The sequence below is a fragment of the Hirundo rustica genome, chromosome 1 (assembly GCF_015227805.2).
Source record: "Hirundo rustica isolate bHirRus1 chromosome 1, bHirRus1.pri.v3, whole genome shotgun sequence".
In the NCBI taxonomy this organism is placed as follows: Eukaryota; Metazoa; Chordata; class Aves; order Passeriformes; family Hirundinidae; genus Hirundo; species Hirundo rustica.
In genome coordinates, this window is record NC_053450.1 from 131,835,043 (window position 1) to 131,907,131 (window position 72,089).

Genomic DNA, 72,089 nt, shown 5'->3' on the forward strand with positions numbered 1-72,089 from the left:
TGTTTCTCCCTAGAGGGCTGTGTGGTTACAACTGTCCCGTCTAGAACTTCACTACGTGGTTTGAATTTCTTTTTGCTCTATGTTGGTGTTCTCCTTCCCTCTAGTTTTTACTTACTTTGTCCATGTTCATGCAAAAGCACACATCACAGAGAGCCCAATGTGCTGCCAGCTGAGCCTGTTTCCAACAGGAAACTGTGCAAAAGTATTTGTACTGGAGACATCAGAAGTCAGCTTAGATACAATTTGAAGCACATGCTGAGGGGAGCCTTTTAAACTCTGTCCATCTGCTGGGGGGATGGTGTAAGAGAAGATGATAGACAGAACATATTTATTGATCACACAGGTGAGGGTCATCAGTCCTGCAGATTGCAGGGAGCAAAATGGTTTGAATGCAGAACTTTGGTTTGCACAAATGTATCACAATTGAGCACTACACATCAGTTGTGTCTCTACCCAGCTTTACAGAGGTTCTCCAGCAATTCTGTTCTGGTGCACTACAGCCAGGGCTTGCTGCAAACATTGCCTTTCACTTAGTTACTCCAGCTGTTTTCCTTTCCTTCCAAGATTCTTTCTTGTTACAAATGTAAACTTTAATCTATTGTTTCAGCTAATTTATGCTAATTGCCTAGATGTATTGCTGCTGATAATGATATTCTCCAAAGATAATGCCCAAAGGCAGGCAGAGCACTCCCAAAAATAATCAAGATCACTGTACCAGAAGTTTATTCAACATCTTATATTCCCAAAACTAGACAATATTAAGGCTCTTTGCCCTGTCTGCTATTTATCTCTCATTTTCAGCAATGATCTTTGAAAGACAGTTTCTTCAATATTGTATGTAACATAAGCGACGTACTTGATCATGCAGTAAGTTCTGATAAGCTGAAATGCTGCAAGGCAGACTGAGTATCTCTCCAGTGCTAATGAGGCTGGAATTTGTGAGGTAAACACTATGTATTTTTCCAGGCTTAATTTCCAAATGTGGCTGCTTTTGGGGCAAAGATCAGAAAACATGTAATTTGGATCTTATCAGTGAGCTGATAGAAAGAAAATGTTCTCTGCCTAGGAGGACATGCAATGGAATAGATCACAGAGAGCAAAGGAAAAATCAGATAACAAAAGGAGACAGTAGGTGAAGTTTCTAGTTGCTAGGTGTAGTTTCCTTTCTAAACTCAAGCGTTTCTTTAACTGTGGTTTGGGTTTTTTTATCCCCAGGCAACAAAGGTCCACCTCCCTATCCTAGCAATAGCCTTTGCATACCTTCTAGTGAATTGCATAACCTGAGGGATGAATTTTTGGTTTTTCAGTCCTTGTAGAAACATCCTGTCTTCTAGTAAATCTATACAAGGCAAGAAATTCTTCACTGTTTTCAAATATTGAATTTCTGTTTTTACAATAACAAACTTATTTTGAAATCATAAAACAATGCTTAAAATAATAATAAGAATCATCATGGTCCAGTGAGTATTTACCTGTAGGTATTTACCTACAGTATGTTTTTCTCAGTGAAGAAAAAATGGGCTGTATTTCATCACGGAAATTCCCATTTTACTAACTCAACGCACAGCTGCAGGCACATAGCAGTGCACTTAGGATCATGCTTTGATATTTGCCCGATTTTCCTTAATCAGTTTATTGCAAGCAAGAACAAAAAAAAAAGTCTTTAGAAACAGATTTAGTGCATATTCCCCCTTAAGCTATTTGGAGTGCCTTCAGACTCCTAGCTGCTAGTCTTTGGAGTGGTGCTTTCTTTAGATTACAGAGTTTATTCTGGATATTTTCTTCAGGCGTCTCTTTGGGAGTTGTGGCTGGCCATCTCACCTCTTGCCTTACAGGTTTTTCGTGTTGTCTTCGTTGTCCTTTGTGGGTTCTCTCAAGCACCTTCCCAATCACAAAAACATGGTTGTTGGAATTGCAGTTCATTTAGGGTTTTCAACAGTCTTCTAAAAGGTCTCAGAGGACGTCTTTGTTTCTCATGGTGGTTTGTGTGATAGTAAATTATTAAGGTTAGAAAAAGCATATGGTTCTGTGTCCCATAGAGTTTGTTCAGTTGTCTAAGTATAGACTTCTGGGCATCTTTTCTAAACTGCACAGGCACGGTTCTGCTGATTACAGCACAGCATCAGCCAGCACAGCTCCATCAACAGCCAGGAGCTTTCTGTCCTTAAGTGAAAGACAGAACCTTCATTTTCCTTCCACCTTTAAGTGAGAAGATGATTCTTCTTGCAGCTGTTAATCCTACTTAGTATTTGGAAAAAAAAGAAGGAATTATTTCTACTTCTCAACTTCTCATACTATGAGACATAGAGTTTTCTGAACTGGGTGAGTTTCTTGAGAGCTTCTCAAAAGTTAGTGCTGAAATGAAGAGTCAAGTAGACAATCACACCCTCATGAGAGTTGTAGGCAACCTTTTCAGGCTTTAACAAAATGTTCCATAGCAATGTGCTAGCAGTATTGTAAAATCTGGGTGTGAGAATCTCCAATGCATCTAAGCAAGTAATTAATTAAATAGCTTCTTTTGGAACACTGGACATGCTTTATTTCTTTTTTTTTTTTTCACAATTTATTTAAACATCTCACATATACAAAATACATTTTCTTTCTTTTTTTGAGAAATGATGTTTTGTTTTTTTACCCATAGTAGAAGATGGGAATGAAATTTGAAAGCAGGAACACCTGATTTTGGAGGAAGAAGACAAAGAGGAAGAAAAATTATCCACATGCTTAAGCTGTGGGTGAGACAGGACATCCTGTTTTAAGATAGACTCAAAGAAACAGAGAAGCAATATTTTAAATGCTACTAGCACCATCAAAGTTCAAGTATTGGAAAGATACTCTGTAATTATGCAATTAGCACCACTGTATTTTGAGTGGAACTGAAAGTACCTCAGATCATATGGAGAAGTTCCTACAAAAGATGTGTATCACTCTTGATTTAGTGTATGAGGTAGTTTAAACCTTTGGAAGTCATGGATTTAAACTTCGTCTGTGGAAGATATTCAAAGGCCACAAGTGGTGCAAACTTTCATGACTTTTTATTTTAGGGTTTTTTTTTTTTTTCTTTACAAAGGTTGACATTTCCCAAAACAAGGTGTTAAATCTTGAAAGACTTCCAAGTCCATTTGGGGCTGTATTAAATTTCATTGCACAATGCTCCAATCAATTCTTCTCCTTCTCTTTCGCCCAGAGTTTAAGCAAGTAGATGAACAGAAGAAATGGAAGGAGTCAGCTTTCATTATAAAAAGAAATGACAAGAGAATAGTTTGGGAGAGGCTTTAAGTTAATTTTAGTTCATTCATTTAAAACAGACTGGGCCAATGTCCAAACCGAATTCTTGGTCAGCGCCACCAATATCCAAAGGTGCAATGTCAAGGATGGGCAAGCGAGATGGCTTATTTGTTCTGTATTCAATGATTGTTTTGCCCCATTCATTGTTCTTTCTCTGTAAGAGAAGATTCATTGCAATTGTTATTGCATTGTTCACAGTATTAAGAATCGTTTCACTTGAATGGATAATCCCTGAAATAATTTCATATTAATTTTGCTTCTATTGTTTACAAATCAGATACCCCTATCCAACTATTTAGATCTCCAATACAGAGAAAATATTTATTTGAATCTTCTGTAGTCCTATGTGATGCAAGCTACCATATTATTCACACTGATGTTAGGATCCTAAGAGAAGCCTACCTGATTGTTTCAGGACTTAAAGATCCTGCCCCTCCTATAGTTTGTCCACTGTTTTCTTATCAATCTTCTGTTTACATAGAATTTGGATCTGGTCCCTCTGAAAACTTTTTTTTTTTTTTTTTTGGCCCCATGTACAGTACAAGGTCGGATTTATTTTTAACCTCTTCCTTCTCACTTGTTAATTATCTGTCATGGTTTGGTTTGTAGGCTATGCATCTTCACCAGGCAAAATTTTGCTGGTTTGACCAATAATCTAATTCTGAATTAAAGCACAACTCTATCCCTAACCAAATGCTTAGGCCTGGGCAGTCACCGTGCCCATGGTTTCTGCATTACTTACAGAGCAGCCATCCTCGAGGACACTGAAAGTGAATCTGCTGTTGCCTTCAGCTCGTAGTTCAACGTCGTTGGATCCCTGCAGCACAACAGCCTTTTTAAGGTTGCCAGTTTCTGCATCCATGTAGGCAATGCTGTTCTTGCAGTGGTAGGTGATGTTCTGGGAGGCATGGTTGGCCAGCAGACGCATGAAGGCGAGTTGGGTTGCCATATCCTTTGAGGTCACTCCTTCACTATTGTATTCAAACTGAAAAACAGAGGAACCCAGTCAGCTGTATTGCTGGGGAAAGGAGGATATTAGTAATGAAAATGTGTGATAGCTGCTCTAGTGTGCTAGTTTCAGCTAGGGTAGAGTTAATTTTTTTCTCAGTTGCTGATACAGAGCTGTGGTTTGGATTTGGAATGAGAATGATGTTGATAACACACTGATGTTTTGTATTTTTCTAAGTCCTGATTATCCTAAGCAAAGGACACTTTTTTTTTTTTTCTTTCCTCTCATGCTCTGACGGTGAGCATGTGGGCAAAAGAAACTGGGAGGGAGCATAGCTGGGATAGGTGACCTGGGCTGACCAAAGGGCTACTCAACACCATTAAGAATCATGCCCAGTATATAAACTCAGATGAAGTAACCCAAAAAGGTAGCCAACCTGGGTTCGGGAAGCAAGGGGATCTGGTACCAGTCAGCAGGTGGTTAGTAATGACATTGTTCATCAACTGTTGTTTTTCTTTTTGTTATCATCATTATTATTTACCATTGTTACTGTATTTTATATTCAATTATTAAACTGTGTTTATCTCAGCATGCCAGTTTTACTTTGATTCTCCTCCCCCTTCTGCTAGGGTGAAATGAGGGGAAGAGAGAGGGAGCTGAGCAAGTGGCAGTGGTACCCAATTTCTATCTGAGCTTAAACCATGACAGCTAGGAACTTTAAAACAAAGAATCACAAGTCTGAAATCACTTTTCTATTGCCATTCCAGAACTAAAGAGCATGAAATAAAAGTAGTAGGAGGTAGACTGACAACCAAACATGAGTGGATGCAGTTAAACTGTAGACTTCTGTTCCAGGATATAGTGTTAACAATTTATATAGATTCAGAGACAAGATCAGGTTAAGTTCAAGGAAGACAATCCACTGTTTCCACAGCTACACACAAACAGTGCCTGTCTCAATAAAACCATGAAACTCTTTTGATAGAATTTTGAAACTATTTTTAATATAATAGTGTCTGTGGATAGTACAAATGTTTTCTTCACTCTTACATTCTTTTTACAGCATCTACTTTCAGCCACTCCAAGGAACAGGACCCTAGACTGTTCTGATCCAATGTGATTAAATCTCATCTTAGACACTTCATCACAATATCAACCCAATTTCATTTAAGAATTATGTCATTAAATCCCCTTAGCTGTACAAAAGTGATGTATTTGCAGTTTTCTGGGACAGTGTCTAACGTGCAAGTAGTAGTCCCTGTTTTTACTTACACCAACAATTTGGAATGTTCTGGTGGCATGCACTCAGAATCTGTGATGTGTAATATAAAAATCTTCCCAGGAATAGTGTTATATGTATTTTTTGTAACAAATATAAATTAAAAAGGCTGATTTTTTCTTATTTTTTCAGACATTTTCTGGACAGTCTTTATATGTACCGTATTCCAGACCAAGCTTCCCATAGCAATAACCATTAGTTAAGCTGAACTGATCATTCACAGACATCAAGAAAAGTTAGAACAATACCGAGAAGTACTTTTAACAAACTGATCTAAACCAGAATCAGAGTTCTAAACCCCTGAGATAAAAGGTAGTTGGCTTTTTCATATTCCTTCCTAAGAACTTAATTTATCTGCTTGCTTCCTGAGAGTCAGTGAATTGGGAACTCTTCAGACAGGAAGGAAACAATCACCCTGCCATACATCACTTACCTGGCTGCCACCATTGATAGTTTCACCAAACCATATGTGCTGCTTCTTGTCCTTGGGATTCTTGCTGATATACCAGGTCTTAGCAGGAATATTGTCAGGGTTGGCATAGATGCAAGTCTCACCATTGGAAAAATCACAGTATGCTCTGATGGCATCTGCAGTGCAGCCTTGGTTGGGATCAATCCAGTAGAAGCCTGCCGTTGAGGGCAGAAATGTGACCAATGGTTCACTCAGCATAAACTTTACATTCAGTTCACATTTGCTTGTCTGATATAGGAACTCAGGCCATAAATATCAGAGCTAGGTGCAATATTATGGTGATAAGTGGGATACAGATATTTTGGACTGTTAAAGTATAAGAAACTGTATTTGAAAGCAAGGGTTAAATTATTTTGTCCCATTTTGGAAAATTATTGCAATAATGTGCAACAATATTTAAGAAGAGCTTTTCAGGATGTAACTATCTATCTTCAGTGGAGGCAGAAAGAACTTCATTGGTCATTTAGTATTTCTGCTGCGTGGCCAAAGATACCTTTCACTTAAGAAAGCTAATACCCTGGAAGTGCTCCCTGATCCAGGAAGGGCAAACATCCGGTACTAACATACCGCTGCTCCATTCTGGGTGGCTGAGTCTGAGGTCACGACAGGTGCGAGCTGGGTTCTTCTTGGAGCCTTCTGGGGTCAGCAGGGTCTCAATTTGGTTGTTCAGTGTTTTCAGAGTGGCATCAACTTCATAATCCTTGGGTCTGAGAGAAGGCTGATCAGCCCGGTAGTATTCTGCATCAAAGCCAACTTCATATCCACCACCATTGGGACCAGGGGGGCCAGGGGGGCCAGGGGGACCAGGAGGACCCTGAAGTTTTCCAAAAGCAGAAGACAAAAAGCATTCTGTTAGGGATATGGTACTTTTAATGGAATGGTGCTTCCATGCATGCACAGTACTGGTTAACTCCTGGCACCCTCAGCTCTAATTGTAGGCAGCACACATGGACTCGCCCTGTAGTGACTGCTATGGGTTGAAATAGTGCAAGATGCACAGAGCAGGACTACCACTTCTCCTTTGTGCATTCATCTGGCCATAAGGAGTGAATAAAACCTTTTAGTTTAGGTCTGTTAAACATCTCCCTAATATTAAATAGCTTTTTAAAGAAATAAAACCATAAGCATTATTAAACTGCTGGGCTTCTGAAGTGATGTAATTACTAGGTTTATAGTGTACCATAAATGTGTTAAATCAACAACAGCAAAAAAAAAAAAGTTTATACTCACAGCAGGACCTTGGCTACCATGAGATCCACGCACGCCAGCAGGGCCAATAGGTCCAGGGAGACCATTGCGACCATCTTTACCAGGAGGGCCAGAAGGACCAGGTGGACCCTAAAAGGAAATTTGAACTGTTTAAATGACAGTAAAAATGCTACAAAGAGGGATTCATTTGGGATGGGAGCATACACATATATTGCACAAAGAGAATGGGAGTTACTTGAATATATTCGGAAATTCACATACCCTTGGGCCAGCAGGGCCGGTGTTACCGGGAGGACCTTGATCACCATGTTGGCCCTATCGGGAAAGAAACACAGTCATCAAAAAAGGAGCACTGGAAAATATTTGTGTTTGCTTGATTCAAGAGGGATCTGTATGTAATGTGTATTTGGGCTCAGAGAATGGGAATCTAGGGCTAATCCTTTGTGGAGTTAGAGTATAAAATGCTTATTTTGGGAAGAGAGGAGAGAGGACGTCAAGATATATTTACAAGGATAACCTATAAAAGTATTTTTATTTTTTCTTCTGATCTTCAGAGAAGGCTTTAAAATAAAAGTCAGAATTCCTAAAGTTGATACTCAGATTTAAAGGGAAGAAAATCCACAAATTACTTTGCCTTTTTTGAGATAAAAGTTTTAAATTTCTGGCCAAAAAAAAGAAATAAAACTAAAACAAAGGCAGAAGATTTTTAAATTCTTTGTTAGCCAAATACAGTTGAGCTTCAAGGGAACTAATGGTAGTCACAGTTCTAATGCCAATACCAGAATTTGCCATTTTGTACAAAAAATGTTGAACGTTAAAGAGACTATGACTCTTCATTTGAAAGATGCTGCAGAGTGGAGTAAATGGTATTAACATGCTGTATTGTGCATATGTAATTACTTGCTAGTGTGATCTTATTTTGGTTTTTTGCTCTTTATATTCAAAACCCTGAAAATCATTTACTTACAGCAAGACCAGGAAGACCCTGCAATCCATTGTGTCCCTTCAAGCCAGGCAGACCTCTAGGCCCCTTATCACCAGGTAGACCTTTCTCACCACGTGGACCTTGTGGGCCCTAGGAAGGGATATAGGCATCAAAGGAATATATTAGAAGCCTTCCAAGGATATAATCCTGTCAAAGCAATAATTAAGTTTAAATATTTTACATTAAGCCATATTCCAAGGTATATAATGGACATCCCCTTAACACATCCAGGAAGAGTGGCAATCCCAAAAGATTCAGGATTGGTCCCACAAAAGAGAATGCTAACTGAGATTCTAAGTTCTTAAATACTTTGAGGTCCTTAAGCACTACTTTTTGGGTCCCTTGATCACAGTTATGAGTCCTTATTGATAATGTTTTCTCTTCTTGCATCAATGTGATAATGTATTTAAAACTCAGACTTACAGCAAGACCTCTTGGACCAAAAGCACCAGCAGGACCGACAACACCAGCGGGGCCCTGAAACAAGAATAGAGAATACATGTCACTGCTGTATATTGTTCTAATGAAAGGTCTATGCTCAACACATCTCTGGAGAAAGTGAGATGATCCCACATTATGGAGGTGGGATGGACTTTGTATATATGTATATATGATAGACGAGTCTTTGTCCTCTTAGACCTTAATCCAGAATGTTAAGGAATAACATCTGATCGACTTACGGGTTCACCACGGTTTCCAGGCTTTCCAGAAGGACCAACTTGGCCATGAGGACCAGGAGCACCCAGAGCACCACTGGGACCAGGACTACCAGGAGCACCACGCTCACCCTGGGAACAAAGGAATGCAACAGGAGACACATTGTGTTATTACTGACTTACACATATTGGAATATTTCTTCCATGACATTGAAATAAAAGAAAAAGAAACAAATTACCTTGAAACCAGGAGCACCATCACGGCCTGGAGGACCATCATTTCCAGGATTGCCCTATTAAAATACCATGACAAAGATTACTAAATTCCATCACCTTTCATCTGACCCAGAACTGTGTCTCAGTCTAATTGCTTACAGTGAGAGTAAGATATTGAGATAGGATAGTATAAATTGTAAAGAAAAAACCTCTCTTCCTTATACATACAAATCTCAAATGCCTTACTAATGTTCTCAGAAAACAAAAATGGTCTTCAAATATTTTAGGTTTTAAATGAAAAAAATTACTGGGCTTTGCAACATTTTTCTAAATGAAAAGGCTAAGACAATAGTGGTCTTCACTAGCTTGCACTCTTAAAACTGAGACTTTCTTTTTAGATTAAAAATACCAGTGGAGGGGAAAGAACCTAAACAATAGACACAACTAAATTACTTTGTTGTGGTACTTCAAAAGGTTAAATGGTTTTCTTTGTGAATGTTAATTTTACTTCAGCACTTAGGCTGTGTCCAAAAACCCCCTTTTCCTTCAGAAAATTCCAATGAAACAAAGCTCAGGATTTTTAAATGACTATTCTCTGTTCTCTAAGAAATCCTGTAAAGTTTCTGCAAGTTCTGTATTAACAATGTATTAACTGTGCTTATCAAATAAGCTTCCCTGATAAGGCTGCAATTTTTATACTTTTATGAAAGATATGTACGTTCCCCACTCCATCTTTTTTGGCATTTAACTAAAAAGTGAAAAGATTCTGAGAGTGACTTCAGGATGTATTTCAGACACAACTTGTGCTTTAAAAAGTCTGTCACCTAACTGGGCATAGGAATCCACCTCTATAAAAATCCTGATACAATTTTCTCTGAAGACACTGTACAAGTTTGCTAGCAGAACAGCCTCCAGTTCCATCCACTTTTTCCAAGCACTTGTATTTGGATCAGAATAAAGGAAAAGTAACCTGAAGAGGATAAAAGACAGCTTACATCACGTCCAGCTTCACCAGGAGCACCATTTGGACCAGGAGAACCCACAGGACCAGAGGGACCACGAGCACCAGGAGGACCAGAAACACCCAGGGGACCAGGTTCACCCTAATATAGGAAGAGTTGTATTAACAATGTCACATTTTGTTACAACACAAACCGGTCTTACAGAACTTTTACCCTTGATCTAAGAGCAACATTTCTCTGCAATGAGTTTGGGAAGGAAAAAGAATCAGGATGCAAGAAACGTACCTATCTATATCAAATGTTATCTTCATTCTAAGTGTTACTATTAGAAACCTCTTAACATTTCTGACATTCAGAAATTTGCTCACTTACGGAAAATTCTGGTAAGTCCGCAACAAGCCATAATTTCTTCCATTGATCTAGGTCTGGTAGGTCCTTATCTTCTGTTTCCAACAGCAATGGAAACAGCATAGACTACATCTCCCTGGCTTCCCGTAAGACAGGACCTCATGTGTGTGGAGGTTTTTTTAATTATTATTATTACATGTTATCCGTTTAAAGCAGTTAACTAATCATATACTCACCGTTGCTCCAGAGATGCCTGGAAGACCACGTTCTCCCCGAGAGCCAGGCAGACCAAGGATACCAGGAGCACCAAGGATACCCTGAGGACCTGGGGTACCAGGAGGACCCTATAACATGAAGAGAATAATATTTATATTAATAGATTAAAAAAAAAAAAAAAAAAGTTACATACGCATCAAACAATGATACCAAAAATTTCATTCCTGGTTGCAATTATTGCAGATGACAGAAGAAATTTCTATTTTTTGTTGTTGTTGTTGAATAACAGTTGTGGTATTTCACACAAGTACTGACTTCAATAAGACAGAAACATGTATGACTTTAAAAAAAACCCCTGTAATTCTGGATGTGAAAGCTGAAAGATACTCAAAAATAATTAATTTATTTGCATAATTCTAAGTCAACTTGTGGGCAGATAACTTTAACCTTGTGATCCCCACAAGTCAGAGTTTCTGATGCAGCTGTGAATTGAGATTGTTCTCAATGGACATTCACAGGCTCCTTCTTTTTTCTATCCATGAGGACACATTTCAGAGCAGATGTGCTTCCTTTTCTCAGACTAAATATCAATTTCTTCTGTAGTTAAAGTTACAACTCAGCACAAGAGAAGAAGAGAAAGAAAACCCTAACCCAGGGATCAGGTTCACTTTTTATGGCATGTTGGTCAAGCATGCCTACAATTTCTTGTGTCTCAGTGGAACTTCTACTTAAAAGCTTTGCTAAATTTGTGGATAAAGTAGAAAAGCCCTTTACAAACACCAAAAGTATCTCAGAAGCCATAACATTTACATGAAGAGAAGCATATTTAATGAGATGTGATACTCAGTAACTTACAGCAGCACCAGCCTCTCCAGACGGACCTTTCTCACCAGCAAAACCAGGCGGGCCAGCAATACCTTGTTCACCAGTGCGGCCGACAGGTCCAACATCACCTCGTAGACCTCGAGGACCATCTTTGCCAGCTGGGCCAGGAGGGCCAGGGGGACCAGTGATGCCCTAGAATTGAGTATGAATATGATACTATTACAACATAGACTTGGGGATAACACAGATAAATTTCATTTTAATTCCATGTGAAAAAATAGTCCTTTGCAATAAACAGATCTTCAGCTGCTCTAAAGCTTCTATTGCTTTGTTAGCATTGGAGAGCTGGAAGCAGAAGAATTATTTGACTTTTTTTTTTATTATTATTTTTCCACCCTCTGAGCAGGTGAAAGTGGCAAAATTTGGTGGGAAAATATAGATCTGTCTCTCATTGGAGACATTAATTGCACCTATAACATCCATGAGAAAAAGATCTTCTTTTTATCTTTTTTATCTTCTAATTCAAGAGAATTATTTGCTTTGGATTTAAAATTTATTTAAATCTAGAGCATCTAAGAAAAGAAGTGCCTTTTGGTAAAGGTTGGAAGCACCTTTGAAAAGAAAAACACATTCCAAAACGAAGTGAGTTTGGCCTGCTCAAGATGGGCTAGAACTGCGATACTTTAGAAAATACAGATATATGATAACATTCTTCTGCAGATTGGACATGACCTTCTTATTCCACTCCATCATGAGTAATTGCATAGCCATTTATTTGAACGAAAACAAATAAAAACAGATTTTTGGAAATGATTGGGTACTTCAAGAGGCATAGGGATGCTTGATGGATTATAAAAACTCCCAAATTAAATGCATAGGTTGTACTCTGGGAGTTTGAACAATTAGATTTTTTTCTCATCCAATTCTATAAGGATCTGAGGTTATTCCAGTGCAATTATGATTCACATCAATGAAAGAAAAGTTAGGATTATCCCCCAGCAAAGCAACTTCTGACTTATCTCCTATTAGAATTCTTTATTAGTTCCTTACAGCAGGGCCAGGAGGACCAACTCTTCCAGCAGCACCGGGGAAACCAGTCATGCCCTAAAAACAAATTTGAAAACAAAGATTATGTTTAAAGGAAACAATAACTTAATGAAAAGCAACAATGTCAGTACTAAAAGCCTGAAGACTTACAGGAGGACCAGCATCACCACGAGGGCCAGCGGGACCAGCAGCACCAGCGGGACCCTAAGTAGGAAGGATTGAAAAAGAGAGATGTATCAGGAAAAGATAATTAATGCTCCCTATTTAGAATAAGGGCTCAGTCTCACTATTGTGAAAGCTAAGGGTGATTTTTATACTAGTAGGAGGAGGACTGGGCCAAAACCATGCTGCCTATCCTGATAATAGGGCATTCAATTCTCACAGACATTTTAAATTGGTATCATAAGGCATTTATGATTCAGATTAATTTCCTTGTAAATGTTACATGCATCTAAACAAATCTGGAAGTCAAAACGTGAAAGCAGGGCAAAATCATCAAGTCCTCTGTTTGCACTGTGTGGCTAATACAGCCACATAGTGCAAGAGCCTGATATTGGTCTATTAAAATCATACAATAAGTAACCCAAGCCACATTATCCTGCAGCACTTTGTGGTATTTGAAGTACGTAGGTCTGACTCTGCATCATTTCAGCCAGTTCCCCAGTAATGTGCACGTGAAGTAGCATACAACTTCGGGCTATAAAGGTGTCAGCACATGAAAAGCCTATGTGCAAATGGGTGCGTGGACAAATTTGCACACATGCTTCTGGATAACTGAGTCTAAAAATCAGACTGTGACAGCACATCCTGTCTTTGAGAAGAAAGTGTCAATGTCCTCAGCTCAGAACTTACCCACAATCACCCCCTGAATGGTCCAAGATAGAGTGATTTTGCTGATCTTCAGGGCAAGTTGAAAATTAGTTATTATTTTCTCTTCATTTCAGTTCCAGACTCACGATCTGAGCCCACATAAATAGATTGATAAAGTTTACATAATGTGTGAAAACCAGCATGGTAACTTTTCTCACAGCCTAGTTTGAAGTTTTGTTTCTTTCATTACCTTTTCTGAATTCAAGGCTTTCAGGCTAACAAATTGCTTGCATGGCAGAGTTGAGAACTATGCATTTCACAAAGACACAATTCACTTACTGGTGGTCCAGAAGCACCGATTGGGCCAATGGCACCCGTTGGTCCAGTTTCACCCTTAGGTCCTTTGGGTCCACGCTCGCCTTTAGCACCAGGCTGACCAGCTGCACCCTGTGGGCAGAAAAACAGACAAAATGAGGGTTTGAGAGTCTTGCAGAGGAAATAGAGGAAGCTTATGGCATCAATATGAGGAAAGTGCAAACAAAACTCACAGGGGGTCCAGCAAATCCACTGGGACCTACAGGACCAGGCTCACCACGTTCACCCTAAAGAGAGGACAAAGAAGAGATGATGGTTGGAATGGTTTAAAAGGGCAGCTTTCTGAACATCATGTCTTTGACGCAGGAATAATTGTAGAAGTTGCTACTTACAGGGATACCACGGGCACCGGCAGGACCAGCAGGACCAGCAGGACCTCCTTCTCCCTAAAAGACAGCCCAGAACATTTTGATACTGGGAAATGGCCTTACTGCAGCCATAAAAGGAATGCTCCTGTGATACTGATACATATAGTGAGTCTCCTTGGGTCTCCAGTGCAGAGGATGTTGCTGAAAATGCTTCTGGTTTTGATCCACTCTGTATTAATAATTTCTAATGATTCTCAGACAGCATAAAGGATCATTCTGAGCTAACATGAGGTTATTCATCATTGTATCAAAACCCCTCCCACAGTGTGAGTAGGACTGTGGAGTTTACCCTCAGCTGGGAAAAATTCAGCCCAAGGCTGAATCAGAATCCTCTCCAGATATAACCCACTGCCATGTAGATGTGCATCCTCTTCCCTGCCCTTTTAGAAAAAGGTCTGGGGTCCTACCACAAGCTTCACTGAACAGTCCCAACAGCCCTTGCTTCCCAAATCTGAAAAACTTAAAGAATTGGTGTAAACTAGAAAGATGGAATCATTTTTTGTGGAACTCATTTTTAATATACATGTGTGAGTAAACTGTTATCAACAAGGCATTTTTTCATTCAAAGAGCAGACTTACCCGATCACCAGCACCACCAGCAGGGCCAGGAGCACCAATAGCACCAGGGAGACCCTATAGGCCAAGAGACAGGACACTGTTTCAAACTAAATGTAAATAGGACCAACTTCATAAGCTTAAATAAGTTTTCTCTTTCCTCCTGGAGAAAGGTATGTAACTAACTTTCTTTGAGATTTTCTCAATATAAAAGATACATGATTTTATAAAACAAAATCTATTCTGTTATTTTCCTTCCCAAAGTATGAATTCTAGGAAAGGCACCTGAAATCTCAAATTAAGGATAGTTTCGTGTAACTTTGCAGGCTGCCTTTAAAATCAGCTGTCTGGGCTGAGCCCATGAAATTGAAGAGGACACTGCCCCACTGAACAGCTCTGCAATGTCTGTGCATGTAATTTCTCTGCTTGGATGCATGAGAAGTGATCACTTTTCTCTCTTTCTCTCTCTCCCCCTGATTTCAATCATCCTTGGACAAGGGGCAACAAAATTACATTGATTTGTATCAAAAATGTGCAGATACGAGCAGTAATGCAATAAATACAATGGGAAATGCAAGTTCTGAAAATCCTTCTCAGTTATTTAAGTTCTGAGGTGTAGCAAGGTAAAGTCAAGTCGAACCAGAAGATACTTACACGAGCACCATCTCTTCCTGTTGCACCCATATCACCTCTCAGACCTGGGGCACCCTGGAACACACAGTGGGAAAAATTGTATTGGTAGTGAATGCAATAGTTTCTATGAAAGAAGTCTTGAGCTGTTTGCTGAGTATCTGTGCATTACTTAGACATCATAGAAAAAGCTTATGCTAAGTTTTCTGGAGAAATGAGTGTTGATTATTATTTCTTATTGCTGAGTAGGTACTAACTTGCAAAGTGAACATTTGGAAAGGGGACTGGCATGCTTCTCAGAATAAACCTGCTTCTGTCATGGGAAACCTTCTTGATTTCTCCCAGGTCCCAAGAATTTTGAATGGAATTACAAATTGAAAACCATGTCCATGTATATTACAAATTATGAATATAAATATCCCTCAAAATCTCTTTTCTTTTGGTCAAGAGATCTGTAAAAATTCTTCTGGATATTCATGTTATACTTTCTATATGAAGCAAGAAAACAAGTTATTGAAAACAATTATGTCATATGGGCGGACACATAAAATGCCATGTTTCATATAACAAAAAATTATATTCAGGCCATCACTAGAGTCAAGAAATCGGATCAGCACTTTGTTCTCTCTCTTTTTTTCTTCATAGAGCTTCTGCATTAATTTGCATGTCAATACATAGTGTTTTTTAAAAGTTTTACGACAGCACCTTAGAAAAGACAGTCAGTCTGTCAGACCAGCAAATCCTCTACTTGCTGACTATTGAGTTTCACAGTAAATGAAAGTTTCATTGGGATAACCTCAGCTTTTTCCAAGTTAATGAAATTTAGGCATCTCAAACCTATGCATGCAGTAAAAAGCCAGTTGTCCATCTTACCTTTTCACCCTTGCCTCCTGGAACACCAGCAACACCTCTCTCTCCAGGGATTCCACCAGGGCCAGCAGGACCAGGAGCGCCAGCAGCACCAACATTGCCAGGCTCACCCTAGCAGCAACAGCACATCATGGAAGTCAGGGTCAAGTTACTCACACAATTTGGATCAAAATCATCATCACTATTCTGCCCACCATTCTACTTGGTTGCAAACAGTGTGAGTAATAACATTTTTGCCTTGAGCTATTGTATGTGTTTTACTTTTCCAGCTAGTGAAGATGCTAGATGTGAACACTCTCTCTCCCATTCTGTGGGCTCCTGAGGTTTAGGTCCATTTTCCCAAACTAAACTCTGTAGAAAGACTAACCATGGAAATCCAGAAAACTAAGACCCAGATTAACTTGACATCAAGCCAACATCATAATTTGCTAGATGGTCACTTATTATTGCCCCAATATTTGAGGGAAAATATTGCTTACTAGACACAAGAGCTTCCTGTCTATAACTAGGTATGGGTACAAACAGAAGTCAGCATGAATTTTGATCAGAATCTCAGATCCTATCTCCAAACAGAATAACAGCATACCCAGCTGACAATCTGTATTCAAACTGACTTTCCCTCCCATCATCTATAGTACGAAACATAAACCCATTTAATATTAGTGTGGACTACCTGGGGTAGTGGAACTTTACCACTTGGAGAGAAGGTTTGGATTGCATTCATCAGGAATTCAACAGTAAGGCAGTGGCAGCTGGAAAAGGCATACCTTGTTACCATCGGGGCCTGGGGGGCCAGAGGGACCACGGCTGCCAATGGGACCAGCAGGACCAACAGCACCGCTCTCGCCAGGAGGACCACGTTCACCCTACAGGAGACAGTCTGATCTGAGCGCTTCCCTGAATCGTTCTGTAGCTGAAAGCCCTGGCCAGGTGCAGTGACAGTGTGATGCATTTTTAGCTGAACAAACCTTTAATTAGAATTGTGCAGCGATTAACTAAATTGGTCGTAAAACTAGCTCTAGGTTTTGACAAAAAAAATCAGAATTAAGTAGAAGGCTTGGAACATGACAAAAGCTGACAACTAAAGTATTAATACTTCTTGAACATGGATTTTGGCTACTGTGCTTGTTCCGTTAACAGTGTATGGCATTCTACTGTCAAATGGAGATTCTGCTTCAGGACAAATAATGGATTCTAATGAAAGTAAAGGGATAGTAATTGGCAAACAATTATTTTTACACTGGCAAATGCCTGGTGACAAGAGAATAAGCCTACTAATGTGACCTGTACACTATAAGAGGTATAAGGATAAAATCTGAATCATAGCTCTGGAGACATGGAAGTAGCCAGAAACTCAATTTAAATGCACAAAAGATCTAAAAAAGATAGAAACGCTAGTTTTACTAAATATATCTCAAATTAACTCAGAGTGATCAAGCTGGACATCAGTAAATAACCTGATAAGGTATAATGGAGTTTCTAGTTATGCTGGACAATTTGGAATTTGTACAAGAACAATAATATGGTCAAAGAACTGACTTAAGGGGAGATAGCACACCAGGAGAAAGCACCAATGATGCAACAGATTAATTTATTTTGTAGACATGTTCCTAAATTTTCTTTTTCATACATTTTGTTAATTACAGAGAGGCAGAAAAGAAGAAATATGCAGCTATCACAGAGGTGGAAGCATTTGTCAACAGGAAGAAGGACTGGCAGACTACATAGGAAGAAGTGAATAACCTGCTAGATACCTGCTAGATATCTATCAAGTGAATAACCTGCTAGGTTGTCACAGCAAAGAGATAAAATTCAGGAGTGCAAGTACCAGGCCATTTATTTAGGCACCAAAATTGCAAATTGTGCTGTAAGTAGAGGTTTCAGTGGTGAAGATGACTGAAAAGGAAAGGTAACAGCCAACAATATGACACAGACATGTAAAAGGAAAATGTGATCTGGTACAAGCAGTGGGGTATTTTAAGGAAGTGTTACATTTGTATATAAAGCATCAGTAAGACCTAAGTTGGAATATTAGATGAAATACACTGAGGGCTGGATATGTGATGCTTAGGGCAAGCTAGAGCAGAGGCAAATAACTGCTACTGCTATGACAAAGAGAACTTGGCTTGGATGCATTGGCAAAATGAGAGTTTAGAGCAGACATGGTTTTTGATACACACTCAGGGCACTAAAAAATAAGGAACAAAAGTGCTGTTTAAACTGATTTTAACTTTTAAGGGTGAATGGGAATGTTTGTCACTGGACACATTTAATCTGGAAGTCAGAAGAAAAGAAGGAGCAACCGAAGTAGGTTAAATATGAATCTCTTTAGAGGTGCATTTGGAAAGCAAATTGAGCCCTTCATAAACTACTCCTTGCTCTACATAAATGGGATCTTCCTGCCATGCAGGAAGGCATCCACACAAAACTCTTTGAGGATGTTTATTGACAGTTCAGTGGGAGGCAATATCTCCTAATGACTATTCCAGTTTCTGATTTCAGCCGCTATTTATTCAAAGACAGTACTGGGGAGGTAGGAGCTGCCTAGCAAGCAAGGGACAGTAAAACTGAAATGGTTGGGCTAAGAAGGTCTGTGTTAGTAGTTACTGTGCCTAGTTACTGCTATTGAACACATTATTAAGACAGTCTGTACCAGATTTCAAATGAGTTACTCACTCTTGGGCCAGCAGGACCAGGGACACCAAATTCACCATGAAGACCCTACAAGATAGTACATATAGTGGTAAAGTTTACTTTACTTGCTTAAATTGTACTTTGTTTCTTAGCAACAAATGAAAATTCTCAAATTGCAGCAGCATATTGAAAAGTTTCAGATAAATTTTCATTCTATTACCTACATAGAAATAAGACCTTTTCCTCCAGCTGCACAGTATCTCAAGGTACATATTAGATAATATTTTTTCATATGAAGAGTTAGTTACTAAATTACAAGCTTTTTTTTGGGTATATGCAATGTAAACTCTTTTACAGGGATACAGATGTAATTATAAATGTTAAAAGTTATTATGACACAAAGGATGCACAATTTGCAGACTACATCTCACATTAATTGTGTAGCAGCTAGAGCATGAATTATGACTGAACCACCTCAGTTGGATAACATTATACATTCCCTGAAATCAGCTGAGGTGTAAACATGATTGGAATAGTGCAGGTTAGATTGAACCTTGAAGATTTTGAAAGAAATGTGAAGTAAAAAAAGAAATGTGAAGTAAAAAAATAAATACACTGTCTCTTCTGGGGGAAGAAGTATATTTTATTGCTACTTAAGGCTCAAAAAGCAAAGGGCTTTCTTTTCTCTGTTTCATCCCAAAACTTAGAAAAAGGAAGTATGATGCAAGTCCCAATGCAAAAGGGACTATTAAAGTTTGCATGTTACCCTGATAGCTTTGTTTGGGCAAATAGATTCAACAGGCTCTTGCTCCACCCCTGCAAACACAGCCCTCATGCAATGCCCGCCCCTTCCATGGAGTGCTGTGTCTCTCACTCACCCTCTCGCCTGGTTTACCAGCCTCTCCAGCAGGACCCGAGGGACCTGGCAAACCCTGAGTGTAAAGAAATAAGAACATAAATACCGTTAAGGCAGAAGCTCTTCATGCTTTGGGAACCATAGGTAAGATTGAACAGAGCACACAGTTACTTACCTGGAAGCCAGGAGGGCCAGCAGGACCTGTTTCACCCTTTCCACCTTGGTTGCCCTGGATGCAATGGAAAACAAGGGATTAACTTGGAAGAAGAAATACAGGGAAGTGGATTATAAAATGGGAAGTCCCATTAATAAAAAGTAAATAATAAATTGGTTTTGTGTGGAGGCTGTTACTTACAGTGACTCCAGGAGGACCTTGAGCGCCGTTGTTTCCCTCTGGACCAGGAGCACCCTATAGATGTTCAAGTTGAAAGCTATTATCAAAGTTCTGATTTAAGTAATATCTCTAAATGATTATATGCCAAACTTAACCATTTACTTGCAAGAACTTCATAGCCAGAGGTACTAAAGATGCTTAAAATTTTAAATTCTCATTATTGTTTTAGTTATTGCAGCAGATGTATACTTAAGGAAATTTCTTTTGGAATTACAGAATATAGAAACCTTGCTGATAACATTTTTCCCACAGCAGACTTTTTTTTCCAGTCCCTTAAATGGAAGAATTAGTAAGTTTCAACTATCAGTAAGAAATTGGAAATTTACAGGATGAATTAGAAACTATACATTGTGCTCTAAGAATTAAGGACAGGGAGTGCTATTTTTTCCTCTTAATAAGATATTACCCAAGTAATAGCAAAGAAGGGGAGTTTTCATTTATCCCTTAAGTAATAGCCCCCACTGACATGAGGCTAAAAAGAATGCATTCCCAAGGGCTTTTCTAATTTCATCATCATCATGAATACATCTTTGCACGAGCCAATGCAATCTTATTACAGAGGATTGGAAAATCTACTTTTTTTCCTCTCTGGAAGGTGATAAAGAAAATATATCCACATACCCGTGGGCCAGCAAGACCAACATTGCCTTTTTCACCAGGTTTGCCAGGTTCACCCTGAAGTTGAAGGAAAAAAGATATAAAAGTTAACCAACACTTCATATTAGATTCAGTTTAAACTACTAAGCAGAGACTTACACTCTCACTGCCAGGAGATTTACTGTAATATTTCTTTAACCCCAATTAAAGCACACACAAACTCCATCTGACTTTTTGTATCAGTTAGATTAGCTCAAAAATGTATGTCTTTTCTTTTCAGCACTCGATGCCTTTATGTTTTGAGATCATAATTCATGGCACTCCATGTAGTATCCTATGCAATACACTATGTGTTTGCATGTGTGTGTATGTACAGCAACACCCAAGTCCAGGACATGATTGTTATCTGTGGCCTCTGTGGGACATGTAAAGAACTCCAGTGGAGTCACTGGCAGCTTTTCTTCTAAGCTGAGTAAACTTTGGATAGTGCTCCATAAATAGCAGTACTCTGGAACTGGTTTAATGGCCAAACCTGACAGAACTTCTACAGATGTGAATATACAGAAACGATAAAATGGACATGCTGAAATCATGAAATAGACATATATTATTCTAATCACCTCAATGTCAAAAATATTCCTAAGCTAATTAAACTGCTTTTTCATTTCTTTAATCATATTTTAGATAACTGGAAAATTATTTGAAACAGAACCCTTGAATGTAAGAGGATGCCATCCAGTGAACAGCACAGAAGGACACAGGAAGATGTGTTGGATCAATGACAGAGTTGGGAATCTACAGACTAGTCTGGAAATACCTTCATAGTAATAGAAAGTTTCTGTACTGTACTCACAGTGGGACCTTTTGGTCCAGGGAATCCAATGTTGCCAGGCTCACCTCTGTTACCAGCTGGACCAATTGGCCCAACTCTACCATCTGCTCCAGGGAAACCCTAGAAAAAGCAATCATACTATTAAACGGCTGAGGTAATTTAATTAGGAGAAACATGTACTGACAGGAGGCAAATGTCGTTTAACTTTTCACCATTGTTGATACATCGCATGCTCATGCATCCCTCCCATGTTCTCCTTTTGGTAGAAGTCTGTATCTTCTTCCCCTCCCAGGACACAGGCCTGATTTGAGACCCACAGAAATGAATGGAGAGCTTCACACTGATTTTCTGAGTAATGCAATAGAAAATCTTGCTGTTTATACGCAGTTGTGTTAGAGCTCAGTGCTGAGATGTCCGATTTATACAATTGTACTTCATTCTTTCCCATGCAATGAGGGAACAGAATAAAAAGCGAGGTACTTACAACAGGACCTTCCTTGCCAGCAGGGCCCGGGCTTCCAGGCTGACCTGGGAGACCCTGAGAAAGGAAAAGTTTCGTGTTTTTAGAATAAAACCTACTCACCCAACACATAATCCCCATTTTTTTCTACATGTATGCATGCACACACACAGAGGTGCCAAGTTATCAATGTACAGTTTATACTGTAGGTGCTACCACATTTGCACCTGAAGCATACTGACTGTTAATTTGGTCATTTGTGCTCCCATCCCAGTTGAAAATCAATATAGGAAAGTACCCGTTTTACTCAGAGAAACTAATTTAGGGTCTGCTTTGGAGGATAGTCTGTTTCAATGTTTGCAGATGCCCAATTCTCCTATGTGCATTGCAAACTTTTGCTTCACAGGCTAGGGTAGAAAGAGAAAGAATAAGAAATACATAAATGTAACGAGATGAACGTAATCGGGCTGCAGCCAACACCACTAAAAGTGAATGGCTGTTTTCAGTGAAATCATTAGCAAAATAAAAAAGAAATAATTGAAGTCAGCCATTCCACATCATTTTAGTAGGGTCTGCTTTCCTTTGAGTTCATTAAAGAGAACACAAACCCCCTCAAATGTGATCATAATGATCACATTCCTTAAGTGATCACAAGCGGAAACCCCTTGCAGAAGTCAATGCAGTATCCAGTACAAGAGGACAGTGCTCCACCCCAAGGTGATCAAATGCTACCCTAACAAAAGTTACTATTTTCAATTAACATTTTGATGCCTCCTAATCATTCTTAATGGGATTTTTTTAGTTAAGTGGTGGAAGTGCCCTGACTATAGTTAACACATGCTGAATTTCTGCAGTTGGACTTCTGAATAATTTTGTTCATTAATTGTTAGTAATTTCTTTCTATGTAGTTCAAACTTAATCCACGGAGTTCGAACTTACTCTTGGACCCATAAGACCAGGCTCACCAGGACGGCCAGCATCACCATTAGGACCCTTAGCACCAACAGGACCACTGGCACCACGGTTACCAGCAGGTCCCTATCAAAAGAAATAAATAAAATTAGGCAGAGGTAGAAAAAAGCATCCTTATGTACAGCAAAAAAGCAAGTATATAAAAGGTGGTTCAGAAATAGTGACCCAGACAAAAGTCTTACCATGACACCAGCTCTGCCATCAGCTCCAGGGAGCCCACGAGATCCAGGTACACCCTGAAAGTCAACACAAAACAAATCAAGAAAGGGAAAGAAATAAATCTGTTCCTGTGAGATGTATAGTGCCTTCTAGATTTCAGCCTTCCAAGCTGAATTTGAGGTAAGTGCAGCTTTAAGCATACACACCTCAGTGTAAACATGTATTGTGAAAGAAATCTCTCTCACTTCCTGTAGATTTGTTTACATTCTAATGTTCGTATCATTTTCAGTGTTCGTTGTAACTAATAGTGGCTCTAGCCAGCAGCAGCTAGGATCCCATAACATAGCCCACACAGTTCCAAATTCCCTGCAGAGTTACTGACTCTAAATTCTTTATCTCGGAAAAAACAAACAAACAAACAAAAAAAAACCACAAAAAAAAAAAACCCACCTGGGGAAAGCACTGCCATTTTTCTTATTATTTTCCTGTGAATTATTTTCCTTCATAAAGCTACATGCAAGTGGCTTTCTCACCCAGTGAAAAGTTTACTAGGAATCCTTGAAGACACTGAATTGAAAGCTTTTGCCCCCCATTATGTGTGAACCCATTGTCTATTCTAAATCCCAACACAAACTTTTAAGAGTAATCAAAAGATAATTCACTAAATATTACACGGTGGATAAATCAAAGCAATCTCTAAATACTTCAGGGATAAGATAGCAAATAAGCATTAATGCAAAGTAAAAATGGGTTTGGTCCCAATTAATCAAAAGGCTTAGAACAGAAAACTATCACTGCTTAGCAGTATTACTGTAAATTTAATTATTCATAATTATTTAATTTGCCTGTGGGACTCTAGATTGATTTCCACTTTCCTTTTCACTTCTACGTCTGGAACATAAAAAGAAAACCTACTCTCAGACCAGCAGGGCCTGGGGGACCAGCAGAGCCAGGTTCACCAGGGCTGCCTCTCTTGCCTTCCTCACCACTAGGGCCAGGAGGGCCAGCAGGTCCAGCAGCACCCTATTTTGGACAAACAGAGAAAAAGAAGATATCAGATGCCATGTTGCAGGTATTATCAGGCTTTTGATTGAAAAAGCCTTCACATTTTGCCATACTTACAGGCTCACCCTTCATACCACTTTCTCCCTTGGCACCAGCGGGGCCTGGTTCACCCTAGAGTCCAAAACAAAGGGATGACAGAATTAGGCCTCATTCCAAAAATCTGTCTTCTACCTGGAGAGCTTACTCATTAATCAAAAAATTCTTTTATCATCTAATGGCATGCCTCCCTCTATTGTGAAAATAGTCAATGAGCACAACTGTATTTCTGACTTAAAAGGCACAAAACCAAACGTGTTAAAGATGCTTAGAAATGACAGTATTGAACAATGACACATCTAGGGCTGGTTCCTCTACTGAGGGCCTAGCTGTGAGATTGCTGCCACATCTCTCTCAATGCTGTCAACACGGACAGAGCTTTACAGTCACATAATATTCTGCACTGGAAGGGTCCCACAAGGACCACTGAGTCCAACTACTCCTTACAGTCATAGGGAGTGCAAAGTGAATCTTTTCAGTCTCAGCATCTAAAGTAAGTAATGAGGCACAGAAATTAACTACAATGTTCAATTACAGTGCATCAAGAAAAAGTGTCTGCACTGTAATAAAAACGTTATCCAGAGGAGATCTTTTACAACTGTGGATTCTGTGTCTGGTATTCTAATACATGCAATATAGGAGGTCACTTACAACAAGTCCTCTAGCACCACTAGGACCAGCAGGGCCAGGAGGACCAAGAATACCACGGGGACCAGGCAGACCAGGAGCACCAGCAACACCAGGAAGACCCTGTCCAACAGAGGGGGGAAAAAGTTATTGTGAGACCATTGTCTTTTCTGTTGCATTGACTGAACTGGGTTTTTTTAGAGCAAACACGTGTGAGTGTAGTTGTACTTACAGCTGCACCTTTAGCCCCTGGAAGACCATTAGCACCAGGGTTGCCCTGTTAAAAAAGGTAACAATACTGGTTAATTCAGAATGAAAAGTGCACACATCTGACAATAGATAAGTCCTGGCAAGTTACTCACAGGAGGGCCAACAGGACCACTAGAACCAGGAAGTCCAATCTCTCCTCTTGGGCCAGCAGGACCACTAGGACCAACATTACCAGCAGGTCCAATTTCACCCTGGTGAGAGAAGGGCAGAACCTCTAACAGTGTACATACACAGTGTTACGGCAGCAGTGAAACAATCCTGTATCAGCCTGGCATGAAGATAATTGCATTTGTCTATTCCCACTTCAGGGGCCAGGAAACCAAGCAGCTGAGGGCTTTTAATGGATTTTAAAGGCACACAAGTTGAGATGTCTAGTTGGGCTCCATTCCAGACAATGGCTAAGACAAGAAAAACAGATGCTTACTCAGAAGGTTGACCAAAAAAAATCAGAATTAGAATTCCAGTCTCATTTGCATCCGTGTGCCTCCAGAACTGGCCTGAGGTGCCACAGTACATGAGACCTAATTGGCCATTGTCTTGCACTTTCAGATGCCATTTGCATGGATGCAAAATGCAAAATTATGCCTGATCAGAGTGCCGAAAGATGGTGTTCACAATAGAGTAAATGACAAAAAAAAAGTTCTTCCTTTTATTTTCAGAAGGCTGTATTCCCTAAGCTGACTACAAGAATATAATGACAAGTTCTCTTCATCAGTTCAGTCAGAGTTCACTCTGGACATGTAGACAGTTTTCTCTTTTGAAACTACATCCTATCACCATGCTTACATCTGCATTAGAGAAGACATAATGGTCTTCAAAATTTTGCCTTTTGAAAAAAATAACCAGAATGGGATCTCAGTTTTTTCTGATCTTCCCTGCAGTTAAAATTAAAGAAAACAATACTTTTATTTTTCTAAAAGTGGATTAAGTTTTGTCTGATACACAGAATGACATGGATTTTGTGGCAAATGGTCAGCAAAATTTGTAAATTAAGTATATGCAATACTCTTTCCTCAGAATCTCTGTCCTTCTTTGGACACTCAAAATACCGAGGCACTTACCAAGGTAAAAAATGGTAAGACTTGAGCAATAAAGTGAATAATTTAAATTAGAGTCTGCAAGAGCAAAATGATACTGCCCTAAGCCTGAAAAATTTTAATGCAATTTCTGCATTGTAATTTTAAGAACTTAGACTGGAAGTAGCCCATACTCAAATGCAGCTTCTTCATTCCCCACTATTTCTGTGAAGGGACGTTAACTGCTGCTTTGCTCATTTATCATGATTCATGTCACCCTTGGAAGGTGTACATAACCTGTGCACCACATAGGAAGCAGTAAAAGGGTTACGTGTCTTCCTGAACCTGCCCAGCATCGACCTTCAGCTGTAAAGCAAGTGCTGTATTTTAAATTAGCATTCGTATCTGATGTTCTCCAAATACAGATCAGGATGAGGATAAATCCCTAGTAAAAAAGCACTCGTAGTTCATAGAGGGTGGGAGTTTTTTTGCTGTCTAGAAACTCTGGTTAGCACATTTCATCTTCACTATCAAATGTACCCCCACGAAGCAGATGTTCATACCTTAGCACCAGGAGCACCTGGGAAGCCTGGAGGACCAGCAGCACCAATAGGGCCCTGTAAAATGAAAAGGAAGCAGTTGTATAAAGTTATTCAGTGACAACAGAAACATCTTGCTTGTTGAAGTAAACAGATGAAAAAAATGCACATTTACTTATTCCACATGTTACCCCCTCAGCATATTAGTTTCCTTTTGCAGTTCCAAACTGACAGATTTGGTTCACTACAAACATTTAAGGGCCAGGTCAATGCTTAAACAACATTTGCAGTGCAAATTAAGCAAGAATTGGTAAAACCTTGCCTTGAGGCCAAACACCTGAGAAAGAACAAACAGAGGATGAGCAGAGGCAGGCATCTGCAAGGCCCAGTGACTGATTCTACTATGTTTACCTGTTACTGTGAGATTTATAATTATATTGAGACAAAGTTCCAACATACCAGATATTACAAGAGCAGATACACTGATGGATCCATAGCCTTAATTTTTTTAAGGCATACAAATAAAAAGGGATAGCTTTTCTTCAATTATTAATTAAAAATCCAAGTCATTAATTGATATTGGAATCGATATCTACTATTTTGTGAGCTAACATCTTTCAAATAGAATTTTTTATAATAAAACTGCCTCACAAATCCAAGGTAATAAAAGTGTCAGCTGGTATGACAAAGAGGAATTTGCTTTAGATATTCTATAACCTACTGTGTTATAAAGGGGGTACCTGGAATTGTCACTAGTTTTGCAAAAAAACCCAAAAACTGCCCCCCCCCCCAAAAAAACGAATGCCATTTAGGATCTGTTTGACAGCATAAATTTCCAGAATTTTCATTGAAATTACTTTTTTACATTTTAAATTTCAAGTGGAAAGAAGGATAAAACATTATTTCTGTCTTAGTTTTTAAAAAATGAGTGTCAATAACTGTTTTGCAAAATATTAAGGTATCATAAGCTAGGTATGTGAAAAATAACTTCAGCCTGGGACAGACACTGGGACATAATGCAACGCTGTGCCCATTGTGAATAACAACGCATGCAATCAGCAGCTTCAGAACAGTTTTCCTGTAGCAACTCAACTGCCTTTGTTCAAAGTGTCTTCAGCTAAAATGTCCTGGATCTACTACATTAGATCTTAGCTGTAAGATTTTTATTTGCCTGCAATTCAGCTGCCCAATCACACATAGTTTAAATACTCCACATGGGAGAACTTATGAGAAATTCACAGCCATGCTCACATTCTACCCTGTTAAAGCACAACAGGTGTTTGAAGTGACAAGGGGTACTAAAATCCACTTTGGCAAAACAGAATCAAGTACAGCTTCATCACAGACTCAGCTTTTGAAAGTAGTAAGAAAAAAAATATTAACTGATACTACTATTGTTCTGGCAGATTTCAGATTTGTTTTACAATTTCAAAACTATATCCTTGTACTCATATTTATGTGGCTGAGATAAATGAGATTTACTGAAGTCAGGGGTAAATTATGGCAAAATTAACTCCTTTTAAAGCTCTTATTAGAATAGCTACCAGTCAAATCAAGAGAGCTGGATCTTGCTGGCCTTTCACACTAGCTCACAACTCAGCTATCAGTGGTGAATGAAAAAGGTTAGTGCCTGTTAGGCTGATAGGTGCAAAGCGATGTTCTGTTGTGCATATATAATTTACAAGATGAATATAATTATAGCCATCTGTAACACATGCATGGTATGTATCTGTTAAAAAGTAGAAAGTCTCTTGAGCTTTCAGATGAGAATTATTCTGTTAGACTGCTGGAAATGAGAATTCTGTGCACTGAGTATTTCCCAGTAAGATGTCCTAGAAAACATTCTCACGAAATCACCAGTGCAAACAACAGAATATTTGGTTCCTTTGATACGGATGTGTTTAAGATAAATCCTGAAGCTCTCATGATATTGTCTGCAAAGGGTTTATGTTTCATTAAATTCTCTTTGTGATGGTCTGATAAGCAGCAAAGAATTATGTTAAAAACATCAACACAATCAACTTCTTAAAAGCCCAAGAAATCCTCTAAAAACAGGAAGAGAAGCACAAAGCCTAATGGAACCAGGCTGTCAAAAAGCAAGACTGAAACTTACAGCAGGTCCAGTGGGGCCCGCACTGCCATCACTGCCACGAGCACCCTGTGGGGAAAGAACGAAATAGTTTGAAAAGAGAACTGAGTATCAGAGGAAGCCACAGTAAGAGGCTAGCTCATGACAGACAGATGGAAAGCCACTTACAGCTGGTCCAGGGGCACCTACTCTTCCTCTCTCACCAGGGAGACCACGAGCACCCTTGAAAGAAAAATTAAATTAACTAATTTATATTTTTTTCATTGAGCATAGATCTATAGAGATATTTTCCTCTGCTAAGTCATATTACTATTACATTAGAGTATCTGCATATCCAGAGTGTCAATAATGACAAATAATCAAGAAAATGCTGGCTGAAATAAATCTATCACATTCTAATTTCCCACAGCAGCAGTGAATACTTACAGGTTGTCCTGGGGTACCATTTTCACCAGGGGCACCAGGCTCTCCCTATGAAGGACAAAGTTTGGAGGCTTGAGTTACTTAAAGTAAAGGATGCTTTGGACAGATGGTCTAACATTATCAGAGAGGTTTTCAGCTGGATCCCACTGTCTGTGTCTTCTGCAGCATTTTATATCACAGCACTACCCATGTTTCTGCATCACACTATACAATAATAGCACATCAAGTCCTGAGGGTTGATGTGACAACTGCAGGGACTGCAACTGTCCCTGCATACACTGGAACACATCCAGATGGAATCCTTTTGGAAGGGGGTGAGGGCAGAGAAAGTTGTGTTACTTGTTCAGCTTTCTTTACCCCCTTTCCTTATGCTGACACTTACTCTGTAGTAAACATTTAAGAGATTGGATTTGGATAGTCAGCTAAAAATCCAGATCAATCAGAAGCAGAATGATGCATTCTTTTGCCTTAGTATAAGTTGACAAAGTCCTCTCAAAAGGCTTAAAATTATTTTTTAAGGCATTTTTAACTTAAGACCAATAATACTGAGTATTTGAGTAACAGCCATTAATACATGACTCCTCTCCCTTCAGTACTGTATTCTCAAGAGCCTTCTCAACAGGTCTAGGCTGGTCTACAGTGACAAGATTTGTCTCACAGCACTTGTATCCTGAATATACCTGAATGCACCTAGTCTAAATGCTGCCAAGAGGGCCAGTTTTTGCCTTCATTGCTGCTTTTAACACAGTTATATCCTGGACAACCTTGATTTAACATGCTGATAATTTTCTAGCACTCTTACTAGAAACTGTTCCATCCTTTACTTATGTGCTTTATCTGCTTTAAATCTCCAATGACTGGACAGACTTTGCCATCTAAACTTTTTCTGAAGCGTAACAACTTGCAGTGATATCTAAGAATGCTATGTTACAATTAAAAACCCTATAACCAAGCAGTGCTAAGCTCTTAGAAACAAGCAAGATGGAAATTAGTATTTGAGTTTTTCATTCTTGTATTAGCAGTCTGTGAATACAAATCTCCTGTGAATCAGTCAGGATTTCCTATAACACAATGATGCAACAGTGAATTTTTCAAGAACACTGATATTAGGCACTGAGGCAGAATGGAAGAAGAAAAAACTAAAAGACACCATAGATGTTGCTGGACTATATTTCAGAATATATTTTTAAGTAGGTGGTTTTTTGTTGCTGTCGGTTTTTGGGGGGTTTTTTTGTTTGTGTTTTGTTGTTGTTTGTTTGTTTTTGGTGGGGTTTTTTTTGTTTTTTTTTTTAAGGCTAGTGTTTAAGTGTGCACTAGTATAAAGATGATAAAGAGAAAAAATGCTGTGAGGATCAAATAGCCTTAACTCAGAAAAGCACTACATCTATCCAAATTTTTAGCAGGAAGCCTCACACTGACCACGTGTCTCACACAATAGAGTTTTGTAGAAAAATGAGATGTTTTCATTTTAGCATGCTTTAAGAAAAACCTACTCAAATGCAGAATACAATCCAGAGAAAAGCAGAGATACCAAAATCAGTCTGAAGTGCTGCTGAATAGCCAATCATTAAGAGCCCAGTTCTGCAGCCTTTATTCACTGAAAGCACTAACTTGCTTACAACTTGATTGAGGGCTCAAGACTGAGGCCCCAAGAATGTTTTCCCGTGACTAGGTGCATGTATTTGTTCCACATGGATCCACTGACTTCTAGATTACTGCAGCTGGGCAATGCTTAATGGCAACATGGAAGACTGATTGGATGGGATTTCACATGTCTTTTGCTAGGAAGAGCTACAAATGCATCCTACATTTTCAAATTTCGTCTTTACCTTGTTGCCAGGAGTACCCGGTTGTCCCTTTTGACCATCCAGACCATTGTGTCCCTATATTGAGTAGAAAAAGAAATATTGGTACATATTTTCTCTCAAATGGCAATATGCAAATTCTCAGTCATATAACATAAAACCTTCCTCCCACACAAAAATATAATCTTCTGATTTTTCAGAAATAATTAGTCTTTCAAAGCAGGCCATATTAAAAGCTTTGAAGAGGTTCATGCAATCTTCACTTTCAGAGGATTTCCAGGGGTTTTCAGTATACTGCAGTGATGTTAGTCTTAAATATTCAGGAAAAAGTATGTATGTACTCACCCTAATTCCCTTAAAGCCAGGCAGACCAGGAGTTCCAGGGAAACCACGAGCACCCTAAAAACACACAGTGCATGAATGATTGTCTCATATTATATAGTGCAGTTAAAAGGAAAGATGATGAGTAAGTCCTTCACTAAAACTAACAAGTAGATTTGGGTCATCATTCAAGTAAGGAATAGAATCCAGATCCTAACCTCTCAGGATCAGACTTGTTTCAAGACTAACAATAATCAACCTGATTTTTTTCAGTTCTGAAATTTCATTTCTCAGAAATTTCATGCATTACCATGTGATAGCACAGCATTTTTAACTTTCTGTGCCAAGGTGCCTACTTACCTGCTCCTGTGTAAGCCCTCACTATGCCACCTCTGTTACTCATCACTAGCTTTAGTGGGAACGGGGAAGGGAAACAAAATAAAAACATAGCTGCATGATATCCCCGCAGGTAAGGGCTGAAATTGTATTAATCCATACAAGGAATATTACTAGACTGTTAATGTGGTGAAATTCAAAAAGGTTGCTAGGTCTCATTGATTAGTGAACTGGTTTGTATTGTATCCAGTGGATCACTACACACCTGAGGGCCGGCAACACCCCTCTCACCAGGTCTTCCAGGTTTGCCAGGGTGACCCTAAAAAATACAATAAAGATGCACTAAGAAGGAAAGCTTCTTTTATAAAACAGCAACACAAACCACTAGGAAAAAAGAGAATACACTGGCAAGGCTTCACTTTTTCCATAAATGCAGGGAGATTCTTAACCTCCAAGTTTTCTACTCCCTGTGTTCGGGAAGTTAAATAATGTATTTGGAGTGGTTTGGAAGTTATCCAATTTTCTGTACATTTCCAGCATACTGCACCTCTTGTACCATAAAGTAATTTATGGGGGTTTATTTATTTAACAGTGTAAAAAATACGGCAAACAGAATGTTTAGCTTAACAATAATCTGGTTGTTAGAGTCAAATCACCACCCCAAAAGAGACGAGAAACATTTAATAATCACTTACGTCTTCACCAGCCTTTCCTGGAGGACCAGGGGGACCACGAGGACCCTGGGGACCCTGTTAAAAATAGATTGAGAATTACCTGAAGCATCGGACTTCATACACATCTTCCCGCTGTTTTCTGACTTGAGTTGGGGCATAGTTGAAGTCTCATTGACTTTGCACCTTATGATTCCAAGTGGAGAGAGCCTGAATCTGAGTGTTCAGCTCTGTTTCTGTAACAGGATCAAGCAGGAGTATCCAAACGTTCAAAGAAGTGCATATGGATATGAGAACTGGGCCTAGGCATTACAAGCCTACTTTGGTGTGCTGTTTCCTAATGCTAGCAGTGTCTGTATGTGATCTGTACTTACTGTTTGACCAGGTTCACCAGGCTCACCAGGAAGACCTTGGAAACCAGGAGGACCCTAGAAAATGAGGGAGATATTATTGGTTTCCAAACAATTTGTAATTATAATTTGTAATTTTACAGGTATGTCAATGTTAGTAGGAGAGAGAAGACTACTCACAGGGGGTCCAGATGCTCCAGGTGGGCCTCTGGGTCCCATTAAACCCTAGGGAAGAAATCTTTTTAAACATCACAATTATATAAACTCTTCCATAACACCAATTCCCAGTATTCCTAAAATATTGGCTAGCATCACAGTTTCCGTAGTGCAATGTTCAAATGAAACTAGAGGAAGTTGAGTTCTGCATGAATTTGCATAGGCAGTCCGAGTGAAAACAGCTTCTAATGGCAACGAACTAGCACAGAATCCAGTGGGATGATTAGAAATGTACAATTAGGGCTGTGAACTTCACGATTCATCTTCTTAATTTTTTCTGGCTTGTTATCAAGTGAACTGGTTCATTCTTTTTTGAATTCTTCCCTCTACCCTTCCTGTGCAGAAAGGTCTAGAGTTTAAAGATGAGGATCATAACGCATTATGAAAGTCTCTTGTACATATTGTGTATACATCTATTTAAAATAATTATCTACTTCTATTTAAATATTTCATTATTTTCTGGTGTTGATTAAATTATTTTCACATCACTTGCAAAATAAGTCACTAATATACTCTCCTTGACATTATTTACAATTTACATACACCTTGAAAACACAGGGTGAGAAAATCACTTCTGAAAAGGAAATCTCCACAGATTGGTGATCTCTCTAAACAGTTATCTTAAGTTTTACGAAATAAGCAAACAATTGGGAACTGAAATTTTAACTTAGACCTGGATAGTCCAAATAAATTATTTAGGAGACATTTCAACAGAAATAATGATGTTTTAATTTGGTTTTAAAGCTTTATTGGAAAGTCTTTTAGATTTTCTCATTACAAGATTAAAATCATATGTGAATTTTCAGTGGTTTATGTAGCTTTCCCATAAGACTGAAAATCTTTTATTAAGAGGAATAAATGCACATTAATTACAGGCATGTACTCATGGAAGTTAAAGCAACGTTGTGGATATGAAAATATGCAGTAATTCTAGGAAAAATTATGGTTTCTAGACAGTCTGAATCATATGTGCTGCATAAACCCTGTGAATTTCTTCATAAATTATATTCTATAACTACTTTTACCCTTCTCAATCTGTTACATATTATTTGTGAAACTTAAAACTTCCTCACAATAGGTAGATTCTGCTGCTGTTTCTGTCAAATTAACCTGACTCAAAAATTGGAACATAGAAATGGTGACACATAAATTCTCACCAATGTTTCCTGATTTATCATCAGACACTGAGGGCAAAATTTGATTAAAGGTACTCCTATTTTCCTGTATTTCATAATTAAATGGATAACAAAGTATTTTCCAAAATTCATTTAATATAAGTGTGTTTTTGGAAGTAGAGACAAGCACTTGACCCAGAATAATCCTCATCACCCTTCACCCTGCTGCTTACCCATCAGATGCACTGTCTGAGATGTCAGCGTGTGTCGTGAATTTAACCCATACTCTGCTATCCACATATACTGAAAATATTTGATAACATAAGGAAGGGCAAGAAATTCATATGGAGTGGCAATAGACCCCTTAAATTCCATTTGTACATAGTATACAGTGAGCTAGCTATAAAGAGTCCTCCTCCAAGGAGCCTTACAGTACCAAGTACTAACATTCAGATGTTGAGAAGCAAATGCAGTGGCCAATTTCCTAAAAAACCTGTGCAATCCAAGGATATCAAACGAGTTGTGCAACCATGGAGAAAAAATCATCACCAACTGGTGCCAAGATGCTGAGTTACTTTTTCAGGCCTGTGTCTGCTTTAGAGAGCAGCTTTACAGTTAATCTCATTCCTAAAACACAATCTTCTGTCTCAATATGGGTAAAGTAATACTATATCAAAGTACATGTGCTATCTAACATCAGATTATGAGATTCATTGACTCATAAAAGTGTTGTCAACAAACAGAGTTAAGACACAAGAGTGCTATATTCAAGATAAATATACAGATCCAAGACCATATTTCAAGTCCTCAGACTTACCATCATCCTATATTAAAGGATCAGTTTCCAGTCTGAGTCAATATATGACCAAACCAGTAATTTTAACACTATTTTGTTTTCATTAATGCAGCTGAATTAGAGTTAAAGGAAAATCCCAAACACATTATTCATGCCAGTTACCAAGTGCTGTGTCATATACCTACCATGGGTCCTGGGCCAAAATCTGCTGCTTTAGATGGATCATATTGAGCAGCGAAGTTCTGTAGATAAGCGAAAGGTGGAAATCAAAATAATAAAAACTTTACTTTAAAAACTATTTTTAGTCAACATTCTGTATCTAAACATCATCTGATTTGTTATACTTTCTATATATTAAGTATTTGTTGCTTTTGTTTCTTAAAGCAGCATACATATAACTCAGTAAATATAGTCCTACTATAAATTCATTTCTATTCACTTGTTTCCAAAAAGTCTTGATTTTACCGGGAAGGCCCTTTCAAACCCAAATATCTCTGCAGAAGTGATAGAGAGGCATTCAACAGCGTGAACTGAAAATTAGGACTGTAAATTCAGTGCTCATTTAAAATTGAAAACTTTCTCTTGAAACTCCCAAATTATGTTGCCTCATTTCCAATGAGGGAAGGTAAGCAAGGCAGTGAAAAAATATGCATATGTAAAATTCATGTACCAGCCCTGAGTAGCTATTGCATGAGGTGGGCTCTTCAGTCTCAGAAATATCTGAGGAGCCTGCAGCCTCAGAAACACTGCAAGGGTTTTTTGATATTTTTTTCCAAATAGAAAAAGATTCTCCCCAACACAATCAAACCCCCTTTTCTTGCTTGTTTAATTAACATATTAAAAAAAAATAATAATAATGAAAGCAGTTTGATATTTGCAACTAGCAAAATAAAGTATTGCTATTCACATTGAAATCAAAAGAGTATTCTTCCATGCAGAAGGACTTATTAAACTTGATCAATACAACACTGTCTGTGTCTTCATGCTCCTTGTGCAAGCTAATGTCCAGCAAAGAGTTAAATTCAGCATTCTGCAGAGAATACGTGATGGACACTAGTGCACAAAATGTGTATGCAACAGCCCATTTACAGTTCTGCAGTACGAATACAGATAAAAAGAAAAATTTCTAAAGGACAACACTCTAAAATTTTCTAGCACTTTTAACTGATTTTTAGCTCAAGGAGTCGTCTTCTTCACTTATTCCACTACAGTTGCTGTTGCTTGAATCCAACCACAAAGGTTTCTTTTCCCCATCTACTTAACAGCACTGGTTTAATTTAGTTGATGCCTAACCCATACACATTATCGCTGTGTAAGTTCAATGCTAAATAACAGAGTTGTTTTGCTCTTCTTCCTAAGTCCCTGCTGAATACAGAATCCAAATGTTCCATGGAATATATACATCCCAAGGAGGGTTTCATTGGAACTAGGACCATCAATTTCTTATGGCTCACAAGAGAATGTTTCTTCTAGTCTTCAATTCAACAACAGTGTTTTCCAGCAGGCATAAATTTCATCACAATTTCGCAGTCACAAAGCACAGCCTACGAGTTCTGGTAATAGAAAGTTTGGATGCCTTACTCCGCCAAGACCTGGAGGACCAGGGGGCCCTGGAGGACCTGGAGGACCATCTTCACCATCTCTGCCTGGTGGACCTGGTGGACCCTACAGTTAAAAAGAGAATTATACAGTAAAAAATAGAAGTGGCTGAAGAAACCTCTGATGCGGTAACTTCAGTAATAACCAGGCACCCACAGCACACCCTACAGCAGTGCTATATATTTCAATAAATAGTTTCAATAAATGCTTAATTTGAGAAAATAGGCATAGTCTGATTTTATGTTACTTTGCTACACCTTGTATCAGATATGTACTGGAGCTTTGTATTTGAGATGATTTATGAGGGCAATATTGGCTTTACGCTGCCAAAGCATAACGTCCAAATTGGGAGGTTTCATCTTAAGTAACAAACTTGAGACCTACAAACCCCAAGTGACCCATGTGGACCCACACAGCCTGGTAAATCTAACTAGTGAGAGCCTAAAATTTGACCAGCTGAGGATTAGAAAATGTCAGCCCTACAGATATGAGTTAACATGGATCCAGAGTAAGTCCAATGCCAGTTTTTAATCAGCATAGATGATTTTCTGGTATAATTGCAAATCCAATTAAAATTTAGCAGTGGTCTTCTATAGATTTTTGACACCGTCCATCTGCTACCACTTTCAGAACTTTTTTTACAACAGGTTGAAATTACCTGTGTTCGGTCCAGTAACATTTGTCCTTATATTCTTTCATCCTCAGCACACAAAGCTGGTCAAGTTTTGGCATCATGGCAACTGATGTGAGGTATTTAATTTGTTGAGTTTTTTGGACCCAGTTCAGTACTTAATGAAATCCATAATAAATGGATTTCTAAAGGAGCAGAATTAGGCTTGTTGCCGTCAGAATAAAAAAAGCATCTCATTTCATTAAACAATTTTAGTTAGTAGCAGCCTAAACCAAATGTCCAGCTGACCACACTGACAGAGTCTTCCTAATAGTTTCCATTACATTTGTCAGCACACAGTGATCTCAGAAATCTTCAAGAGCTCCCTCATCAGTACTATGGCATTTTCATTTTCAGAGGGAAGAAAAAAGACATAACTACACACAACCCAGGTAAGTATGTGAAGTTCAGAATACCACTTTACAAAAAGCAGCAATGATGCAGAAACAAACCAGGAAAGCAGATGTCAGCAATATGAATGAACATTACAACTAAATATTTCAGCTATCCTTATTTATGGGTACTTCTACGGTAAAAAAGTAAAAGTACTTTTTACTTTTTCAGCAGTGTAACATCCACTATGACTAGCAGAAGGTAGGTAACAGTGCCCAGCTGCCAAGAAAAGAGCCTTTTCAAAACATTGTCGGAGGCACAGATAACGAATTAGCCTGAAAACCAGCTTAGTTTATTCAGGTTTTATGTAGAGAACCCATAAAACCTTATTATTCAAAGACTACAGGTAAATTTTCCCTCTGAATTTCTATGCATTATTTCCACTGTGAGTAGCTGGGAAAACATTTTTCAAATCATCACTTGAAGAACTAGGCTGCCCTATGATCTCAACCACATCTGCTCAGGCACAATGATGATAATTAGGCTGAACTTGATACGTAGGTAACTTGGTTTCTTTTTAAATGAAATTGCACATGCAACTTCTTCAGGTACAATAATTTAATCTCACAGCAATGCTTAAACTTAGTTTTTTCCTATTGGTTTTCCAACAACTACTGTTCAAAGATCACAAGTAAATGTCAATCTAATTCCTTACCCTTTCTCCCTGTGGCCCTTTGTCTCCTCTAGGGCCCTGCCAGAAAAAAATAACACTCAATGAGTTACTGTGGAAACTTTCCAGGACAATACAGGGAAACAGATACATTAAGAGTAATTAGTGTACATTACAAAGGAAAAGAAGGCTGCATATACAGGTCCAACAGCTATTTTCCACAGACAGTGTATTTTCATCCACAATAATCTACTGCAAATAGATTAGCCACTGCCACTGTTGTGTGAATTAAAAGCATCACCTCACAGACCACAGAACTACTTGCAAAATTAGGGTTTGTTTCTACCAAATAACTCGTTCCAATTTAACAGTATTGACTTTTAGAAATTGTATAGAATTGATTTAGCCTTTCAGACATGTATGGATATTGCTGTACTGTTCAATCCACTTAAATCTTTACAAAGAACCTCTGTTTAAATAAGAATAATACTTTGATGTTATTTAGATCTTGGTAGGCTTAGTTCTGCTCACAGGTAAAGCACCTTTAATTCAATATTTTAATTTACCCTGGTCTTAAAATGTTGCACTGATAATTCCCCCCTTTCCTCTCAGCGCTACTGCTGTTTTCAGAGAACATTGAAAATAAGCAATGTAGTCAATTTTCCTTTCATCCAATATTCAAACAAATATTAATCTGCAGAAGATTCCCTGATATCATCTTCATTTCCACACAAGAAAAATAAAAACTCTTACCTTGCGCCCTGCAGGTGCCTAGAAAAAAATAAGGAAGATAATTTTAAAAAAAAGAAAAAAGAAAAAAGAGTTACAATTTCTGCCAGTATTTTAAACTAAAATAATACATAAACTTAGATTAATTTCCTTACATAAGTATACTTTTTCTCAGTCTCATAAATTTAACTATGCCCTATGATTTGAAAATACTTTGAATGCTAGGAGGTTGTGTACAGCAGAGATGCATGTAACTATAAGAAAACATTGTGCCAAAGATTGTCAATTTTATAGCTGTTACAGCCTAAAATATTAGAATAAAATAAAAGAAAAAGTCACACCTGAGCTCTTCCATAATCCTAATGTGCAATGAAATTTAGACTGTAAAACTGGCTTTAAAGCAGAGTCATCTCCAACCCAAACTGCCAGGTAGAATGTCTCAACAGCACTGCTCCGTTACTTTCTCCTCATGGTCTCTACACCTATGAAGGCAGTCTCTTAAAAAGGCCGTCCCACTTGTGAAATTGGGGTGGGTACCTTTCCAGGCAGTGCCTTCAGGATTTAATCACCACTTTTCCCTGACCGTCTTGGGAACGCATGTCAGAAAATAATACTGCCACAAGGAGAGAAGCCTAGCCTGTTAATCGGAGTGTTACATATTAGACAAAAAAATTATACTGACCTCACTCACATCTGTAAGGAGAAGAGAAAGAAAAAAAGAGATTATTAGAGCAGTGATTCAAATATTTTATAAGTTTTAAATTTTAAACTTGCTTTCAATTAAAAATTAAATTTGCTGCTTTTAATTCCAAATGCAATTATGTTGATTTCCTTAATGCAATAAACATTTTCCTAATGTAATTTCTTACTGTTAATATGGTTATCTTAGACTGGAAATTGCCATGTATTTCAAATTCAAAATGGACTTGCTAATTAAATCAAGACAAGTAATATGGCTGACACAGTAAAACGGCAGATATCAACTATAAACCTGCTCTAAATAGGTTTAACACACCTCCACTGACCGCCCCCCCCCCCCCCCATGTATTTCCGCATACGTGTTCATGCAAGAGATTAATAAACCCAGGCAGACTGGTAGACGTGAAAATACTAAATTGTAGGAGTAATCTGAAATTTTCAGATAAATGGCCCAATTCTACTTTTTTGTGGAGAAAGGTTCTAGCCAAACTTCCCTATTTCCACATTTTCCTATAAAACTGTGTAACAGGGAACAGTTCGAAGCTATTAAACACCAAATTACAAATAACTATCTCTGTACGTTATGCACTGCTAAGTGTGAGTATGGGCTTTTTCCATTAGTGGAGAAACAAATTTTCTGAGTTTCTTAATTTCAAGGAATTAAAAATCTATTTTGACTTAAACTCACCATAGTAAAAGAGTCTCACGTCTCACTTGAATGCCAGGAATTTAACATTACCACTAACTAACGGGTTGTTGGATGTTTTTCCACAACGTGTTACTTTGGCAGTATGTGATCACACTAAATTCGGATGATTCGTGCAGTCCAGAAAAATGTAACTGTGTAAAAGTGCTGAAAGCACTGGAATTCCGCGGCAGTACACACAGGCAGCCTGTGCTAACCCAGCACAAAAGCAAAGCCATTACTGCCCGCAGGTGACGGTGAGCACGGCGCCGACCCAAATTCCCTGCGGGAAGCGCGGGGTTCTCGGTTCGGGGACCCCCACACGAACCGCTCCGTCTCCTTTGCCAAGGCGCAGCTGCCTCCCGTCACCGGGACAGGGGGGACGTCCCCACAAAGCCCGTCCGAACGACCCCGCAGCCGCCCCCTGCCCCGGCGAGGGCGACCCGGGGCACTTCCCGAGGGGAATCATCCGGGGGGCTCCAGCGCCAGGAGCGGGCAGCGCCCGGCTGCTCCCTGCCTCCTCCGCCCTGGAACGCGGCCAAACCCTGGGCCAAAGCCACGGCGGCCAGGGGCTCGGGGACCCTTCACAGGGCGCTGCCCTGCGGGAAGACTCCGCTTCGCCCCCAGCGGAATGGGCGATTCCCAGCCTTTCCCTCCCATCTCAGCGTGCGGGGTGTGTGTGTGTGCGCGCTTCGCTGGCTGCGACGAGGGGGCACCACATCTTCATCCAGCGAGAGGCGGAGAGCCTCGCTGCGCCCTCGGGGAGCCGCGCTCCCTTTCCGCACTAGAGCGGTCCCTTCCCTGCCTCCCTCCTCCTCCCCTCACGGTGCCCGCTCCTCCTCCCCTCACGGTGCCCCCTGCCCGGGCCCCCGCAGCTCCGCCCGCCGCGCTGGCTCCGAGCGCGCCCCGAGCGGCCCGCAGGGGGCGCCCCGCGCGCGGGGCCGGCCGCGCTGGGCGATCCCGGAGGGATGGAAGGGAGGGATGGATGGATTAGACGGATGGGCCGCCGCTCTCCCGCTCCCCTGCTTCGGAAAGCGCGCCTCAAGTCTCACAAAAGAGCAGCCGGGGTTCTTCCGCTCGCCGCAAGCACTCTCTTTCCCAGCCTGTATCTGTATCTCCTCTCAGCATCTGCGCTAGAGTGAGGTTTTGCGTCCTCCTCTAGGAGAGAGCCCGTCTTGGGGGGGAGGTGGTCCTTTTTTTTTTTTTTTTTTTTTTTTTTTTTTTTTTTTTTTTTTTTTTTTGAGGGAAAGAAAGGATCTAGAGTCTGATCTGGGACGGAGGTGGCAGTTCATGAGCTGGTCTGTACCGCTTGGGAAGCGGCAACTCCCTGCAGACTGCCTTGCGTGGGGCGGGCGTCGGGACAAAGCACAAGCGCAGAGCCGGACAGCCACCCCTGCCACCACCCCCGCCACAAACAAGCGGAAAGCACTTACGTTGGCCTCTTGCTAGGTATGAAGTTACTGCGAGCAGCAACCAAATCCGTGTATCCACAAAGCTGAGCATGTCTAGTTGCAAGACATGCAGACTCCTTGTGGTGCCGAGTCGGTTGGTTAGCTATCGCCTGTGGGACGCAGGCATACAGTCTCGAGGAGTAACTCCAACCTTAGCAGAAACCTGCTGCCAGGGACGCTAAATTGACCCAGCCTCGGTTCTCCCTACTTATACCGCAGGAGGGTCCCGGCACCGCCCAGGCCGTCACGTGCCCCGTGTCTCCAGCCCTCCGCAGCAGCTTTGGCAGCGGCAGAGGCGGGGGGCGGCGGCGCTAAATTGGTTCCATGCTTTGAGGACGTGGACACTGAGGCTTTCGGAAGGAAAATCTGACTCGTCGTCTCTCTCTCTCTCTCTCTTTTTTTTTTTTTTTTTTTTTTTTTTTTTTTTTTTTCCCCTCAGCCGTCCCACGCCCCTCTCGCCCCGCTTTTCTGGGAGCGCGGCCGGGAGCCTCGCCGGGCAGCGGCCGGCAGCGCCCCGACGGCGTTCAAAGCGTTCAAAGCGGGAGCTGTCCAGGGCCCGCGGCGCCTCCCGCCCCGCGGGAAAGCGGCCGCGGGCTCTGGGACGAGGCTGGATCCCAGCTCAACCTCTGTCCGCAGTCCCACTGTAACCAAGGCGAAAGACGACGCTGTCCCCATCGTCGGACGCTGTCCCCTGTAGCACGACCCCTCTAGCATGGTCACTCCGTTCCCGCGCCCCTGGCGTTTCCCTGCGGACAGCGAGCGCCGGGGACACCGACAGCTCCCCAGCCCGCCCGCAGCCGCGGCGGAGCCCGTTCGCGTCCCCGCTGTTCGCTCTCCCCGGGGAAGCATCTCCGTCCGTCCGGGGCGCGGACAGAGCCCTGCCGGTCTCCCTTCCCGGCCTCGCGGCCGCTCGGGCAGTGTGTGTGTACGAGGGGAACCCGGGGCGCCCCGCTGCCGCCTCCCGGCCGGCTGAAAGGGACTCTCCGGGCGCAGAGACGATGGGCATTCCCGGCAGCTCCCCTTCGCGACGGCCACCCGCCCACCCAGCCGAGGGAGAGCTGGCGGGCTTGTTTGCCACGTCTGCCCGACAGACGGCTTCTCCCTTCGCGGGGGAGGGGGGCCGAGGCGGGTGTGAGAGGAGTTGCCCGCGCTGTGCCCCCGAAGGCCGGCCGCCCCATCGCTCCTCTGCCCCGGGACGGGGGTCGGGGCTGCAGTCACCTCGGGTCGCCCATCGCGGCCCCCGCGGCTGCGGGCAGCTGACGTGGTGCCTCCGGCCAGCCCCCCTCCCCGCCCGGGGGCTCTTCCAAGGCGGGCGGCCGCCCCCTCCCAGGCCCCCTCCGCTCGCCGAAGGCAGTCCCGAGCAGAGGTAGCAGCGAAGGCAAACAGGAGCCCCGCCTCACGGCGGGGGGGAGCCTCTCCGGGGCGGAAAAGGCGAGGAGGGCGCCCGTCCTCACTCCCCTTCCCTCCCCCAGCCGCGGGTCGCGGAGCGAGCGGATCCCGCCCGGACACAGCAGCGAGCCGCCGCAGCCTCCGGGAGAGCCGCGGCGGAGGGCGCGGGAGGGTCCCGGCAGCGGCTCGGCACCGCCTCGTGAACACCCCGCAGCCAAGAGGGTCGTCTGGCCCTCAGCCTGTCCTAGGGGAGCTGCCGGGGCTGTATCCAGCCCCTCTTCATCAGCTGTCGTCGGGGGCACGCGTACAGAAAGAATGGGAAAGATGGGCCACGGACGTGCACCTGAGCGGGGACCCCACCGGCGCTGTGGCTCCTGGGCACTGCCAGCACCGAGAGCATCACCCCCGTGCCACGCACCCACGCGTGTCCGGGCGAGCCAGCCGTTCCCGGCTGGACAGCCCAGCCTGCCTGAAGCTGCATCCGCGGACAGGACAGGTACTCGCTGTCAAGAGTGCCGACGAAATGGAAAAGCCTGCAGTTTGGATAGGAAAACCCACAGCATTAGAAAAAGGTGATCCAACTGAGTGTGTCTGACCAGATAATGGTAGCACAACAAATGATGTGATTGAAACATTGTAATAAAAGTATATGGCAGAAACAGTACATGAGTATTCTTTCAAATTATCTTTCATGCGAATGGTATCAATTTAGACCAAGAAGGATTTTAAATTAACCTGGACAGTGAAGGTAACTACTTGAAAGTTTATACCAGCATAAACCTAAAGTAGCTTAGTGGGTTTCAAGCAAGTTAAAATAATAAATAAGTAATAATAATAATAGTTATTATTATTATAGACCCAAAGCCCTGTGGCTCAAGTCCAAGTATTTCCTGATTCCACTTTCAGTGAACAGTTTGGTTTTCTTCAAACTCGTTCCTTGAAATCAATCATTGATTCTGTAGCCAGTTTTTCTTTATTCTGACTCTGATGCATCAGTAATTGGAGACTTAATGAGACAAATCTGTTCTAATTGCACATTTTCAATAAATTATCGTCTTTTTCTATTAATGAAATACATGGAAGCTGCAAGGATGCAGGCACATGTATCCTGACCAAACCCAACTAAGCCACTATTCTCATTCATTCTACCCATGCAGTTTCACACATGAAGGCCAAGCTTCCACTCAAAGGACAGAAAACCCCAGCAAATATGTGGATTTTCAATCAACATGTCTACCATAATGCAGGTGTCTGAGGTGGAGCCAGAAGCTCAGCGACACACAAAAGCAATTGAGATGGTATGACACTCCCCAGGCTTCCAAAGAGATGAATTCTTGGTACGCTCCAGCCATTTCAGTATGGCTGCAAACAGACAGAGGAAAAAGAGATGTAGAAGAATAATTAATTGATTTTTTTCCCCCGTCATGTCAATCTCTTTTCAGCAATCCACCATGCTGAAAAATTCATAACTGAAGTTCTCTAGGACCAACAGCTTTGCCGCAACAGTCTCAGATGCAAAATCTGACCTTTGGGACCTATGGAGTCCTTGGCCATTTTCTTCACTTTCAGTCACCCCTTGTCTTCTTATTTCAAGGAAAGATGAGGAAGGAAAGAGAGGAATCTCTTCTCCCTCTAGCACCAGCAGTTATTCAATCCACACCAAACAATTTTAAAGTGACAAAGGCCTATTAAGCTGATCTTCCTGCAAGATATCTCTGTCCTACAGGCACTGTCACAGTTTCTGTTGTGAAGACAGACTACAATGCTTATCTTCTCTACCTAAGCATGCAAAAACAATCTTAGAAACTTGTGGGAAAGAAAAAAAGTATTTCTTTAAAAAAAATAGTGCCTAGTAATGTTGGTCCTATAGTGTGAATTCAGAAATACTTTCTCCATAAAATACAATTATGGCAAATATTTGCTAGTGTGCAAATATCATTACTAGTACAAGTATTTCTGAAGTAACAGAAGTAGTATGAAAGCTTTTGGAGCCATTAGCATACCAGAATTGATTTGATCAGCCAGCTTAAACAAGCAAATATCTAAAAATTCTTTTTCCCTTTGGATCATACCTGTTTAAAGGAACTATTTCACACTAAAGACAGTAATGCCTATGGCAGAATTTAAATCAAAACTTTCATGATAACAAAAAAATATCCTCTACAAGATTTGCTGTTAGGGCAGGCTTTAAAAGAGAGAAGTTTCCAGGTGATATCAACCTAGATTTTTTGATAATTATTTTGAAAATTTGTTAGAATATAGAACAAAAATTATGAAAATTGTAACTTTTCAGTATGTACACTGGGAAACATTTTCCCTGCATGCTGTTTCAAAACTTATCAGCCAACCACTGGGCCATTATAATAGAATCAGAGAATGATTTGGGTTGAAAGGGACCTTAAAGACCATCTAGTTCCAATCCCCTTGCTGTGGAAGGCCGTTCACTAGACCAGATTGGATGGCCAACCTGGTTGTGAACACTTTCAGAGATGGGGCGTCCACAACTTCTCTGGACCTGTTCCAGTGCCCCACCAACCGCACAGTGAAGAATTTTTTTCACAGCATGTAATATAAACCGCCTCTCTTTCAGTTTGAAACCTTTCCCTCTTGTCCTGTCGCTACATGCCCTTATAAATACTCTCCATCTTTCTTTTGGGCTCCCTTCAGGCACTGGAAGGCCACAATTAGGTCACCCCAAATTCTTCTCTTTTAGAGGCTGAACAATCCCAAATCTCTTCATATTTCCTTCTAGGAAAGGTGCTCCATTCCTGTAATAAACTTGTTGGCCGTGCTCTGGCCTCGCTCTAGCAGGTTGATGTCTTTCCTGTGGTGGGCACCCCAGAGCTGGATACAGTCATTAAGGTGGGATCTCACCAGGGTCTCACTGAACAATTATCCAGTCAAACAATTTAACACTGTCTGGCCAGCACCATACTACAAGAAAACAGAACAATGCTGGAATTTGGAGAAAGATCTGCACCTTTTAAGGCTGTCCCCAAGCCTCATACCCCAGGGTGGATAACTGCATTTGGTGCGATCTCAGATCCAAGTTCTCTGCCAGGTGATGTGAATGGGAGAGCAACAGTATTTGTGGTTGGTACAAATAAGTTGTTGCTTACTTTTCATCTGTTCCAACACAAACTTTCACACATTTGTTCAGATGATGGATGCATGCCCCACAGTACAGCAGTAGTGGGTGAGCAGCAAAGGCGCCTAAGGGAAGTAGTTTCTCAGTGGGATGAGTAGTGGGGCTGCTTCAGTGACATGAGGTGGCTTCAATCTTCCTTTTGTAGATTATGTGTGGATATATAAGGGTCTCTATGATTTCATGCAGCATTAAGCTGAGCCTTGGATAGTTTTAGCTTGATGTTTGCTGTGTAGCCATGTCAGCTTCCTTAGAGCTATCTTTAATGGAATTGTTTATGATTCTGGACTTCACACCTTTGCTTGGTTAGTCAGTGTTTTGCATTAACAAGGAGACTAGTATATTTTCAGCAGAGAAAATATGGAAGTGGTACCATATATTTCCCTTACTGCCATGCATTGTGTCATGCTGGCTGTTTTCTTCTCGACTACTTAGTTAAAAAACAAACAAACAAACAAACAAAAAACAACAAAAAAAACCCAACCAACCACCCCCCCCAAAAACCCCTCCAACAACAACAAAACAAACAAACAACAACAAAACAAAACAAACAAACAACAACAAAAGGTTGTGCAATGCTCCCATGAAAAAATCCTGAGGAGAGACAAGATACTGCAAGGAGCTTCCAGCAGTCCTTTGTACCCAGCGTTGAAGGGCAGGGTGTGCTAAAGCTCCTGTGGCCAGTCCTACTGCTCCTATATGGCACTAAGGGCACACACAGATGTAAGAGCATGGCACAGGTACACAGAGTCATGACTTGGCTGCTCCAAGGATCCATGGGGAATCCATGGGGTGCCAGTAAATGTTAAGGAAGCAGGAACATTGATCTTTGTGCAAACAGCCCATAGCCATTAACTTCTAATACTTTGATATTTTAAGACAGTTCTTTTAGAAACATTTAAAGTGGCTCTTGAGAAGCAGACGAGCAAACTGACTTTTAATGGGAAATAAACAAGTTCCATGTGAACAGCTATGGCTGCTGCTTCATTTAGTTTCTGTTCCCCAGTGGCTGTCTAGTGTCTGAAATAAATCATCATCCATTATTCTCAGCAGGATTAATTGTCATGCACTCTCAGAAAGGAGCAACTGATAGGCAGCCCTTATGGGAGCGTTGTTAGAGGGATCAGGAGACAAATTTAATGGAAAAAATCTTCAATTATCCTTAAGTAAAGGCAAACAAGAGAATGACTCAAGGCTGCTTTAATAAAACTGAGATGTCTAGTTGTTCTTCTTGAAAGGGGTAAACGTCCACAGCAGCAGTCAGTGAGCTTTCTGGGTGGTGTTTAAGTTATTCAAAGTATGTATCTTTTTTTCCACTTTTTTTTTTTTTTTTTTTTTTTTTTTTTTTTTTTTTTTTTTTCCCTCTTCTCAAAGGTTGCACATTTAGGAATTGAGGAGGTCAAAACAAAGGCTTTGTTCACCTATTGATAGAAGGCTCAGTTGGTTGTTACTGGAACTAAACCAATTTAACACATTTAAATAAATTCAGGACACATTGACCTCTTTTCATGTCATTATCAGCTCAATCTATTGCTCCGTGACTGAAAGTCATCCAATAAAATAATGAAATTATTAATATGCTTGCTTTACATCTGAAAGTTATTTTGAAAACTTTATATTTTTAAATCATTTGGACTTCATCTCTAATTTATTAATAAAGCTATAAGCCTGTATGTCTGTTATAAACATCCTTCCACACTTGCTCTGATTTTGTTCTCACTCTGGTAATACAATAGAAACTCACACTGGCTTCAGTAATAGCAGAGCCAGGCCAATATTCACTATAGCTGTATATCTCACAAGTATTCAACCCATATCACAGATTTTTTTTTTGAAATTTATTTCAGCTTTTGCCAACAAATTTGTTTTTGTTTCTCTGTTGTTTCTCTGTTCTGTTTGCCAGACTTACAATTTTCACTCAAGGAAATCAAAATTCTCAACTAAAGTTTAAGGCAGGATGAAATAATGCCAGGCGGTCCTTTGAGATGCTCATCAATCTCAGTAAATACTAGTAAAGCAAATTAACATAGTGCTGGTGAGAATAATTTCTCAGTATGAACACGCATTAATGCATGTGTGTAGACAGACTGTAAATAACTTTGTGATGTGGACATGAGGTCAGGTATACCAAGCTTGTACCGCTGTTATTTAGAGTATTGCTGAAATGGGGATTAAATCACAGTGTTAGAAGGTTGCATTGCATCTTTATGCAATTGACATCTATAGTGCCTTGGCTCCAGGGGACTTTCAGAATTTTCTACATGAGATGGAACAAAAATGCAATGAATATCACTTGTAGAGGATCAGTAGAGATCCAGTCCTTTACATTCTCAACAGCCCTGGGAACAATAAGAACTCAGAAGTGCATGAATCCGGAATGCACCGCAAAATGTAAAAGGCAGAGATCAGCAGAGTAATTGAAAGCAAGCAAGCATGGTCACGGGTTGCATTCAATCTGTGTGAAGATGTCTTTGCATGGAATGTTGTGGTATCATACAAAGCTCTAATTATTGCTTGATACAATTACTATTGCAATCAAAATCAGACAGGCAATATTAGAAGAAACTGCTAAATTATTGGCACCTGCCTTGAAATTAACCACTGAAAAGTGTGCTGCACAATTAGAATTAAAAAAACAACAACAAACTGAAACCATCAAAAGGACCCTCAACTGTCACAGTTTACAGCAGGTGGGAAAATACTCAGTCTTTTTGTTATCTTCATGTCCTGGGTTTCAATTAGCATAATAATAAATGGTAGTTTTTCATATCACGTGGTAATTTTTGGCTCCAACAAAGAGCATATAACCCATAATTTAATGGAAAGAGATCTGTCTCAGTAAAGGAAGAACCTTCAACCTGATCCTTCATTATATGGATACCACTTGGTATGCACACTGACAGTGAAAAATAAGCAGCAGTGCAAGTAAAGGCTTGTTTCAGACTGTGCAGATTACTGAAATTAGCTTCTGAAGAAACTAAATTCCCACAGGCAGTGGGGGTAATTTTCAAATGCATTTAAATTCTACTTTAATAAATGAGGTAGCATACAGATTTAAGTTGTATTCAGCAACAGCTTTGCCCGGTCAATTCAGGCTTTTTCATGACTAAAACTTTTCACCAATTGCCATCCTGAAATGCTTTCATTGCCCACAGCAGCTCTAGACAGATCTCTGTTCTGCTTCATGTGGAGTTAGAATCCCTCATTCTGGAAGGAGAATGCACAGGAAGCCTTATTTATTGATTAGTTTTGGATGCCCTTCTCACAACTTTCTGTTCCCTATTCACTGAAAAGATAAATCTACTGCTGCAGACTAGGGAAAAATGTTATAGCATCTGAGTATAAGGACTTAAAGCATATTTTTATGTCACACAGAGGCAAATGTGAAATCCCTGCAGCTGAAATCAGTCATAAAAGGCTTGGCTGAGTATATCATGTTGCTGTTACCCAAAATTGTACACCACAACATTCCCATTTTTAAGTGGTAGAATAATTGAATGTCATGCAGCACAGTGTTGTTTCTCCCTACAAACATTTTAAAATGATTTTACTTTGTTAAAAGCACTTAATAGAGTTGAATGGGCCATTGTTCATTGTAACAGCATATGGTTTTGTAAAAAGCCTAGGGTGATTGCAGGAGGGGTGGAACCCACAGTCCTTGCAACAGACTGGTCAGAGCATGGTGCCCATGACCAAGCCAAGGTCACGGGTTCTTCACTTAAGAGCCGGACTCAATGGTCCCTGTGGTCCCTTCCAGCTCAGAATATTCTGTATGTGGGATTCTGTGTGATACTCTCTCACACACCTTCAGAAGAAAAGATGTGGCAAACATTCCCAAAACCTCAGATCCTTCCTTCTCCTAGATTACCCTCTCACATCTATACCTGCTCAGCTCTCTATTCTGCAGCTATCAGCTGGGCAAAAAGCAGCCCGTGCCAGCGCTGACCCCAAGCAGGCCAGAATATTTGTACTGATTAGCCAGCTGCTAAACCAAACCAGACAGTCTGGACTCACACTGGAACCTTTTCTTCTTGGAGCTGCTGATTTTAGTCTTTTCCCTCTAGCTAACCTGCCGGTCTCATGAAACTTGCAGAATCTTTATATCTTTGTGGATTGTTCCATCGGTTCTGCTGAAGTGGGCTACAAGGTTATGGGTTATGGAGGAATGCAGTGGGCAGGAAAGTAGAGAAGATGCATCTCCTCACTGAAGTCTGTTGGGCTTCAGAGGTAAGTCTATTTTGTTGAATGTTGTTGGCATTCTTCAGCACAGAATACCTTCTTAGTATTAACTTTGTCTGTTAGTAAATACCACTAATAGATAAAAAGTGGCAGCTCTCAATTCTCTCTTCTACAATATTTTCCTCTATTTGAAAAAGGTTGCTCATCTTTGCCTTGGTCTTGTGAGATGATAAGCAGCCTTGTTGAGGTGCTGTACTCCACTTTTTTCATAGCATGATAAATTCACATGTCAAACTTTAATAGGATATTTGAAATATTAGGCAATAAATCAGTGAACTTGGAATTCTACAAAGTGCAAATTTACAAGTAAGAGTTGAGGCTTGCTGTTTCTGCACCGTAAGAAGCTAAAGGCAGTGCGACTATTTTAATAAAATATCACCCCCTATATTTATTGTTTTAAAATGTCTTTTATTGGCCACCATCAGAGACAAGACACTGCATTAGACAGACTTTGATCTGACCTGATAGGTTCCAAAGTACTTATGAATAAAACCCCCCCCACAATATTGAAAGGAAGCTGTGTTCTTTAAACATAGAGTCACAGAATCGTGGAATATGCTGAGCTGGAAGTGCCCCACACGGATCATCAAAGTCCAGCTCTCTGCTGTGCACAGGATAACCCCAAGAATCACAGAATCACAGAATAAATCCAGATAAGTTAATAGAATCCATTAATTTTTAAAAATTTTTATCAACACTGAGTGTGTGTATTTAAAATAATTTTTGTTTCCTATATAGTTTGCAGATTTTTTTTTTTCTCCTGGATCTTTCTTGGGAAAAGTAGATTATGCCCTCAATTGCTATTGAAAAATTGAATGGAAAAGTCTTGACAGGTATATCCATGGGACTCTGAGAAAGGTAGGATCATGTCTACAGAATCTATATTACTGAGCAGACTGTACATGAGAATAGTTAAACTGTTTGTGCTTAGTCTGATTATGCTAAACAGATATGGTGGAGAATATTTTAATTTGTAAATTGCCTTTTATCTGTGACAAGATGCTCAGTGGAGTGTATGGATAAGATCTGGACAGAAGAGCTCCCAGTTCAAGTATGTGCAAAGGGCACGTACAAAGGTCTGCGGTTTTACAAATTATACTATATTTTTAAGTTATTCATTTTTAAAAATCATTTTAGAAATTACAGAAAGAGCTATTAAGAACTAAGATGTCATGGTGAAATTTCTGTGTGCTTTAAAGTGCCACTCCTGAAACAGTGTGGTGGAATCCAGTCTCAGTGGATTCACCACAGGAAGCCAACAGGTTTTTCTCAGGAGCAGTGCTGGGGAGTTGGCACCATCTTTAGTGCAAAGGAGGTTCTATTGCCCTACAGGAAAGGTAGTGGTGCAGAGTGGGGTTACGTGTGGGGGAGCAGACTGCTCTGCTCTGAGCTGACCACAGCTGGTATACACTAAAAGGGAATGCTGTGATGTGAAGCTCAGGGGCATGAGCTGTGTGGATAGTCCAGAGTGTAATGCCCTTTCAGGATAATTTAGGGCTGCAGCCAAAGTAGCCCGTGTAGTCTCAGGAGGTTTGATTCAGCAGCTGCTCAGCCTCCCCTGTAGTGGTCACAGAACTGGAACTATAGGCTACTATCACCTCATAAATTATCCAAATTAGTAACAAAAATATTTTCTTAAGTTATTTGTACCAGAAAGGCCTCATTGAATGGAAAAGGAGCAGCAAAGGGTTAAAGTGCTTTCAAAAAGTCCAGACTGGCTAATTAAGAGAATATGTTTAAAAGGTCTTTGGCTTTTGGAAGGATTCTCTGAAAGGTTTCAAACCAGAGGATGATGTCTCTTTGTTATAAAACTGCTACAGACAAGAAATGGGGGATCATGCCTCCTCCACTCCCCTCAAACACGAGAGGTTGCATTTCATTTGGCTGAGCTGTAAACAAGATCACCCTTTATGAGAGCACATTACTGCATCCATTCTTATTGTATGACCCTAGCAGGCTTAGATTGTGGATTATGCAGTCACCTGGAGCCAAACTCTCTCTTAGCCATCAAATAACACCATTTTCATGAAATGAGGTAAATATTTTTTTGTTCCAAGTGAAATGTGCCTCCCTCTGTATCCCTGTCATGAAACTGAAAGACATTCAAATGAGGCAGATTTCAGCTTTTCTGAAAGCTGCTGTGTACTCCTGGCATCACATCCTAACTGTGTTTGTGTCTTCGAGAATTGGTCTATAAACTCCACCTCAGTTTAAATGCTTTTAAGAGTTATTGCTTGAAGCTATTTGTATTCAAACAGAGAATATGAAAGGGTTACACGAGGCTTAGTTTATTATTTTCTCTTGTAACTATCAGTACTTTTCTCTCTTAATTTTAAATATTAAGATACTTGGTGCTCTTATTGGTGCTCAAACTCTTGCTCTGCGTTATCAGCATCAGCTTTGTCAAAGCTCCAATGACATTTGCAGCCTTTGTGTGTATACAGATGTATTAGTTTACTCAGCTTTGAAATTCTAATATTCTAAACTCTAATACTTGAAAAAACTAGTGCGTTTAATTTAGGTAGGTAGGTGCATAGTTCAAAATTCAAGCCTCATGTATGTTCTTCATCATCAGCTCAGGACAAGGTTTGTTTGTCCATCCTGTGCAAACTCCAAACTCACTTTACAGGTATTTGATCATCAGAGGAGTCTGAGTGGTAACAAAAGAAAAAGAAAACTGCAGCAGAGAATGTGCATCTTAATTTGCACAGGAATTATCTTTTTTATTTAATGCTCTGAGTTAATTTAATTTTCTTTAGCTACTTCCAAATCCCTAACTTACCCTGCATCTCAGTGTTGCCACATTCCAGATGATTTCTGACTGGGATTGCCCAGTTGAATTCCTATTGTTTTGCTTCCAGACTCTGATATTTCTCAGCTCTTTCCAAACTTCTGGAACTGCTGCCCCTATTGCAGGGAAGAGCTCAACTGAAGAGAAACACACGAGGCTGCAGTCCCTTTCTTAAGGCGCAAATGTGAGTTTGGGAAAAGAGGAATAATGTTCGTGATATTTATGCAGAATTAACAGAGAAGGCTGTTTGAACAGTGAGTTTCGTCATGAAACTCATACCTTAGGATTTCCTTAAAAAACTATAGGGAAGCTGTGGCTTTCTTCTATCTTAAATCAACAGGAAAGCTCTATGAAAACAGAATTATTCTGCCTGATGAGAAATTTTCTCATCAGGGTTAGCTCGGCTTATGAGAAATTCTCTGGATTCACAAATTTGACTTAAAATAGTTGGGTACACTAAGGAATGGTGTAGAGCTTCCTTTCATCCTCATTTGAGGAAATACTGAAGGAAGGAGTTCAACAGAAATAGAACACAGCTCACAATTAGAAAAAAGCTCCAATTTATTTCGCTAAAAGAAGCATGATTATTTTATTATAGGAAGTATTTTATTATAGGAAGTAGGTTTTCCTTAGTGTTTGCTGATCATACATGGAACAATATTTCACATCTATCGTAAGGGAGGTGCTAAATTATAGAAAGAATTTATGTAGGTAACATGCAGGTAACAAAACGATCACATATCAGATATATGACGTGCTGGTGGAATTGGATCAGGGCTACAAAAATTTGAGTATTCTTTTTCCTTGTAAGCCTCTGTCTCTGCAGCCTTGATGCACTTCTTCCAACAGCAGCTCTGTTGACTGGTTATTGTTAAGTAACTAACATGGAAGAGCTGACATGATAATTTAAGCAGCTAGATTTTCCTACTCTAATTCAAAATGCAGAGGGAATGCCTGGGAAGTATTAATATTTTAGTTTCATTTGGTAAAGAAGAAAACATGTTGCAAATTCACTCCTACACTGTTACATTTCCGTCTTTAAGTTTGCTTCAGTTCTTTTAAACTAAGGTTGGAACACTATCTCAAAAATAGGAGAAAATATATACCTTGATGTCAAACATTTCGGGCTCTGAGAAGTTCTGTATCAACGACTTCAAAGGAAACTTCTTATCAATGAATTCCAGGTCATTTGTTTGTATACAGAGCTGCATTTCACAGTTGCAAGGTTGTTCATTAAAAATCAAACTGCACCAACTTTAACACAAAATTCAGGTTCTCAGTTCTTACTTCTCTAAAGCAACAAGTGCTCCTAAGCTAAGGTGAACCAAAGAATTCTACACCTGGTGGAATCTATTGCAGCACACCAGAAAATTTCACTGGTGAAAGAATCACACTGCTAAAAATGATAGCACTTTGGCTCTCATTCTCAACATCCTTGCCAAAATTAGGCAGATAAAAGTGAAGAATACCTTTCCATTCACTTGCTGCCGTACAGGTTTTTTTCTTTTCTTGGTTTTTAACTTACTTTACTGTTCTACCTACTATGCTCCAGGTTACTGGTTAAATCAAATTTCACCTAGAAATCTAACTAATGAATTACATGATAAACATGTTGCAAATGCCAGTGTTCAGTTTCCAGGCCATTAATGCAGTCAACAGACTCAGGTCAGTTAGAGACACTGTTTGCCAGCTCAGCAGGCTTATAATCTTGTTATTTTGAGGGGTCTTTTAGCTCTCAGATGTATTGGATTATGCAACCTAAAAATGTGTATTCTATTACATATGTTGAAACCTGGTTTTTGGGAAATGTTTTATCCTTCTCTCCTAACTCCAGGGGGGAAGGGGGGGGCAGATGCCTTCTGATAATGGCCCAGCCATTAAATCCAGGTGGGGCAGTGTTTCTTATCTCTTTCACCACCCCTCCATCCTCCAGGGGGACATCTTCTGATAATGGGCCATTAGGGCCCACCAATGACATGACACATTCCATCATCTCATTGTGAGGTGCTCCACACAGTGGGGGAGGAGCCAGCTGTTCCCAGCTAGATAAAAACTGGGACTGAAGGACACAAGGGATCCGGTTTTTCCACTGGATTCCCGGAGGAAGACTGGACCCATCTCGTTACTACTGGACTTTCTACAGGACCATCTCTACTCCACAGAACCACATCTATTACTCCAGGAGGAGTTATTTGGACTGCTTCCAACACCCTGACCAACAAGGTGCCAGGTCATATCCCTGACTCTGTCAGGGTTTTTTCCAGGATTTTTGTTTGCTTCCTTGCTTGTTTTTTTGTACAACTGCATTTGTATTTTCCTTTTTTTTTTTTTTTTTTTTTTAATTCCTAGTAAAGAACTGTTACTCCTATTCCCATATCTCTGCCTGAAAGCCCCTAATTGCAAAATTATAGTAATTTGGAGGGAAGCGGGTTTCATTCTCCATTCCAAGGGATGCTCTAGCTTCCCTTAGCAGACAACTATCTTTCAAAACCAAGACACCAGACAATGTCTTGATTTCCAACAAATCCAGTGTGTGCATACAAGTTATGTGAAAAGGCAGCATGATGGCATTTGCCATAAGACAGGCATTTATTATCACCTGAAGCCACTGATTTGGCAGCTAACCTTTGAGAGTTTACCTCCTGGGTCCTTCTTTCTGTCCCTTCATTATGCAGACAAGAGCCTTCATTTACGTGCTTTGCAGAGGTGTGATAATAGCTTCGTGCTGACGCAGGCTTTGAAGATGTGCAGTTCAACAAAGGTGCTAAATATTCTTCTTTTAGTCAGCCCAGCCTTAATGTCATGTGACACAGAAATGTTACGTTTTTGGCACAAGCAGACCTTGTGGCTGAGCCCTAATTCCAGTCAGAACCTTTAGTGTTGTGTCTGTTCACTCAGCCCAACCTGCACCTGGGCATTTCATCTCTTCAAGTAATTAATACTTCAAGAGCTACCTTTCAGTCATCAGCTGGACACTCCTGTTAGACTGCTCATCACAGCTGTATGGGATCCTTGAATATTTAGACTTCCACCCAGTAGGATGTCAGGCCTTATTTATGACTGAGTTGGTATAACAACCAGGTTGGGAAAAGGTATTCTTGCTATTGGAATTCAATAGTGGATATAATTCAGCTTTTCAGCCATATTCCTGCTACAAAGGTGTCTGCAGAAGGTGTCTGGCCATGAAAATGCTACTTAGAAGATGATGTCTTGATGACCTGCTCTTTATAAGGTGGTTCTAAAGAAATTTCTGGCTGATTATGAGTCTGAAGGCCTGAGACATTTGCTTTGATACAGCAAGGTGGTTGTGCTCTAGTTATTTTTTTGTATTTCTTACACATGCTCCTTAATGAGTTTGCCAGAAGAGGATTATATTGTCACTTGCCGAAGCTTTGCTCATCAGGTGAGGTTGAAACACCAGAGCAAACAGGAAGCCCCTGTCTTCAAGCCCTAATTTGAGCAGTATGTGTGTTTAGAGAGAACCACCTAATAACTATTTTGCTATATGATCAGGCTGATGAGAGATTTACAGATATGTTGGCTATCCTCTACAGATATCCTCTTGGATAGGCATAATGTAAACATATCTGGCATTTCAATGCAGGGGTAGAAAACAAAGTGGTGGAAAATGATGCATACCCTATGTGGGGGTATGGCCTAAGGCAGCTCTTCTCCCTTCCAAGAGGGCCTGTGTATATGTGCGTATGAATATGGGATATAGTCTTTCTTGAGGTCTGGCCCTGCTTGTATGCTTTCAAAGAAAGCACTTCAGAAGTATCCATAGCTCCTGGATTTGCCCCATAATAAATAAATGTTCCAGGACTTGTCCCATAATTAGGACATAATTAGCTGACCTTGAATATATTCTCATACACTTCCTGCGCTGCACGTGAGTGTGTAATTAACTGGGTTCTGTGTGATGGGAAAACAGCTAGGCTCACTCAGATAGCATGGAAAGGAGACAGGGGGAAGGTGAGGAGCTTTGTGAAATGGCTGCTGTTCATCTGACACCAAATATCTGCCTCTCTTCTGGGGGGCTGGGAGTTGCAGCTGCGAGAGAAGAAGGAGCAATTTGCTGTGTGGGAAAGACTGCAGCAGGTCATGAATGGAGCTGCAGAGCTGCAGGCAGAGATGGGCAGTGGATGGAAACACTGCAGTGCACTGGGTCTCACTTTCCACTTCATTTCTGAGTTGTTCTCTATAAGCTGCTTAACACAACTGGGTTTGCACAGCTGATAATTGACAACTGCAGGTCCTGCATGTAAAGTGAATTGTCTTGCTCCAGCTCGTACAGAACATTCTTCACTTCCTCTTCTACAAGCTCTTGTATTTCACTGTTATGAGATATTAAAAATTTCTTTACCATAGTGCATGACCTTTGATGACAGATGACACATATGATACCCCTTGGAATAAAATGCTTTGTAGTCGCTATAGCTGGACAGAGCCCTGTCTGTCTTCACAAGTATTTACATATAATATATGCACAAAGATGTGAATTGCTCCCTACATGTGGTCTAACAAATGATCTGTCACCAGCTGAGCTGTGATCAGTGTCTGTGAGCATGACAAATAATCTGTGACAAACATGGGAAAATGAGATTACCTCTACTCTCTTAAGGGGTACAACAAATTGTATTAGTTTGCAGTTTACATGATCTGAGTGCATGCATATAGACAGTGACATAAATGGTTGATATGTAAACATATCTTAACTAATTTTTCTGCTTGTAGGGTTCCATACCTGTGTCCATCTAAAACTGTGTGGAGGTTAGTTGTTCTCTTTATGAGAGAGAGGACCTAGATCTGTACTGCATGTAATGGTTAGTAAGTAAACGCATAAATGAAATTATGTTTTGCTTTTGGCTTCAATATCAAGAAACCTCCCCCTGCTACACCAAAAGTCTTCTGTTGCTGTCTGTATGAAGTGGTCAGCCTTTCTTTCAGAATTACTTGAAAGCTACTTTTTGATGGATTGGTCCCAAAATCTATTAAAAAAAACCCAAAAACCAGATGGAAAGCAAGAGTTCTTCATAGCCAGCGATGAATCACCTCATGTCCATCTGAGAGTGCACTCAGGAAATCGAGGAAAGAGCCCAAGTGTCCTCCTCACATGTCCTGTAAAAGCCAGCACCCACAGTGGTGACTTACTTTGGACTGGGCTCCCTGTGCTCAAGGACCTGAGGAGTTGCCTTTTTTTCCCCAGCAGATTAGGGGAAAAAAAGTGCTAGTTGCCTGGCACTTAAAGGTTCAAAAGCAGCGGAGAAATCATGAGTCAGAATACACGCAAGGAATGTTTTCCAACCCCAATAGTTTATTTAAGAACAGTGCAGCCTCAAGAATGGGGGCAGGGAGAGAGACGGGACTTCAGCTCAGACATTCTTATGATTTCTACTGAAGTTTTTCACATCCTGGGAGGAGTTAGCGCTCTTAACCCTCTCATTGGAAGTATCTGAGTAACTTCAGGCAGTGTCACAGACAATTAGCACATCTTTTTCTTACAACAGGGTCTCTACTTTTGTGGAGAGTCAAAGGAAGAGAATAAAGACACAATCTGACATTTATATTAGTTTTAATCTGAAGTAACTAGTAATCTAAATGTAACTTCTTCAGAGTGTCACCAGTCAGAGAATCAAAATTATCTACATCCTTAGATATTCCTTGACAGCTGCTGCTGTCTCTGTTAGAAGATTAATACTGCAATTGACTACACCATGAATTCTACCCTAAAAACTCAGCAAGTAAATCACAGCAAATGGGTAACATATGATGATGAGCACTACTGCCAGCTACCTGTATATTTACAGTTGCATACACACAGTGTCATATTGACACAGGCTAGGAGATTTTTTTCTGTCCCCTTCTCCTGTCTTCTACCATTAAAACCCAACACCCAAACCAGCCTTGTCTGACTTTTGCTCCCCCTGTGCTCTAGGGAGCTGCTGCAAAACTGTTTTGTGGTTTGCCTTGATGCAGTGCAGCTGTTGGGAAGTACAGGCTCTTTCCAGCCCTCCAAATGCTCTTTATAGCTGCAGCCATTTCCCCCTCCTCCTTTCTCATACTAAAGCTTGCAACTCCTCAGTTTCAGTATGCAGGCAAAGTTCATGCTGAGTATTCCTCCTATTATGAAATAGCGAGGAGGGAGGGTGAAAATGAAGAGTGGAGGGAGAGAGAAGCTACTAAAAACCTGTTGGTGTTATGAAAAAGTTATTAGATGGTCATCACTGACTGCAAATAATTGTATTAAAACTACTCTTTTCTTTCATGCAGCCTTTCAGAGGAAAAGTGCTGCTAGTCTCAGAGGAGGTCTGAGCAGAAACGCTCAGCACTATGCTGACCTTACCTGAAAAAAAAGGGGCTTAACAGAGACATTAGCTGCTTTGTTATATCCCCACTTTTGAGAATAAAGCTCTTTTGGTTCTCCTGCTTCTCTAACTCTCGTCAGAGCTGTGCTGCATTTCACAAGCACTGAATCTTGTGTTAACTTGCAGCATATGAACCTGGACCCTAAAGCTAAAAGCTCAGAGAAGGGCGCACCCTTTGGTCAGCATAATAACCATCTATCATTCAGCAAAATCCACATGGCTCATAGTTTTTTAAACACACACATTAAAGAACTAAATATATCTCTTACTCTGACATATATATGAAAAGCAGCAGGGAAGGACTGGGTAAACCATAGTCTCTGGCTGTGGCACCTAGAAGTTCTCTCTTATTTAAATATGATGTCCAGTGAAACTCCCATTTTAGCCTTCATTGGCATTTGATTCAGAGTAATTTCTTTGTGTGCTCCACACATCTTGAATGAAGATGTAGATTGTTGGAAATTGCCTTGGAAAAAAGCTTGAATTTTTGCGTCCTCTTTTAATTGCATTGGATATCAGATACTGTTTTTTTCCCTTTGCCCTCTTATTAGTCTGGAGTAAATACATGGTAACTATCACCAAACAGGCTGAAAAATTAAGAGTGTTTTAACTTTTAAAGGAAGGCAGGGTCAGAAACATTTGTCTGGACCATGAACCTAGTGCTACAGATGCTAAAAAAAAATATACTTAGATTGCTCTGACTCCTATCAGCATAGTCTTGGAGTGCCTTGGCAGCCAGTCCCTCAGAAAGGGACTTACAAGGATGAAGGAGAAGAGGAGGAAGAAAGCAAGGAAGTACTTCTGTAAGAAAGCCTACCAATCCTAGGCAGTTTCCTTGAAATCCCTCCATCTGAGAACTGGAGCCCTGGTTTGGAGAGCTTACTGCTGAGCCACGTTTACTTGTGCCTTGAGGAGGGGCCTGGAGAGCAGTGGCAGGATTTGCTCCAGCTAGTTAGCCATGTGGCACTGCTGCTCCTGCTGCAATAGGATTCCTTCACCATTACGTCTCTTCTCTTGGGCTCCACAAGCAGTTCAGCTCTCAGAATCTGTGCTTAAAATTATGAGGTCTCAAAAAAAGGCGAAAAGCCACATTCTGCCTTCCTCCTCCACAGTTTGAACACGAAATGTTTGCAGTGGCCACGCAGCTCCCGTTGAGCAGGCAGGAGACTGATGCATTAAATTAGGCACAAAGCAGTCTCTGCTCCACCCCAGAAGAGACTGCAAGTGCTCTGATGCTGTGCCTGCAGTACCTAGAAAGCACATGGCAAGCTCTGTGTGCTTGACCTGGGAAGCCAAGTTCCTCCAGGGCCGGGAGAGGGTTGGGTTCTGGGGAAGATTCACAGTTCACAACGTGATGAGTGGGGGTTTCCTACTCTGGCTAATAAGGCAAAAGTCAGAAAAAATTTGACTAATTTTTTTTCCTTCCCATATGGTAGTAGGATTAATGCACTGAAATCACATCCTGGATTTAACCTCTGCTGGCTGTCTCTTTGGGACTGAGTAGTTGACTTGTGCTTTTCTTTTCTGACATGGGAGTTGCTGCTAGATGTGCAGATTAACCCTGGCTATTTCTCCTTATTCCTGGGCAGTGGTGATGCCTCAGAAGGGCCAGCCGATATTTTATCATGTGTCAGACCTGTGCTGAAGCAACGCCATATTTTAATCTACAAAAGACATATTAAACACAAACAATAAATCTGTCAGAAATTTATTGCTTTGCTATATTCCACAGTTCAGCAAAAGCTTTTAAATCAACACATATAGAAATAGATGCATCATAAATGTGCAGAAGTTGGAGTTTCATATAATGGTAAAGTACTTTTAGATGAATAACACCTACTTAAGTTTTTTTTAAAGGGAGGACAAAAACTTTTATTTCTCTGCAAATTCTTTTGACTGGCAAGACTGAATTAAAAACAAACAAACAAACAAACAAAACCCTCTAAAAACCCATTCAATTACTGCCCTGATTCTAGTAAATATTTTAAAATTATTTCATTAATATCTCATTGTTATGTGTTCACTCTGCACTTAGCTGCTTCCACACACCTCTAAGATTCTGAGAAAACATAAAAATACACTGCAGAAAGTCTTTGCAGACTGGCAAATTAAAAATCTATAGTTATGGAACCAACACAGATCTAAGGCTTACTCACTTAAGTAAAAAAAAAAAAAAAAAAAAAAAAAAAAAAAAAAAAAAAAAAAAAAAAAAAGTAGAGGAGGATTTTGTGTGTGTGTGTGTGTAATTTTTCTTCCCACAAAAGTGTCTTGTTTGATATACAGATGATACTAGGAACAATTGATGCAGAATGTTGCTACTTTCACCTGTAGGTGCCCATGTGTTGTATCTGGCTAAATCGTTTGGTGTTTACTGCTTTCAGTGGGATAGTCCTTACAGAATGTTTTGAGGATGGGTGAAACTGTTTGAATAAAAGTCTAGAAAATTAGTTATTTGCTATTTCTGTAACACCTATATATTCTCCTTTTTATGTGATGTTTCCTCTTCATGTGACATCTGTATATTGACAGCATGAAGCATGGTAAGTTTAGTGAATTTTAAGGACAAACTATCTGCAGGACCTGGTGCTGCTCCTACTTATGGTACCGTTGCATCTGATGGGCTGAACTGCTCTGACATCTCAGCAACTGCCAAAAATGTGATTCCACCCCCATGTGGTCCTGACCCTGTAGTCCCTTTTTTCCAGGTTAAGCTCTCATCTAACTTTTGATGAACAAGCTCTGTTCACTGAACCAGCTGAAAAACACTAATTTTTATTTTTGTACTTGTTTTGGGGCAGTTTAGTAAGCTGATTTTCCTCACAAAGTCATCAGACAAACATTGTGCTGCAAAACTTGCCCTTTCAAGCTGTAAGTTCTCAGATTCAACGAGCTCACCATTTAAATATTTATCTTCATTTCATACAAAAATCAGACTAAAAATTATTACACTGTAGTCTGGGATTTCTTACTGGAATCCCTACTTATGATCTTTCTACCTTCATTTTACATATACAAAATCATCTATTCAGTGTGTCACCTTTCTATCCCTTTGCTGCTTATTTTGTATTAAAATTAATCAAAGTTAACCTGCATGAAAGTCTTTTCTTTTAAGAAAAGTTATGTTATTGGGAACTTTTCATTTTCTCCAAACATAGCTTCACTCCACCCTTCGTTCTGGGACAAATGAAAATTTCTCTCGTTCAGTGTTCACTAGTTTTCAGTCTTTTTGAATTCTTCCTAGGAATACAGAGACCCAGTCACAAGCAAAGGAACAAAACCAAAATTAAGATCCTGAATGAAATAGACCTGGCATACAATGAAACCCATTAAGCTGTGTTGGACTCAAAATGAAATTTACTGAAGAATTCCCTAAGCAGGTTGCCATAGGTCTGGTTTTTACTGTTTGCTTAGTTGATGGAAAAATGGAAGCACTGTTTTTCTAAGCAGTCACCAATCTGCTTTGACTAGTCATTTAGGTAGCAAATAAAAGAAGAAGAAGGATTGTCCTATAGTTAGGAACAGTGAAATGTCATATTCCTGGATGACTATGGATTTCTTGACTGGGTGTGCAGCTTCTGTGACCTACAGTTATTTCATTTGTATTCCTGGCTGTAGCTTCTCCCAAAAGCTACACCTCTGCTTTGTAAGAGCCAGCTGCTGCTGGGCTGAGTTGCAGGGTGCTTTTGCTTCACCCAGTGCTGTCTGTCCCAAATCATAAAGGAAGGACTCAGTTTCAGTTTAGGTGCAAGGGAGTTTAGCCACCCGGAGACGAGCTCTGTTGTGCCTCTTGCCCGCAGGCTCAGGCAAGAGACCTTGCTCTTTACACCTGCTAGTATAGGTGCTACTACAGGCAATTAGTAGGAAACATAGGGTGTCAGAATATGACCCAAATTTTACCTCTCTTCTACAAGTTAAATACCCCATTGTGCTTATGTAGGAGCTTGTGTGAAACTGGGATTTCCAGGACAAAAGTGTATGATGACACCTTAGCGCATGCTTGATATCATTTCATCATTCTTGCATGCAAAATGTATGAGGAATTGCTGAATCTACAGAATCATTCTTGTAAGATAAAATGCTGAAGCAATCTAAGATATGATTTTCTCCATTTTTCAGTTTATTCATGCTGCAGCATGGGAAGTTACCTACTTAAATGGGAAAATGTAGCTTTTTCTGGTACAGGAAGTTGTTTGGTAAGGAATTTTCTGCTTACTGAGTTATTTTTATATGACAGGTTTTCACACAGACAAACATATGACGAACATATATGTATGGATGGATGTGCAAACACAATCACATACACATGACATGATACTCCCAGCTTCTGTACTTATAAATATACATTAAAAATACTCTTAAATGCAAAACTTACCAGTCTGATAGGAACATGAACTATTTTCTGAATTGAATAATGTTTAAGTTCTCTCTTTTTTTTGGTAATACAAAGTTCACACACAGTTGTAGAACTGAATTCTATGGCTAAGGCGGGAATCTTATTTATCCTGTGCAGAAGAGCTGATTGGACTCAGAGGAAGGGAAGGGGAAGAAAATTCTGGAAATACAGGTCTCCAGAAATGTAGCACCACATTATTAGTGGATTTAGCTGCACCTCTCTCAGTTGAGCTGCATCCATTTACCCCAGTCAAGTCCCAGATCCAGACTCACTTCCACTGCTGCTCTCTGAATCCATGCCAGAGTGAGGTATAATTTAAACCAGAACCAGATGTGGTTGACTGTAGCTGAGCTGCAGAATATATAAAGGCTCCACACACGCTAATTTTCCAGCATTTGTAACAGGATTGCTGAAATAACTGTAAAATCTTGCAGCTAACGGACCCTGAATGGCGAGAAAGGCATCTCCTTCATTTGCTGCAAGTTATCTTTCATTTCTGCCTTCCCTGTTTCGATTGCACTACACTTATTTTGAATTGTTTTCAGCCTTTTCTGCTAAGGATCATGGGAGAGCAAACTAAGTGACTGCAAATGTTTCTGCGGTAATCATTTCCACTGGATAAGCCAGCTGGATCATCCCCCGTATACTGGCTGAAACTTCTGTCCTTTTCTTTTCAAAAAAATAAAAATGTGGTGGGATAAATATTTTAATTTGTGTAAATATGGTCCTGAAAATGGATGGTACAGGTATATAGGAACGTATAAATTGAGCATTCCTTGAAGCAGAGAAGCACCAGATTCAGCTCTCTGTGGTTTTGGAAGGCAGACCAAAAGAAAAATGAGAGGTTTCCAGAAAAAACAGAATTATAAGCCAAACTAAGCAAAATACTTAAAGTGAGCAAAGCAAAGCTCTGTCTGCTAACAGTTTGAGCAGGAGGATGTATTTTCTTTACCAGCCTCCTACCCCAGGAACTTTGTCTTAACATCAAACAAAAAACACAATAGGAATAAACAGATTCCTGGTGATGCACTGCTTTGCAAAACCAGGCTATTCCAAAGCTAAAAAAATGACTTTTTTCAGAGTCCATTTTTAATGGAAGGTTTGCTCCTGTTGTTCACTTATTAATCAAGACTAGATCACTGCACATTATCTTGTCTTAACTCTGTGATCATTCTATCAGATTTCCTGTGATTTTTTTCCAAAGAATTAACCTTTCTTTAGTAAGAATGGGTGCAGTGGCATTTACTTCTTGAACTTCAGGAGTGAGTAGAATGTTTAGGAAGATTCAGAAGTCCTTGCATTTTTTTTTTTCCCTGTGATATTTGTTCAGTCTGAAATGAAGGTGAAGAGACAGTCCAGTTTCCCCACTGCGAGAATTTCCATGGCTGCTTTTCCTGCTGAGTCCTCACAGTGTTCAGTGGCTTCTGCAGCTTTAATACTAAAATTTTAAGCAGCATAGCTGCCCACTTGCTCATTATTCCACTTCTCTTCGGCATTACAGAACAGTTCTACAGGGGCTGTCAAATGGACTAAGCTTGCAATCAAGACATTCAGCTTCTGAAGTTACCGTTCAACATCTTTTATGTTAAAATTTGCTTCCTGGGCAGGGCACCAGCACAGTGCCCAACTTGCCACGTATGTCCCATCTCTGTGTGGATCAGAGGAATGTGAAGAAGTTATTTTGGCTCGCTGTGCTTGTGGGAGCATAATGGTGTCCACTGGTGCTTTGCAGACTGGTTTTGCATCAGAAAAGAGCATTCATCTCACTATGTATATAGCACAAGAAAAAGGAAATGCCTCCAAATTTCAGGAAAATTTCCTGCAGAATGTACTATTCTGCAGAGGAGACATATACAGGTGACATATACAGCACATGCTGTGGGAAGGCTGAGATGGTTCTGCATTGTGTTTCCTATTGGGTGGCTGAAAGCAATGGCTAGTGAGACACACTGGGTATGCTCCCAACAAAAACATCCTAATGCTCTTCCATAGTAGGAGTGCCTAATTCTTCAGAACAGTGAAAATAGTATCAGACAATGGGCCATTGCAGACGAAGTGAGGAGAAGCCTGAAGAAGCCATTTGTCAGGACTCTGAGGCCACTAATAGTCCTGAATGGTGACCAATCTCACCCTGGGGCCTCACCATGGTTCCAGGAGCCCCCTTTTAGAGCCGCCTTGGGCCATGAGCCCTCACCTGAATGATGCTGTAGGTGTTTTCTCTTCAGCCCTGCTTCTGCCCTGCCTCCTGCATGTGCTTGGGCCCTGTGCACTTGGGTAACTTGTGTCTTGCAAGAGCTTTTGACCCAGAATGCAGCCTTGTCTCTGACCTTTCTATTGCTTGTGATAGCACTTCTCAGAAGGACTCTGGACCTGATTCCGTGTATGCTGAATTTCCAGCTCTTGACAGACCCCCTTGCCAGCACCTGACTCTGTCTGCTGTGCTGTAGTCATCCACCCTACCCTTCTGGAAACTGTTATTAGAAAAGCTTTAAAACATTTCTGATTTATATTTGATTGTGGAATAAAAAAAAGTAAACCAAGCCTGAGTGGCAGGGTTGCGAGGGGTTCCAGGAGAATCGTCATATTGTGATGCCTCAAAATATTTTACTTTAGTTAGCTAAGGAAGCAAGGAAGTATCTGTAAACAGAAAAAAATGGTCATAAGCTATTTAGGGAAAAAAGGAATTCCTTTACTGAGGTACAACATCTCAGATGATGTCTAGAAATGAGCACACAAACTAAAGACTCCCATGACACCCTGCATTGTAAAGAAACCATCCTTTGATTTCTGCTGAAATTCAGTGTTGTGCAACTGTATACTCATTAGTTATGTGCACTGTGTTTCATCTTTTTATGGAACCTGTGTCTTCACATGATGCATACATCTCTTTTTTTTTCTGTTAACATCAGTTTCCTTCTGCAGTGAGAAGTACAGAAAGTCCTGAAGAAGCAAAGTACTTTGAAGAGTGTCATGATACATATTTATCATCCTGCTAATTACTAGACTGTTTTGAAATAATTGGATAAAATCAGAAATGCAAGATTTTTTTTTTTTTAATTTTGAAAATAGTTACTGATTTTTTCTCAGCAGGAATTTTGTTTGGTCATCAATTTTCTAAAACTGATGTGAAAAATAAGTTAAAGAGAATGCTGTTTGAGCGAGCTTGTTTTCCATACCAACCTGCAGCTGACAGTGAAGACATCAGTGTGTCTGGATGACAAGAGGAAGCGTGCCTGCAAAGTGTTTGTGTGCTGCTAGAATTGAAGTGACGAGCTCTCAGGTGTGCAATTCAGAGAGGGTAGCAATGTGCAGCTAGATTAACTGAACCCTTCACACCCTTCAGGAGCCCCACTTTCAGGGCAAAGCTAAAGATTCTGAAATGAGGGATTTCCTGCAGTGGTGAGAGTTCACTCCAGGCAAATCCCCATCTATACAGAAATAAAAGTTCACGATGCTCAGCAGTGCACTTGGCTCCCCAGTCGTAAGTGGCTTCACTTTATGGATTAATGGCACTGTAAAGCATCCAGCAGAGTAAAGTCAATATAAACGTGGGACCCCCTCCTCATTTCATAGCCATAAAAGCAGCAGTCAGATGTTAACGCTGGAATTCGTGCAAGGCCTTTCTCATTAACCTAGAAACTGTGGCCAACTGGATGCCACAGCCTGAGAGATATGCTTCCATGTATAAACAAAACCCTATGGAAAGAATGACCATGTTTCAGCTTGCTTAGTTTAGCTTGCTTTCTCAAAGAGGTTTTTTATGTTTTTTTTTAATACTTCCTCCTTTTTTTTTGCAAGTTTTCGTGATGTTGTTATCTTCTCTACCATAGACAGAGAGAAAGAAAATATTTAAGCTTCATTTATGTTGTTATTACTAGTTTGAACTAGAGAGAGAAAGACCAAGCTGGAAGCCATAGGAAAACATTTTAGCTTGGAAATTTAGGGATGAACTATGGTATCAGTGATATCCAGGTTCTGAGCTCCTTGGTAGGTAGCTTGCCTATGCTTAACTTCCTGCAAACAAACTGTGTCTGCAGGAAAGCAGAGCCACCACTCTGCCACTGTCCAGGGGCTCTGTGTCCTCTGCTCTCCAGTCTTGGGCTTTTATATTTGTCCTACCAGAGTGAGTCCTATTTCTGCAGCTCCAGCTACACTAATGACCAGCAGGGCCAGTAGCACGAGCAGGTGAAAAAAATTATGAAAAGACAGAGAAATTTTAATGTTTGAATTATTCATTACTGTTGAGCTGCATATATTTTTTTTTTTTTCTTTCATAGAAAAATGGTTTTATTTTGCCAGGAGGATAGTAAAATAGCTTTGTTTGGATAATGACTGGTTTGTAATAGGAACAAAGGCAGGAAAATTCTGTGTATGTGTTGCAGAAGCTTTAATTATAACATTTAATAATATGTAAAACATACTGCAAAAATTAGGTTAATGAATTGTAAATAAGTCACATACCATGAGTGAAGGTGTAAGGAAAATCCAGGTAAAGAAGGCTGCTTGGGAAGCCTGTACAGAATATTGTTCATATTAATAACAATATATAGAAATGTAAACAATTGTATCTTACATTTGTCAAGTGAACTAAGAAATAAATGTTGTGAACACCTAACCTACTGCCAGACTGTGGTGCAGACAAGGAATTTGTATCCTTCATCCAATAGGTCGGTGTTCAAAGCAAGCGCTTGCAAGGTGGGAGACTCAAACCCTTCCTCTGTTTTTTTATCTTTCAGAAGGAAACTCACCCTGCAGAAGAGAGGGTTTCTGTGCTGGTGGTTTATTCTTTGAAGGTTGTTTATTCTAGGCTGTTGTTAATCAGAGCCACAATTCAGAATATAGATATCCACCTCTCATTTTCCTCCCCTACTGCAGCAACATAAAGCCTTTACATACACCAGGTGTGGATGCTCTTGCAGTCTCATTGGACAGGGAAAGAAAAGGACAGGGAGGATTCCCAGCTGTGCAGAAACATCCATCTCACACTCTGCATCCAGAGGCTAGCAATGCTCCTCCCTTCCACCAGCCCAACCCTTTCCAAGTCTGGGGTTTTCCCCATCATCTTTGCACTCAAAGACTTATCTTTCTTCCATGTGTCACTGCCCAACAGAAGGAACCCCAGCCCCTGAGGACTGATGAGATGGGGATTGCCTTCAGCTGGTTCTGGGATATGGCTTGAGTCGTCTTTTTGATTCAGCACTGGGCATTCAAATGTCTGGGTACACCCCTGCCCCAGTGAAGAGGGAAGAAAATTTGGTCAGAAAAAGGGAGGAATATTACAAGAGATCATCCCTACCGCCGGAGAACTTCCAAGATTTCATATAACAGATGAGAAGAGTATATTAATGGTCCCCTAACCATAGGTTAAATGTATATTATATTGATTTCCATTACATTCATTGCAGGCATGGGTAATCACTACATTTCTCTTTGTGTCATGCTGGGAGATATTCTTCAGACCATCAGAAGCACTCCTAATTCTTATGCTTAATGTTACATATCTAAATCTAGTTGATGTAATTTCAGGCAGGCAATTTACATATAAACTGTGCAATAAGTACAAAATATGCAGATGAGTTAGTGTTGAGCAGAATTTCTGCTGAATTTAGAAACTCACAGTGATTTTTGTGCCGGAAGTAGAAAGAAACAACTGAGTATAAACAGTTTCTGTGAAACTCATGATACACTGTAACCTTGTCTGTGAAAGCTCCATGAGCAAAATGCTATTATCACATAGATAATGTGGCATTTTGATCTCTATTCTGTTGTGGAGGACCTCGTGGATTTCATTACATGCCTGTGGTGAAGCTTTGGGTCCTACTGAAGCCAGCTGTTTACCCTGCATGCAGGTGAATATAGACTATTCCAGTTTGACCCTGCTCTATTAACACCGTACTGGGCTGCACAGTAACTCCCAGTAGCATCAGCAGAAGGGAGACCAAAAGGCTTTTGTGCTGAACTTTTGGACCCATTTGACTGACCTACATTGAACCAGAAATGGAGCAAATCCCTGCTTCTTTGATCTCTGCTACCTAAGTGGAGTTATTAATGCATTTTATCTTCCTCACTGTGTAAAAAGGTGGAAAGAAATAAGAAACTAGGATTTATTTATTTATTTATTTATTTATTTATTTATTTATTTATTTTTACCTCCAGATGTTTTTAAATCTCCAGTGGGGAAAATCAGGAAGTGTGAAGAAATACATTGCTAACAATGGGCTATTATGAGTGGTACACTAAAAATGGTGTGAGGCAATATTGCATTAGTGAATCAAAATTTCAGTTTCTTACAGAATATTGCAGCTAATGTAAAACAATCTGTCCAGAGCTGTGTTAACTATCCAAAAACATTTCTGAAGCTAAAAGAATACCAGTTTGTTTGACTCTGAATATTTTCCACATATTTTTAATTTTTCCAGTCTTTTGAATTTGGGTGTTTGGCTTTATAGCCTTAAAAATATATCAATTTATTCATATAATAAGTTTTATTTCTTTATTAAGAACAAAAGTCTTATAAATTGGACAAACAGTTTCAGAGAGACTGCACAGATGGTAGCTTGCCTGTGCTTAATTTTCTGTAAACAGGCATACCATCTCTCTTTCCGCTCTGAACTGTAGGTGTTTTTAAGCACCTACTTCAGGAGAGGCTTTGCTGAGGTTGCACAGATCCCACAGTTTCACTGTTTCCAACGAAAATAGTTCAGGCTGAATGAGCCAGTCATTGACTTGATGGGCTTTTTAAGCTGTTCACACAGAACCTAACCACATAAGGGACTAGAAACCACCAGCATATCCACCTGTGGGGTTCATTAATGAGCCAGATGTTGTTTCAGAAAAATAAATACTTCCTTTACCCTGGCATCTAAGTCCTGCAAGTCTCTATCAGAGGGGGGCATTAATGTAATATAGTTGGATGGCTGCTGTCCTGACATGACACTGCAGACACCTCACACCACTTTGGTTTTTGCCATAAAATAGATACCAGTGCACTAAGTTCATATCAGTGCTCAGCACCTAAACATGGATGTGTATATAGTAAGTATGTTATACAGAGTGATTAGACATCTGCTGGATTTGTGCATGTTTTTCATTCCACAATTCACACAATCACAGAATTTGTGTGGTAAATAATGTGCAAAATATTCAGTCATATCTATTCTGGATAATAGGAAATTGCCTCTGTTCCCGTGTGAGGAGATTACGTTTACATGACTAAAAGTGCACTTGGATTAGGCAAAAGAGATAACTGAACATCAGTCGCCAACTGAGAAAAATCCATAATTGTATTTGTTTTCACGATGATCCAACACTCATCTGTGTAGCTGTATTTATGGTTTCCTTGAAACTTTTCAAAAATATTTGAAAAATGGTACTTGGATACATTAATTTCCACCTTTAAACATCTAAATCAACTTGCTTCTGTCTAGATAAAACATACTTTTTGGGGAAGCTTCACTCATTTCTTACATTTTTCTCTGAATTCTGTTATTTGTTTCTCCTTTTTACTTCCAGCATAAGCTTTTTATCATCCCTGTTAAGTCATTATATGTGCATTATATTTTCTGCATGTTTCAACATCCCAGATCAAGTACGTATGGTGATAAATCTTAATAATCAGCATATGATGCCAGCTCTGATAGTTCTAAGGATGGTTTTCACAGCAGACACTTCAGCAGGCTCTTCTGTCCTCAAACACATCATGTCTGAGATAGGTGGAGCCATGGCTCTGTGAACACAAACTCTTATTTCAGATACATGGTTAAATAGGTGTAAAAAGGTTCAATCAAAGGTTTTCTTTAATTTGACTCCGGAGATCTCTCGTTGCTGTCCCAACATTCTCCTACAATACTTCATTACTGTTAGGGGTTGAACAGATAATTGGGATGCTCATGCTTGTGCTGTTATTCCCACAGGGAGTGTCCATACAGGTGGTCACTGTTCAGCCTTGCTAATACAGTCATGAATTTTTCCTGGATCACCACTTTGTAGTTCATAGAATTGCAAATACACGTCAGTGTTTATAAATGAACCCACTCTGTTAAAACACTACCCAATGAGCCCAAACCCAGGGAAGGTGTCTCATACATGTGGCTCAAAGTCCCCCTCCCAACCTCTAGGACGAAAAAGCTTGAGTTTCCTGCATGCTGGCTACTCAGAATGTGAGCACAATGGAACCAAAGCTAAGAATGACATTTATGTCTTCATCACACAGACATTCCTGAAGTAATTCTAGAATCAGAAGCCATCAGGACCTGGAGCTCCTTAGGGTAGGAGCAACTTTGGCTCTCTCAG

At 40.2% G+C, this 72,089-nt stretch overlaps 1 protein-coding gene across 1 annotated transcript; it reads right to left on the reverse strand.

Annotated features, from left to right (window-relative positions):
- Positions 1-2,516: 2,516 nt before the first annotated feature.
- COL1A2 (collagen type I alpha 2 chain) lies at positions 2,517-41,643 on the reverse strand. The gene is made up of 52 exons (XM_040085392.2): positions 41,458-41,643; positions 39,323-39,333; positions 38,665-38,682; positions 37,957-37,992; positions 36,221-36,304; positions 34,825-34,881; positions 32,693-32,737; positions 32,537-32,590; positions 32,187-32,240; positions 31,757-31,810; positions 31,180-31,233; positions 30,859-30,912; positions 29,033-29,077; positions 28,775-28,828; positions 28,631-28,675; positions 26,542-26,595; positions 25,055-25,153; positions 24,925-24,969; positions 24,717-24,815; positions 24,087-24,140; positions 23,880-23,987; positions 22,988-23,041; positions 22,773-22,871; positions 21,858-21,911; positions 21,395-21,493; positions 20,566-20,619; positions 19,906-19,959; positions 19,726-19,779; positions 19,573-19,626; positions 18,737-18,781; positions 16,828-16,926; positions 16,064-16,171; positions 15,215-15,268; positions 14,585-14,638; positions 13,970-14,023; positions 13,811-13,864; positions 13,602-13,709; positions 12,603-12,656; positions 12,456-12,509; positions 11,436-11,597; positions 10,601-10,708; positions 10,050-10,157; positions 9,078-9,131; positions 8,863-8,970; positions 8,606-8,659; positions 8,165-8,272; positions 7,459-7,512; positions 7,219-7,326; positions 6,556-6,802; positions 5,950-6,143; positions 4,031-4,273; positions 2,517-3,442 (listed from the first exon to the last, which is right to left on the reverse strand). The coding sequence occupies exons 1-52, from the start codon at positions 41,525-41,527 to the stop codon at positions 3,296-3,298; spliced, it is 4,095 nt and encodes a 1,364-aa protein (XP_039941326.1). The 5' UTR covers positions 41,528-41,643; the 3' UTR covers positions 2,517-3,295.
- Positions 41,644-72,089: the final 30,446 nt, after the last annotated feature.

What these genes read in the sequence shown, in the direction of transcription:
- COL1A2 (XM_040085392.2), bottom strand. Translation starts at nt 41,527, where the DNA reads ATGCTCAGCTTTGTGGATACACGGATTTGGTTGCTGCTCGCAGTAACT. An exon ending in ATTTTGGCCCAGGACCCATG is followed by an intron (nt 32,738 to 34,824) that starts GTAGGTATATGA and finishes TTTCTTCCCTAG; the next exon opens with GGTTTAATGGGACCCAGAGG. An exon ending in GTGGTATGAAGGGTGAGCCT is followed by an intron (nt 23,988 to 24,086) that starts GTAAGTATGGCA and finishes TGTCCAAAATAG; the next exon opens with GGTGCTGCTGGACCTGCTGG.